General features: G+C 52.7%; 3 non-coding genes across 3 annotated transcripts; 2 read left to right on the top strand and 1 right to left on the bottom strand.

Moving 5' to 3' along the window:
- Positions 1 to 49,462: 49,462 nt before the first annotated feature.
- On the top strand, positions 49,463 to 49,534 carry TRNAD-GUC. The gene has a single exon. It is a non-coding gene; the product is annotated as a tRNA-Asp (tRNA).
- A 2,284-nt stretch (positions 49,535 to 51,818) lies between these two features.
- TRNAD-GUC lies at positions 51,819 to 51,890 on the top strand. The gene has a single exon. It is a non-coding gene; the product is annotated as a tRNA-Asp (tRNA).
- Positions 51,891 to 68,280: 16,390 nt separating this feature from the next.
- TRNAD-GUC lies at positions 68,281 to 68,352 on the bottom strand. Its single transcript has one exon. It is a non-coding gene; the product is annotated as a tRNA-Asp (tRNA).
- Positions 68,353 to 71,014: the final 2,662 nt, after the last annotated feature.

The following is a 71,014-nucleotide window of genomic DNA, read 5'->3' as shown; positions in this document are numbered from 1 at the left end:
AGGATTATTTGAGTTGCAATTAAGTACTCTACCACTGAGCTATACCCCCATGACAACAGGAGTATGGAATCATGATCTCCAGGACTTTGAAGGACAAACCCTGATTCATCGAGCTCCTTTGCCATTCCCAGACCACAGGTGGTTTTAAAAATGGGGTTTGATTAAACTTCTTAAATGTGGCAAACACCACAGCTTGCACACCCACCGATATAGCTTCTCCCACTGACATAGCTGCCACCTTGTGGGGAAGTGGATTAATTACACCCCCAGGAAAACTCTCTCCCATCAGCATAGAGCAGTGGTTCCCAAACTGTGAGTCAGGACCCCAAAGTGGGTCATAACCCTGTTTTAATGGGGTCGCCAGGGCTGGCATTAGACTTGTTGGTGCCTGGGGCTGAAACCAAAAGTCTGAGCCCCACCACCCAGGGCTGAATCCCTCAAGCTCTGGTTTTGCCCTCCCCCAACTGGGGCAGGGCTCAGGCTTTGTCTCCCCTGCCTCTGCTCAGTGTAGAGGGGCTTGGTGCGTCTTTCTAGGGTCAGGTAGTAAGTTTTTTGTTTTGGCAAAAAGGGGTTATAGTGAAAGGTAGTTTGAGAAACCCTGGCATAGAGCCTCTGAGTATGTCTAGACTTGGCTCCCTGTGGCAGATCAGGCACTGAAAGTGCAGCCATGGAGACACCACACACCAGCCTTGCCCAGCAGGCAAGAATCAAACCTCCACAGACAAGTGCCCGTTGCTTTCTAACCCATCTCCCTAAGCCCTCAGCCACCACCACTTAACAAAGGGGCTTTTCTACACGATGGTTCTGTTCTCACTGAAGGGTCATTTCCAGTTGTTCGCTCAGACCAGCATTAGGGGAAATGGTGCCCTGGGCAAAGCTTGTACTTTGGCACTTCCCCATTGCCCCTGGACGATCCCCACTCCCCCTTTACCGCTAGCTCCTGCACTCCCAACCCTTGCGCCTCCTTCACCCCTAACTCCTGCCCCCTCCTGTGCCCCCTTTGCCCTTAACTCCCTGGGCCACCAGCCATTGCCCCTCTCCTGCAGCCCCTTCACATGGCTCCAGTGCTGGGGGCCCCGCACTTGTTCTCCCTTTCCCTGGGCTTTGGCATCACTAGCCCCTGATTAGCGAGTAGGGTTCAGTGGTCCCCAAAAAGTGGGGCATGACTCCTAGGGGGACACAGAGGAACATTAATGGAGTCAATGAAATCAATTGAGCTTCTTCAGTCTCTCGCTGTAGACATTTCCCTTGTTTTTAAAGGCAAAAATCCTGATCTTTCCAATGGGAGCTGCTGCTTCAGTGTTCAGTTTGGGGAGGGATTTGGCTGCGCTCAGAGATCTGCCCGCGAGTTAGAATCTGCGATCCGAAGGGTCGAACGCAAACAGCGTTTAGATGGGACCGTTAGTGCTGCCCCCGTGTGGCCAAAGGTTAGAACTGACCAGCAGAGTTTACAGCTGGAGCCTGGGACGCTCCTGAACAAACTGGGCACGAAGCCTCTCGCGTGGGATCCTCGCTGTGCAGTAGGAGGCGGAGGGAAGCTGATTGTCAGGGCTCAGGGCAGCTCCCTGCCATGCTGAGCCGGTGTCTGTGCTAAGCTCGGCATCAATCAGGTGATTCTGGGAAGTTCGGGGTCCCCAGGCTCCCACAGGAGGGTGAAGTAGGTCACCCCTGGAACAGGTTAAAGCTGCAGGGTGACAGTGGGGTTGCTGCCCCTGTGAACAGCTGCTGTAGCACCGCCTGGGCAGGACAGGGAGAGCCAGTTATACCCCCCCCCAGCCTGTATTGGGGGATGGGAGCACTCACACCCTGGAGACCCACCCACCAGAGATCTACTGGGCGGGGGAGAGTGGCACCCACACACCCAGGATGTTGTAGGGGGGGACAAGGGCATCCACACTCCGGGATCCTCTGCAGAGGGACGGACACCCACACATCCAGGATTCTGTATGGGGGGCAGAGGTACCTGGACACCTGGGCGGGGGAAGGGGTGCACCGAAACATCCGGGATCTTACCTGGGAGGACAGCGGCGCCTGCAGCTCGACATGAGACGGGGGCGGGGGAAGCAGGAGCATTTCCCAGTTCCAGGCTGTCCCCGTCTGGCCAAGGCACAGAGCTCACAAGCAGAGTTTAAAGCTCCAGCTGCCAGGCCGTGAAACAAGCTGGGCTCTGTGGCTGGTGCCTGTGATCCCAGCTCCTGGGGAGGCTGAGGCTAGCGGATCACTTGAGCTCAGGAGCTCTGGACTTCAGGGGGCTGTGCCGATCGGGTGTCTGCACTAAGCGCGGCATCAATATGGTGATCCCGGGGAAGCTTGGGGTCCCCAGGTTGCCTAAGGAGGGGTGAACCGGCCCAGGTCAGACACGGAGCAGGTCAAAACTCCTGTGCTGATCAGTAGTGGGATCGCACCTGTGAATAGCCCCTGCAGCGTAGCCTCGGCAAGACAGTGAGACACAGTCTCTTTTTATACAGACACCCTCCCCCGCAGAGACTGTATGGGGGGCTGGGAGCACCCATTGTGGGGATCCTGAACTGGTGGGAGGGAGGCACCAAGTACCAGGGATCGCGGAACAGGGACACCCACACACCAGGTGTCTTGCAGCAAGAGCTGCAGTCTTGATTTACAAACTGCAAGTGATGGGGAATTTACCACCTCCCTTGCGGAGCTTGTTCCACTAGATAATTAGCCTCATGGCTAAAAAATGGTCATTTCCAGTTGGGATTTTCTGACATCGACTGCAAGCCAATGGGGTCTTGTTCAGTCTTTGTGTGGTGAATTAAAGAACCCTTTAAATCACACATTCCCCCCTCTGGGAATTTGTAAAACGTATTTAAACCAGTGATTAAATCGCCTCTTAACCTCCAGTCAATGAAATCAATTGAGCTTCTTCAGTCTCTCGCTGGAGACATTTTCCTTGTTTTTAAAGGCAAAAATCCTGATCTTTCCAATGGGAGCTGCTGCTTCAATGTTCAGTTTGGGGAAGGATTTCGCTGCACTCAGAGATCTGCCCGCGGGTTACAATCTGCGATCCGAAGGGTCGAACGCAAACAGCGTTTAAATGGGACCGTTAGTGCCGCCCCCGTGTGGCCAAAGGTTAGAACTGACCAGCAGAGTTTACAGCTGGAGTCTGGGACGCTCCTGAACAAACTGGGCACAAAGCCTCTCGCGTGGGATCCTCGCTGTGCAGCAGGAGGCGGAGGGAAGCTGATTGTCAGGGCTCAGGGCTGCTCCCTGCCATGCTGAGCCGGTGTCTGTGCTAAGCTCGGCATCAATCAGGTGATTCTGGGAAGTTCGGGGTCCCCGGGCTCCCACAGGAAGGTGAAGCAGGTCACCCCTGGAGCAGGTTAAAGCTGCAGGGTGACAGTGGGGTTGCTGCCCCTGTGAACAGCTGCTGTAGCACCGCCTGGGCAGGACAGGGAGAGCCAGTTATACCCCCCCACAGCCTGTATCGGGGGATGGGAGCACTCACACCCTGGAGACCCACCCACCAGAGATCTACTGGGGGGGAGAGTGGCACCCACACACCCAGGATGTTGTAGGGGGGGACAAGGGCATCCACACTCCGGGATCCTCTGCAGAGGGACGGACACCCACACATCCAGGATTCTGTATGGGGGGCAGAGGTACCCGGACACCTGGGCTCCTGGGTGGGGGAAGGGGGCACCGAAACATCCGGGATCTTACCTGGGAGGACAGCGGCGCCGGCAGCTCGACATGAGATGGGGGCGGGGAAAGCAGGAGCATTTCCCAGTTCCAGGCTGTCCCCTTCTGGCCAAGGCACAGAGCTCACAAGCAGAGTTTAAAGCTCCAGCTGGCAAGCAATAGAAGTGGCTAGGCCCAGTGGCTGGTGCCTGTGATTCCCAGCTCCTGGGGAGACTTGAGCTCAGGAGTTCTAGGTTGTAGGGGGCTGTGCCAATCAGGTGTCCGCACTAAGTTCAGCATCAATATGGTGATCCTGGGGAAGCTTGGGGTCCCCAGGTTGTCTAAGGAGGGGTGAAATAGAGCAGGTCAAAACTCCCATACTGATCAGTAGTGGGATTGCGCCTGTGAATAGCCCCTGCAGTGTAGCCTCAGTGAGACACGGTCTCTTTTTAGACACCCCCCATAGAGCCTGGAGGGGGGGATGGGAGCACCCACAAGCTGGGGTTTCTGACTTGGGGTGAGGGATGCCCCCCTGCGACACGGATCTTGAAAAGAGGAACAGCGACACCCACATACCACAGAGCCTGGATGGGGGCAGGGGAACCACACACGGGAGCTAGTTCATGGGGTGGGGGGGACACCCATATGCTCCATTGCACCATTCTTAATGAGAAGAACGGGGGCATCCACACAACACGGATCCTTAACGGGCGGGGGGGACATCCACACACTCCACTATTTACCAGGAGGGACAGGGGCACCAGACACCCCCAGCAGTGTGGAGAACACCCACATCCACTGGATCCCTCATGGCGGGTAAGACAGAGGGGATTGTAATGGGGCCCAGCGCACCCATGCACCAGGGACTGTTAATGGTTGAAGGGACAGGGACACCCACACACACTGAGATCATGGCCTTGGAGGAACGCAAACCCTCCACAGAAGGACCTGGTCTGTTCCATGATGGCAGCCCAGCCTGGGTGAGTCAAAGTCTCTTTTTATACAGGCACGTCCCAGAGATCCTGACTAGGGGAAGAGAGACACCCACCCCCCAGAGATCCTTAATGGTCTAGGGTGCACCCACACACCAGGGATTCTTATGGGTGGGAGGAATGGAGACAGCCAGACACACTGAGATCACTTCCTCCCAGGAGCCTGGGCCAGACAGGGAGACACAGTCCCCCTTTACAGATCTGCCAGACAACCTTCCTCCCACTCCCTCCACACAATGTTCTTATCTGGAGGTGAAGCCAGGGAAACCACATGGAAGATTCTTATCTGGGGAACTGGGGGGACCCACTTACCACCAGAGATTCTTAAGGGCAGGAGGAACCGGGACTCCCACCTCTGTAGCATGGGGGTGGGTCGCCTGCTGGGATCATCTGGGCATATTTCACCTCGTCAGCTCCCTGCCATTGCCTTGGGGGCCCCTTGTTCGCTGCCTCTGGTACCCAGTTTAGCCTCCTTCCTGAGGGCTGAAACGCTTTGATCTGTCTAAGGTCTGTGGGATCAATACGTGTCATGGTGTAATTCTGTGTTATTCGGGGGTCAGACTAGCTGAGCTAATGGCCCCTTCTGCCCTTAAACGCCATGAAAACACTTCCCTGGTTTCTCCTTGCGCCTGACAGACACCATGGTGAGGGGCCCAATAGACGATCCTGGACACAGCGTTCTGGCTCTTACTTTACTTGGGGACGTCAGCGCTTTCCTAGCAAAGCTGCTGCTGAAGCGCTGGATTTGGGGAACGGTTCGGCTCCGATTCAGAGATCTGCCTGCGGGGTGTGAACCTGCCATGAGGAGCGGGAAACGCAACCAGCAACGGGAGGCGTTGGCTGAGCTCCAGGCTGCCCCCGTGTGGCCAAAGCTTAGAACTGAGCAGCGGAGTTTAAAGCTGGTGCTGGGAGGGACCTCAACACTCGGGGCATGAAGGCTCCTGCGTGTAACGCTTGTTGGGTGGGCAGCTGAGTGTAGCTGATAGCCGGCGTTCAGGGCTGCACCCCGGGGTGCTGAGCAGGTGTCTGTGCTCAGGTTGGCCTCACTATGATGGTTTCTGGGAAGTGTGGGGCCCCCAGTTCCCCCTAGGGAGAGGGGAGCCCGCCCAGGAAAGGAGGCCGGCAAAACTCTGGTGCCAATTGGCAGTGGGACTGCCCCTGTGAAGAGCCGCTGCAGCCCCGCCAGGGAGAGCCAGTCTCTCTTTATGCAGCCCCCACCCGTTCCTCAGGATGAGGGTTGTGCTCAAAGATCTGTGCCTCGTGTTTTCACCTCCGGAGCCCCGGGACGAGCGGACCTGCCACAGGCATGACTGCGGCGGGTGCGCTGGTCCCGCGTCTAAAACGGAGCTCCCACAAGCATGCCTGCAGATGCTCCACCGGAGCCGCGAACCAGCGCACCCGCCGCAGACGCTTCTGCCCCGGCAGCGGGACCAGGGAAGGGCGGCGAGCGCGCCGCCCTGCTTGGGCAAACGTAATTTCTAGAGCCGACCCTGCTTGCAGCAAGAGCTGCTGTCTTGATTTACACAGGGCAGTGATGGGGATTTAACCACGTCCCTTGTGGAGCTTGTTCCACTAGATGATTAGCCTCATTGAAGTACCTAGACCTTTTAACAATAAGAAGTGAAATGAAATGGCCACATGATGGCAACAGAACCTAAGAAACGTGTAAGTCTCTAAGGTGCCACACGTACTCCTGTTCTTTTTGACGATACAGAGTAACACAGCTGTGCCTCTGAAACCGAAAAGATGAGAAGCCATGTTCTTGTTCAATGTGCATTGAAGCTGAAAAGGGAGATGTTTCCTCTTTGATTCCTAAGCCCCCAACTCTAATCCACTAAACACCCCTTTCCTCCCACAACCAGGACTAAAACCCGGGAGTCATAACTAGTAGCCCCCTTAACCTTCTCTCTGTGAGGAGGAAGAAGAAGCTCTGAGACCCCTGTGCTGTCCCCTTGCCCCCCTGCCTGGGCTGCACTTGAAACCCAATGGGGTTTCCTTGGGCAGTTCTGAACCTTGCTCCCGGGAAGGGTGTAATTTTAGGAGCAGGTTCCAAACAGTGCAATTAACCAGCCAGAAGGGGCAGCAGGTATCGGTGTAGGAGCCATTGAAATAATCATAGCAAAGTAGTTCAGGGAAACTGTTATTAATGAAGTGTGAGTGAAAGGTGAGAATCTGATGGTGTCAGTGTCACACTAGAGGGCGCTGAGATGGTTTTAAATTTGTCATCCAAACCCAGCCACCACCTAGCACATGTTTTAACCTCTTCTTCTCTTACCCTTGCTCCTTATCAGCAAGGGCGCCAACTTATATGGGCTCGAGGGGCTTAAGCCCCAGGAATATTCAAGGCTGAGGGCTTTGCTCCACCAATATTTGGAGCTGCTGGGTTTCTCCCCTGCCTCCGCCTCGGAGCTTCCCTGCCTGAAAGAAAACAGCCAGTGACTCTCTCCTTTGTTTGTGCTGCTTCTGCCTAAGGCTATAGAGATCAGCAGCCTGCAGCCTCTTGGAGCACCAGGGGAGGGGAAGAGGGAGCGAGGAGGAGGAAGGAGGCACACAGGTGCTTGGGAGCTCTCTCCCCCACCCCCCGGGGCAGCAGCAGGGGTGGGGAGGCCACACATGATGGCAACCCCCCCCCCCCGCCCCGGTGTGATGAACTGGGAATGTTCTTAATGTTTTCTCTGAATACTGTGTTGATGCCTCAGTGTCCCCTATGCAGTTCTTTGCTGCAGAGCAAAAGGCCAGTGCACCTAAATGCCTGGCACTCTGTCTCCTAGCAAGTGATGGCCTGGGCCCCTCCGCTGCAAAGGTGCCAGCTGAAGGTGTTGTAGACAAAGAGGTCAGGTGACCTCCTGGCCCGGAAAGGGGCTGAGCAGAGGAGGAGGAGGGGCTGGAGGGGGTGGTTAGTCTGGAGCTGGCTGGGGACGAGGAGTGAAGTGCAGATCGGGGGTGGGGTCTGCCTCACTGCCCCCCAGGATGGACCCGGCAGAGGGGTCTGGTTCGCTGTACCTACAAGCTCTGTTTTAGACCCCGTTCCTGTCATCGAATAAACCTCTGTGTTACTGGCTGGCTGAGAGTCACGTGGGGGTGCAGGACCCTGTGGCCCCCCCAGGACCCCGCTGGGGCGGGCTCACTGTGGGAAGCGCACGGAGGGGCAGAGGATGCTGAATGCTCCAAGGAGAGACCCAGGAGGTGAAGCCATGGGAGCTTCTTGCCCTGGGGACAGTCTGCTCCAAGGGAGAGGAGGCTCCCCAGAGTCCTGCCTGGCTTGGTGGGGAGCAGTTCCAGAGCAGCGCCCGGGGACTCCGTGACACCCGGTACCCACCATAGGAGAGGTGAGTGGGCTTTCTGGACCTGAGAGAGTCTCTAGGAGCATGTGCAGTGACTGTGGTGCAGAGTGAGTGTGCTGCAGGGAGGGGGGAGAGGAGGGGTCCCTCCCCTGGAGCTAGCTGCTGCCGGTAACGGGGTGGAGGGGAATCCTCTCTGGCCCTAGCCCTGGGGCAGCCTGTCTGCATCCCAAGTTCCTTATCCCCAGCCCTGTGCCCCCAGCACCCCAACCCTGAGCACCCTCCTGCACTGTGAACCCCTCATCCCCAGCCCCACCCCAGAGCCCTCACCTGAGGGGAAAAACGTGCAACTTAAATTTGGTGGTCAGTTTGGAGTATCATTGTGTTTAGCACAATACTTGATTATTTTACACCCCTTTAAAGTATATAACTAGTCGTATACAGGTGTTACAAAGTGGGAATGTTCTTCTCTGAATACTGTGTGGGTGCCTCAGTTTCCCCAATGCATTTCTCAAGGATCTAGATGGTGGGATAAAGGGGTGTGATTGTTGTAGAGCCCTAGAGGAACAAAGCCTGGGGAACAAGCAGGGAGAACTAGAAGTCCTGGCACAGTCAAGGAATTATGATGTAATTGGAATAACAGAGACTTGGTGGGATAACTCACATGACTGGAGTACTGTCATGGATGGATATAAACTGTTCAGGAAGGACAGGCAGGGCAGAAAAGGTGGGGGAGTTGTGTTGTATGTAAGGGAGCAGTATGACTGCTCAGAGCTCCAGTATGAAACTGCAGAAAAACCTGAGAGTCTCTGGATTAAATTTAGAAGTATGAACAACAAGGCTAATGTCGTGGTGGGAGTCTGCTACAGACCACCGGACCAGGGGGATGAGGTGGATGAGGCTTTCTTCCAGCAACTAACAGAAGTTGCTAGATCACAGGCCCTGGTTCTCATGGGTGACTTTAATCACCCCGATATCTGCTGGGAGAGCAATACAGCAGTGCACAGACAATCCAGGAAGTTTCTGGAAAGTGTAGGGGACAATTTCCCCTGGTGCAAGTGCTGGAGGAACCAACTAGGGGAAAAGCTCTTCTTGACCTGCTGCTCACAAACAGGGAAGAAATAGTAGAGGAAGCAATAGTGGATGGGAACCTGGGAGGCAGTGACTATGAGATGGTCGAGTTCAGGATCCTGACACAAGGAAAAAAGGAGAGCAGTAGAACAGAGACCCTGGACTTCAGAAAAGCAGATTTCGACTCCCTCAGGGAACGGATGGGCAAGGTCCCCTGGGAGAATAACATGACGGGGAAAGGAGTCGAGGGAAGCTGGCTGTATTTTAAAGAATCCTTATTGAGGTTGCAGGAACAAACCATCCCGATGTGTAGGAAGAAAAGTAAATATGGCAGGCGACCAGCTTGGCTTAACAGTGAAATCCTTGCTCGTCTTAAACACAAAAAAACAGCTTACAAGAAGTGGAAGATTGGACAAATAACCAGGGAGGAGTATAAAAGTATTGCTCAGGCATGCAGGAGGGAAATCAGGAAGGCCAAATCACACTTGGAGTTGCAGCTAGCCGGAGATGTTAGGAGTAACAAGAAGGATTTCTTCAAGTATGTTAGCAACAAGAAGAAAGTCAAGGAATGTGTGGGCCCCTTGCTGAATGAGGGAGGGAACCTAGTGACAGAGGATGTGGAGAAAGCTAGTGTACTCAATGCTTTTTTTGCCTCTGTCTTCACAGACAAGGTCAGCTCCCAGACAGCTGCACTCTGCAGCACGGTATGGGGAGGAGGTGACCAGCTCTCTGTGGGGAAAGAAGTAGTTCGGGACTATTTAGAAAAGCTGGACGAGCACAAGTCCATGGGGCCGGATGCGCTGCATCCGAGGGTGCTAAAGGAGTTGGCCGATGAGATTGCAGAGCCATTGGCCATTATCTTTGAAAAATCATGGCGATCGGGGGAGGTCCCGGATGACTGGAAAAAAGCTACTGTAGTGCCCATCTTTAAAAAAGGGAAGAAGGAAGATCCAGGGAACTACAGGCCAGTCAGTCTCACCTCAGTCCCTGGAAAAATCATGGAACAGGTCCTCATGGAATCAATTCTGAACCACTTAAAGTAGGGGAAAGTGATCAGGAACAGTCAGCATGGATTCACCAAGGGCAAGTCATGCCTGACTAACCTAATTGCCTTCTATGATGAGATAATCTCCATATTTGGGGTCGGGAAGGAATTTTCCTCCAGGGTAGATTGGCAGTGGCCCTGGAGGTTTTTCGCCTTCCTCCGCAGCATGGGGCAGGGGTCGCTTGCTGGAGGATTATCTGCTACTTGAAGTCTTTAAATCAGGATTTGGGGACTTCAACAGCTGAGTCAACGGAGATAATTATTTCAGGAGTGGGTGGGTCAGCTTTTGTGGCCTGCATCTTGCGGGAGGTCAGACTAGATGATCATAATGGTCCCTTCTGATCTTAAGTTCTATGATTCTATGATAACCAGCTCTGTGGATGAGGGGAAAGCAGTGGATGTGCTATTTCTGGACTTTAGCAAAGCTTTTGATACAGTTTCCCACAGTATTCTTGCCAGCAAGTTAAAGAAGTATGGGCTGGATGAATGGACGGTAAGGTGGATAGAAAACTGGCTAGATGGTCGGGCTCAATGGGTAGTGATCAATGGTTCCATGTCTAGTTGGTAGCCGGTATCAAGTGGAGTGCCCCAAGGGTCGGTGCTGGGGCCGGTTTTGTTCAATATCTTCATTAATGATCTGGAGGATGGTGTGGACTGCACTCTCAGCAAGTTTGCAGATGACACTAAACTGGGAGGAGTGGTTGATACACTGGAGGGTAGGGATAGGATACAGAGGGACCTAGACAAATTAGAGGATTGGGCCAAAAGAAATATGATGAGGTTCAACAAGGACAAGTGCAGAGTCCTGCACTTAGGACGGAAGAATCCCATGCACTGCTACAGACTAGGGACCGAATGGCTAGGCAGCAGTTCTGCAGAAAAGGACCTAGGGGTTACGGTGGACGAAAAGCTGAATATGAGTCAGCAGTGTGCCCTTGTTGCCAAGAAGGCTAATGGCATTTTGGGTTGTATAAGTAGGGGCATTTCCAGCAGATCGAGGGATGTGATCATTCCCCTCTACTCAGCACTGGTGAGGCCTCATCTGGAGCACTGTGTCCAGTTTTGGGCCCCACACTACAAGAAGGATGTGGATAAATTGGAGAGAGTCCAGCGGAGGGCAACAAAAATTATTAGGGGGCTGGAGCACATGACTTATGAGGAGAGGCTGAGGGAACTGGGATTGTTTAGCCTGCAGAAGAGAAGAATGAGGGGGGATTTGATAGCTGCTTTCAACTACCTGAAAGGGGGTTCCAAGGAGGATGGATCTAGACTGTTCTCAGTGGTAGAAGATGACAGAACAAGGAATAATGGTCTCAAGTTGCAGAGGGGGAGGTTTAGGTTGCACATTAGGAAAAACTTTTTCACTAGTAGGGTGGTGAGGAACTGGAATGGGTTACCTAGGGAGGTGGTGGAATCTCCTTCCTTAGAGGTCTTTAAGGTCAGGCTTGACAAAGCCCTGGCTGGGATGATTTAGTTGGGTTTGGTCCTGCTTTGAGCAGGGGGTTGGACTAGATGACCTCCTGAGGTCCCTTCCAACCCTGAGATTCTATGATTCTATGATTCTAGAGGGCCAGTGTGATGCCGTCTGCACAGAGAATGGCTGCAACCCTGTCTCCAGGCAACTGATGGCCTGGGCCACTCTCCTGCAAGCTGCCAACTGAAGGTGTTGGAGAACAAAGAGATCAGGTGGCCTCCTAATTCCTGGAAAAGAGACAAAGGCCAGAGGAGGGAGTGTCAGTGCCTGTGCAGACTTCCGGGAAGCGCATGGTGTGGAAGGGGATGCTGGGATGTTCTGGAACCACTCCTTCAAAGCCAGTCAGGACTCTGGGGGAGCCTCCTCTCTCTGAGCATACTGTCTCCAGGGCAAGAAGCTTACACCTTCCTGGGTCTGACCTCGGAGCATTCAGCCCTTCCACACCATGCACTTTCCGCAGCGAGTGTGCCCAGGCAGGTCCTGGGGCAACCAGAGGTCCCTGCACCCCAACTCTGCAGTAAACCTGACTCTCAGCCAGCTGGTAAAACAGAAGGTTTATTAGACGACAGGATCACAGTCTAAAACAGAGCTTGTAGGTACAGAAAACAGGACCCCTCAGTCAGGTCCATCTTGGGGGGTGGGGAGCCCAGACCCAAGTTCTGGGCCTCTCCCGATTTCCCCAGCCAGCTCCAAACTGACACTCCCTCATCTGGCCTTTGTGTCTCTTCCAGACAAGGAGGCCACCTGATCTTTGTCCCCAACACCGTCAGTTGGCACCTTGCAGGGGAAACTGAGGCACCCACACAGTATTCAGATAAAACATTAAGAACGTTCCCACTTTGTCACAACAGGTGCAACAAAATTTAATACCGTATATTGAAGCAGGCAAGTGCTGCTTCTGACTTTCCACTTTTAATTGACCCTTGTAATCTTGTGGTGTCGACGCATTGTAGCTTCATTTTATATCGGCTTACAGGGTGAGAGCGAGGGGGGGGACCACCATTTTGGGCCCCACCAAAAATTATACGAACCTGCCGCCTATGCTTATCAGGGAAGGGGAGAGAGCAAACGAGCAATAGAAACAGAGACCTAGTGACTGAAGCAAATATTTCTTTGCTCCTTGCTTGGCTCTGTCAGTTATTTGGGTACAAACTCACCCCCCACCCACTGTCTGGGCTGGGCTCAGTGGGCAGGAAGAGCTCAGCTGTCAGTGGGACTTGGGGAGCTCGGGACATTACTGGGAGCTGCTTGAACGTTTAGGTGAAAACCACCTAAACACGGACACAAGGTCTAGGCTGCAGTAACCCATCTTGCATCTGTGGCTGTTGAAGCTACAAGGCAGAGGACTAAGTACAACATTTAAACTTATGTTTGACCTGAGAGAATAAAACAAATGTGTCTGTGAAAAGAGGGGAGTTGAGTTCAATCCCTTGTCACCATCAATGTGCAAACCAGGAACCCGTTGCTTTGCATTCCTGATGTGTCACCCTCATGTGGCTATTCTCATAGACTTTAAGGTCAGAAGGGACCATTATGATCATCTAGTCTGACCTCCTGCACAACGCAGGCCACAGAATCTCACCCACCCACTCCTGTAACAAACCCCTGACCTATGTCTGAGTAACCTATTCTGTTCAGTCCCTTTAATTAAAAAATTGTGTTTTTTTCATAGAAACTATATTTTCCTTCTAGAGACACAGGGGCAGATTAATCTACAAAGGGAAGGTGATTCCAAGGCAGTTCTGGAGGAGAAGGGAACGTTTTCAGCATCACTAAATTATTTTGTTGTGCCTCACAGAGAGAGAAAGAGAGAGAGAAAATAAACCTATTAATTTGAGCTACCGACACAGTTCACAGCATGAAATACAGAATTTGATGTTCAATGAGTTGTGTTCATTTACATAATATGAAAAATATGTATTAGGCAATGCATGAAAACCTCATTGCATTGAACAACCCACTTGATCTAGTCAATGTACTACAGAATATTTAAAGAAGTTAAGAAAGATGTGCTTATAAATTAACGTGTTGTGCCATTTATACACGCACAAGACACAGAAGAAACTGAAATATCTGAGCTACTCAAATTTCCATTTTCTCACAGCATTTTAGGTCTCAAGGTTGTTTTAATTTGCTTATTTTTTTGGAACTAGAAATAGAGAAAGAGTACACTGAAGTCCGTGGAATTACCACAGTGAGGGCTTAGTCTCATTAGTTGTCACTAACAAAACCTTTGTTAACAGAGAGTTAACTTTGACTGTGAATATCTCTTACCTTCCAGAACATTGAGTTCAGTAAAACTCAAACTCTGGAAAAACCGGGAATACAGAGTGATGGTACATGCCAGGATAACCTTAACTCTGCCCTCTAGAAGAGAATCCGTGATAGCATATGAGAACAAGGAAAGGTTTGGGGACAAATTACAGCTACTTCCCAAGAGTTTGTTTCTTCTGTAATTAATTGATTCTGGCCCCATCAATTGATCCTGGCCGTGGAATTTACTGTTTTTATCTCAGCATATTTGTAAAGCAGTTTCTTCTTTAAAAGCTCCTTTATTCTATGTTATACAAACAGGTCACTTCCCCAGCTATTTCAAGGAGATGGAATTTTCCTGATCCACAGGGAACTTAAACTAACATGCTCAAGATCACACATTCCTTAGGAGAAAACGAAGGGGAAAAAAACCAAAACCCACCAAACCGTTGCTGTTTCTACCCAAATGATCAATGAGACCAGAAAGTGAGACTGTGCAATTAACTGTCTGGTACTACACTGATTCTGCAGTTACTTGGATGCAGACACACCCAGCTCTACGGTTGGTAAACATACAGAGACTCTGCTGCTGCTCATGAACTAGCAGCACATGACCTCTGAACAGCTGCCATTCGAATGCATCTGAAAGTTACAAGGAACAACGATCTGTGTTAAAGGAACGCTGCCATTTATTAGAGCCCCAGCTGATGCCGTGTGCATAAACAGAGGATTGAATGTGTAACAGGGAGTTTGGTAAATCTTGGTTATTTTAGTTTTGTAACAGGCTCCTGTCCACCCCCAGTAGAGTTTTCAGTCCCAATGGCACCTTACTTACCAAATGTAATACAGACTAGTCCATGCCTCCCAAGTGGATGTGGTTCTTGTTCTTCTGCACATTGTAGCCCATGGAGGCCAAGGTCCTGCAAATGTGTCTTCATGTGCCTTTGTTTAGTTGATGAAAACAAACCGACACTTAGAGGATTGGAACTGATTTCAGCTGGGGGACATGTTTGCTAGGTTTTTATGCATTTGCACAGGAAAACATTGAGTGTGTCCATTCATTTCAAGGATCCCTATTTAGTGGAGCTCCTGAGCATACTGGAAAAGAAATTATTTTTATTGAATAAACAGGCTTGAAGGGGGCATTTAGAGTTGAACCAAGAACCACTTGATCTGCAGTCAAACACTCTACCACTGAGCTATACCCCCATGACATTTGCATAGGCAAGTCCATGATCTTAAGGATTTTGAAGGACGGGCTCTGCCTCAGAGAGCTCCTTTCCTATTCCCAGGCCACAGGGGTTTTAAAAATGGGAGTTAATTAAACTTTACATACACATGTAGACACCACAGCTTGCACACCCACCAGCATAGCTTCCCCCACTGACATAGCTACCACCTCTTGGGGAGATGGGTTAACTGCACGGACGGGACAGCTCTCTCCCCTCCGCTTAGAGCAGCTTCATTATTTATGAATAGGTGGGAAATACCCCCCTGAATGGACAGGCACCAATGTATCAGATATTGCTGTGTCTGCATTCAATATGGGTAACTGGTCATATTGGGCTGGATTAGTAGGAGCGTTGCCAGCAGATCGAGGGAAGTGATTATTCCCCTCTAGTCAGCACCGGTGAGGCCACATCTGGAGCATTGCGTCCAGTTCCCCCTCCCCCGCCACCCACTACAGAAACAAATTGGAGAGAGTCTAGGGGAGGGCAACAAAAATGATCAGGGGGCAGGGGACTTACGAGGAGAGGTTGAGGGCAGGTCTGCCCAGAGGGGGGCAGGTGGGGCAATTTGCCCCAGGCCCTGCAGGGCCCCCAGGAGAATACAGGATTCTATAGTATTGCAACTTTTTTTATGGAAGGGGCCCCCAAAATTGTTTTGCCCCAGGCCCCCTGAATCCTGTGGGCGGCCCCTGCCCAGACCGTGGTGCTGTCCCCCGCCTCCACCCCCTTCCCTCGTTCTCCTCCCTCTGAGGCCCCACCTGTGCTCCGCCCTCACTCCCATTTGGCCACTTCCCACCCCTGCTCTTTGGCTGAGGCCTGCTGGTCACTCGCTCCTCTCCTCCCCCAAGGCCTCCTCGCGCCTCTCCACCCCCTACCCCAAGGTCTGCCTGCTGCCCCCCCCTCTGTCCCCTCCCCTGAGACCCGCCCTGCCCATCGCCCCACCTCTCTGCCCCCTCCCCTGAGACCTGCCCTGCCCATCGCCCACACCTCTCTGCCCCCTCCCCTGAGATCCACCCTGCCCACCCCTCTCTGCCACCTCCCCTGAGACCTGCCCTGCCCATCGCCCCCACCTCTCTGCCCCCTCCCCTGAGACCCACCCTGCCCCCACCTATCTGAGCCCTCCCCTGAGACCCACCCTGCCCACCACTCGTACCTCTCTGACCCCTCCCTTGAGACCCACCCTGTCCACCTCTTTCTTTGGTCATCTGTTGTTATTCCTTGAAACATCAAGGATGGAATAAAAAGCTGAGTTTACTCCAGGGTGAGGAAAGAAAGGAGCCACCAACCCCCTGGCAAAGCTCAGTGCCCCAGAGAAAACCCTTTCTCCCCCTGCTATCGCAATCACTGATGTACTGGGGATATGACGGGAAAGGGACTGTCTGAATGATCGAGGCAGGAAATGGACAACAATCTACAGGAAAATCATTAACCACAAACACACTCTCCTCATGCTCCAGCCAGAAGGGAAAGGAGCAGGAATTCTTGCAGTTTAGCCATGGACACACTTACACAAGGGCACAGCAGTGTGTGTCTTGTGGAAGCTGGTTTCAGGAAACAACTGGAATTGATCACTCAGTGAGAACAGAACTAGAGTGCAGTGAGAGCCATCTATCCAGTGAGTAGCTGTGGCTGAGTGGTTAAGGCGCTGGACTAGAAATCCATTGGGCTCTCCCTGTGCATGTTCAAATCCTGCCAACTACAGAGGAAGTTGTGGTTCTTCAGTTTCAGTGGAGCTGGGTCTTGTCTCACTCTCAAGCTGTGTCTACATGAAAGAGTAACATGGCTTTAGTTAAAGTGTTTTAATTGAACAGCTGTTGCATGTCCACCCTATGCCCCTGTGTCACCAGAGCACATCCATGCTAGCATCTCTTGGATTGCCACAGAGAGCAGTGCACTGTGGGTAGCTATCCCACTGTGCAGCTGGCTGCAGGGTGCTTTGGGAAGGGTTTGCAATGCCTCACGGGCTGGTACAGCATCACATGATGCAGGTTTCTCTCCCATTGTTCCATGGGCATCCTACTAGATTGCCAGCTGCTTTTCAACTGCAATGTGCGTGGTGGGGTAGAGAGCATGTGTGTGTGTGGGGACAGACAGTGTGTGCGTTGGGGAAGAGTGAGTGTGTCACACACTGTCTCTAAGTTCAGACAGCTGCTGGAAGCAACCAGTCCTGAGGCAGGGGACAGCCCCGACATCAGCCCCCATTCTCTCCCTGGCTCAGCTCAGCACAGCACTCTCTGTCACACACACACACACTGCTGCCTGCTTAGCTCTGTGTCAGGGGTGCTGGAACAGGGGGTTTAGAGGGACATGGCCCCACCACTCTTTACTGGCTGTTAGGACAAATGATGGGGGGGGGAAGGGTGCAGTCTTGGGGAAGAGGCGTCTGTGGGTGTGGCCTCGGGGGGAGAGATGCTGTGAGTGGGGGTCCTTAGGGAAGGGGTGTCATGGGGGTGCCACAGTTCAGACAATGGTGCCCCTCCCCCCACTGTAAGGAAGCTTCTGCCGCCCCTACTCTGTGTTGGCAGAGCAGGAGAGAGCAGCATCCACAGCAGTGATTTGCTCCCCGGGGCTCCGGCAGGGGGGTTCGGAAGGCGACTTAAAGGGCCCGGGGCTCCAGCCACTGCAGAAAACCCTGGGCCCTTTAAATCACCAGCCTGGGGAAGCCGGGCCGGGTTGGCACAGCGTACTGGCTCTTGCCGGTACCCCATACCGGAACATACCGGCTTACTTTCACCTCTGGAAGGTCCTCACATGGATCAATAACTGGTTAAAAGATAGGAAACAAAGGGTAGGAATAAATGGTCAGTTTTCAGGATGGAAACAGGTAACTAGTGGTGTCTGTACTGGGACCAGGACTAGTCAACATATTCATAAACGATCTAATAAATAGTGAAGTGACAAAAAGTGCAGATGGTCCAAAACTACCGGTTTGCTTCCTAGAATGAACGCTCCTTGAGTGGGGTGATCCACAGGGAGTAGCTCAAACCTCCAAAGTGCCTGGACAGGGGAAGGACAATAGCACAGCAAGGGAGAGGTGTGGCAGTGACATCACAAAGGCCTTTTGCAGGACCTCAGACTATTGGTTAAAGGTGGTGGGGAGGTGGTGACCTCACAGAGAGATGCTGACATCAGGCAGGCAGGACAGGGGCGAGGGGCCAGGGAAACCTCAGAGACCCCTGTGGCTTTGCTTCAGCAAGTCTCCTTCTCCAGGTCTCTCTTTGAGGACTGAGAGAGTATTTGGGTTCACGTACGTGAGCGCCAGGAGGAACCTCCTTCGAGTTTTCTCCTTCCCTTTGCCTGATTTTACTAGAAAACAGCCGTCCCTGTTTAGAAGGTAAGAGCCTCCTCGAGGTTTGAAACCTGTTCAGTCTGATCCATCTGGTGACAGTTGAATTCTAGGCATGGAAAACACAAGCTTAAGGAGGCAGAATTTTATTCCGCACCTGGGATTTTGTCCCTTAGAATCACTGGGGACATTAGGGTTTGTCCTTTTTTTTTCACCTTTTCCTCCATCCATCCTTTACTCCTTTCTCGTCTTCTCTTGCTTCTTTTGTCCTTTCTCTTGTTCCCCTCCCAACACCAGGAGCGAGGTGTGTGTGTGTGTGTGTTGCGGGGGAGTGCTCTGCAGCTCCCACTGTGGGATGTCCACCCAAAAATGTGAGGCTGAAATAGTGCTCGGGCAGTGATCCCCACCGGTGACCTGGACCATCCTTTGGGCACTCTGGTGAGAACCCTCAGCCTCCCGTCTTCAGTCTCTACCCTTATTGGCTGAGCAGGGGGTTATTGACAGGGAGGAGACTCAGGTCCTTGTTGTTCTCTTTGAAGACCAAGTAAATAAGTCATAACCAATCATATGTTTGACAAATTTTGCTGCTTCTCTGCATTAATGGTCTCTGAGCAGTTCATGATTCTCTTTAACATTGCAGTTCTCCTGAAATACTTGATGAATAATTACTGTGCACTGTTGTTGGTCTGGAGCTCATCTGAGAGCACTTTATTCAGGTCATTCAATGTCTGAAATTCAAGATCCGATGGTTAGTTTGAAAATCAGGGCTCTTGGGTCCTATTCCCAACTCTGCCACTGACTGGCTGTGTGACCTAAGACAAGTCAATTCTCCTTTCTCAGCCTTAGCTTCTCCCTCTTTCAAGTAGGGATAATAATGATCCGCTCCTACCTACCTCAACACACTCACTGTCTCTCCCCACACACAAACAGTCTCCACACTGCAGTTGAACGGCAGCTGGCAATCTAGTAGGATGCCCATGGAACAATGGGAGAGAGAAACCTGCATCACTGAAAGTACAGCCATGGAGACACCACACACCAGCCTTCCCTAGCTGGCAAGAATCAAAGCTCCACAGAAAGAGCCCCATGGTGTCAGCCCAGCTCCCTAAGCCCTCAGCCACAAGCACTTAACACAGGGGCCTTTCTACACTCTGGTTCTGTTCTCACTGAAGGGTCATTTCCAATTGTTTGCTCAGACCAGCTTCCCCAGCACACTCACTGCTGTGCAGCTCTGTACGTGTGGCCATGGCTGAACAGCAAGAATTCCTGCCCATTTCCCAACTGGCTGGAGCATGGCTAGAGTGTGTTTGAGGTTAATGATGTTGCTGTAGATTGTTCATTCCCTGCCTTGGCAATTCAGACAGTCCCTTTCCCAACATATCTTCAGTACATCAGTCCCTGGCTGGGTCTCCTGGGCAGTGGAAAACATCCCTTGTTTGGTGCTGCCAAGGGGAACGTGCAGAGCTGAGACGTCCCTCGGTTTGGATCAAAGGGGGAGTTGGATGGAATTTATCACACAACCCTCCCTGCTCCCCAGAGCCCCATGGGGAGAATCTAGAGAAGGGGGAGTCATTTCTCCCCTGCGTTCCCAGAGGAGCTGCTAGGACTCCTTCCTGCCAGCTACTCACCCCTGGATTCACCCTCAGCTCCTGGGATCTTTCTGCTCCAAAGGCTCCAGAGGCCTGGGGTGGGGAGGGCGTCACTGCACAGTCTGAAACACAAGGGAGGTTTCTGGAATTGAAGAAAGGAGCAGAAAATGGAGAGGAAAGAAACAGAGAGAAAACACCTCGTCTCTCCCGTCCCCCTCCCAGCAAGAAATGTTACCAAGGAGCAGTGTTAGGGGAAATGGTGCCCGGGGCAAAACTTGTACTTTGGCACTTCCCCATTGCCCCTGGGGGATCCCCCTCCCCCTTTACCGCTAGCTCCTGCACTCCCAACCCTTGTGCATCCTTCACCCCTAACTCCTGCCCCATCCTGTGCCCTAACCCCTACACTGTGTCCCCTTTGCCCTTAACTCCCGCACTCTCCTCCTGTGCCACCAGCCACTGCCCCGCTCCTGCACTCCCTTCACCCTAACCCCTGCACCCCCTCCTGCACCCATGTGGGGACACTGACCTGTGTGCATGGAGCAGCTGGCATTGCTGCCTGCTCCTCCCTGGGATGCTGCTCCTCCGGGCACCCCTAGAGGCTGCAGGGGGGCAATAAGCGACATCATCCGAGCTCCCTGCATCCAGGTCACTTTCCTCGTCCGGGCTGCGTCAGGGGAGGGCAGAGAGCAGCAGCTTCTGATGCTCCCCTCACAGCCCAGCCCAAGTGGGGAAAGCGACCAGGACGCATGGGGCACATAGTGTTGCTCCTCGCTCCCCCCAGCCCTCTGTGGGGCCACGGAGGAGCATTGGGGGCAGGGGAGAGCAGTGAGCACCTTTGCACTGGCACATGGTGCCCTTTGACCCCCTGGAGCCCTGGGCGGCTGCCGGGGGCCCCACCCCTAAGGCCGGCCAGGCTCCCCAGCACGAACAGCAGAGACACAGGGAGACTGGCCACCCACTGAGCAGTGGTAGCCTGGGCGGCTCGTAATGGAGGCTCGGGGGGCTCAGCCTCCCCAAACCTTGTGTCGCCAAGGGGACAGTGGGGCCCTTGACTAGGGGCCCTGGCCAAATTGGGCCCCCCTGGAAAAGTCTCCCCCATATTGGCCCCAGGGCTGGAGGAGCTCCAACTCCCTGCTACGGCCCGGGGGCTGCAGCAGGGGCACAGAGCTTCTCTGGTCTCAGGGCCACAGCGGGGCAGGGGCAAAGGAGTGACAGGGTGGGGCCAGTGGGGGAAGGGGTGGAACAGAGGTGACAGTGGATGGGGCCGTGGGTGGAAGGTGTGGAAGGGGGCGGAGCCACAGAAAGAAGTGGGGGGGCATGGTTCTGGTTCTGGGGCCCCCGCACTTGTTCTCCCTTCCCTGGGCTTTGGCATCACCAGCCCCTGCTTAGCGAGTAGGGGTCAGTGGTCCCCAAAATGTGGGGCATGACTCCTAGGGGGACACAGGAACATTCATGGGGGCACCTCAGGGCCCGAGCCAGCCCCCATGGAGGGAGCAGCACTCAGCCCCACTCTATCCTAGCTCTTCCCCAACCTCATCCTCAGCCTGGGCCCCTGGCTCCCAGCCCAGCCTCGACCCCCTTACCCCTGTCCGCACCCCTCTCCCCAGCAAGTAACAGCCCCACTCCCAGCCCCGGTTTTCGACTGTGGCTTCCGAGGGGCCACAGCCATGGATGTCCTCAATCACATCTATGAAGTCCAATAAAAGCTATTCCTCACCCACCCACCACTCCATCAGGATGGACTAGGTATGTTCTGCTGCCCTTCACTCATGCAGGAAGGATAATAACATTTCATTCCACTCAATCCTAAAGTGATTTGTAACTCACCACCAGCCAAAACTGGTCATTTTGGGGAAGCAGCCCCATCATGCTGCATACCTAGGCAGACTAGGTGTGTCTATGCAAACACGTTCTGTTCCTGAAGTCTTTCCCCCAGCTCCTCACTAGATGTGAAGGGGGAGCTCATTCAGACCCTGCTTACGCTTAGTATTTAAAAACTCCATATTGGCCCTATCACTGCCGGCCTTAGATTTCTCCTCCTGTCTGCTTTTTGGTTGGTCAGATGAGGTGGACGGGTGGTTAAGGTGATGGACTGCTAATCCATTGTGCTTTGCATGCATGGGTTTGAATCCCATTCTCATCAGATGTATTTAGTCTTCACACTTTCTTTATAGGGTATGTCTACACTACCAGATTAGTTCGATTTAACTTAATTCGAATTTGTGGAATCGACCTTACAAAGTCGAATTTGTGTGTCCACACTAAGAACACTAATTCGACTTTGTGAGTCCACGCTAACGGGGCAAGCGTCAACATTGGAAGCGGTGCACTGTGGGAAGCTATCCCACAGTTCCAGCAGTCCCCGCTGCCCATTTGAATTCTGGGATTTCCCCATAATGCATGCTGGGGGGGAAAATGTGTCGAGGGTGGTCTTGGGTAACTGTCATCATTCAACGTGCTTTCGGACGTCTCAAGGGTAGATGGAGGAGCTTACTGACTCGCTCGGATCTCAGCGAAACGAATATCCCCATTGTTATTGCAGCTTGCTGTATGCTCCACAATCTCTGTGAGAGCAAGGGGGAGACCTTTATGGCGGGGTGGGAGGTTGAGGCAAATTGCCTGGCTGCTGATTACGCTCAGCTAGACAGCCGTGCAATTAGAAGATCCCAGCGGGAAGCGCTGTGCATCCGGGAGGCTTTGAAAGCTAGGTTCCTCAGGGAGCAGGGTAACCTGTGACTGTTCAGTTTCCTTACAGAGAAGCTGAACCTGCCCCTGCTTCAGTTACTGTTGACTTTCTTCTGCGCTTACATACCTGTTCACCATGTTTCCCCCCTTCCAACACACGTTTAAAAATAAAGTTAATGGAACATTGTTAATTAACAACATTTTCTTTATTAATGAATTCGCGTTAAAGGGTTGAAACAGGGACGCAGACTGTGGTGGGTAGGGTGTGCAGTGATGTTAACACCGCTTCTACACTCGAGGAATGAAAGGCTCCTGCTCCTAGAGCGGTCTGCAGTGCCGGATTGGTTGTTTCAACGGAGCCTGCCATCCCTCCTTTTTGGGACTCTGTGTGCGGGGGCTATGTGACCTTGTGGCGGGGGAGGACGGTTACAGATTCCCCTGCTGCGTGGCTCTGTGGTCCGGGACAAGGACCGCTGCATAAGTTCTGTAACCACCCTCCCATGCCACAAAGTCACGTACCCCCACCCACACAGAACATGAAAACCACCTCCCATACCGACCAGGGTGCCTAGTGACTGCACTGTGTGTGTGACCCGCTGCTGATCCTGCCCCCGTGTCTGTACCCTGGTAAAGGTGACTGTCCTATGCAATTACCAACCCCCTTCCCCGCCCCTTCAAAGACAGTCTTCTGTAGAAAAACTTGACGGAAATAGTAATTAACAGCAAACTACTTTTAATAATCAACTACACAGTTAGGGGATGAAACTGGGATTGGGGCTTCGGTGAGCCAGGAAGGGAAGGACTTCTCAACATTTAGGGAATGAGAGCCTTCTTGTATTTGTGCACTCTGCAGGGGTGCAGTGACAGTTTTCACGGCCCCTGTCGCCCCTCCTTCTTGTTACTTTGGGTGAGGGGGGGTTGGGACTTTGTGGCGGGGGAGGGTGGTTGCAGATACAGTGCAGGGGTGCTCTGTCCTCCTGCCTGCGGTCCTGCAGAACATCCACAAGGTGCCGGAGCATGTCAAATTTTCCCTGGGCATTTCCTGTGTGGCTGGTCAGAACATCCAAGCTCGGACTGCTGTCCAGAGCGTCAACAGAGTGGTGCACTGTGGGATAGCTCCCGGAGCTACTAAGGTCGATTTCTGTCCACACATAGCCTAATTCAACATAGCCATGTCGAATTTAGCACTACTCCCCTCGTTGGGGAGGAGTACAGAATTCAAACTAAAGAGCCCTCTAGGTCGAAATAATTAGCTTCCTGGTGTGGACGAGTGCACGGTTAAGTCGAATTAACGCTGCTAAATTCGACATAAACTCCTACTGTAGACCAGGCCATAGACAACCATTTCTCCCTTTGGTACAATGACAGATCAAATAACGTTGCTTCTTGCAAACAAAAACCTTCTCAGAAACTCAGACCCCCCTCTTGCTTTAAATAAAATGTCTAAATCCCAGTTTTTTAAAAAAATTCTCTAGTCCCGTATTTCTTAGTTTTTATCTCAAAAGGTAGCATTCTCATCATCTCCCCCAAACACCCTGGGACCTCCTCAAATAATTAAAATTCTCCCATCCTGAGCAAGGCCACAACAGTGAACCACAGCTAGTGTCTAGGCCAAGCTGTTCTGAAGGAGGTAACTCCAACATTTTCTCCCTGCTTTCCTTGGCAAAGTCTGACTGAGAAAACAAAATTCCCCAAACTGAAAATTTTCTGCTGAGAAACCAATCCTAGTCTGTTTGGGGACTTTGGTTTGAATGTATTAATATTATTCTCTTCTGATTTCTGAATCAATTCACTTCAGTCTTTGTCCTCCAGTTGTGTTTCCAGATGTTGAGTTGTGGGGGAGAGAGTCCAAGTCATGATGTCTCTACCTCTCTTTCATAGTTTCTTCCAACTTGTTAGGAAGCTTCTTTGCTACCATGTGAGTCAAGCAGTGTCCATTGTCTCTGTGCTATCTCGGAGAAGTCTGCATTGTACACGGTTCCTGGGATAGTCCTTGGGAGTCTGGATACTTTTAATGGGCCAGCAGTGAGTCTGGGTCCTCCCTTGTCACACCTGAAAGGCTGGTTGTGGGCATTTCAAAACCTCATATTTCAGTAACGCACACAGAGCAAAACTTCATAACTTCCCAACCAATGCTAGCGCACACCATCCAACAAGATATTAATGTTCAACAGATCAAGACTTTTGAAATGATACCTCACCAGGCAGACTTTGTACAAACCATGTCATCATTATATGAGAGTGGTGAATATGGGGCTTGCAGGGTGCTGCTTTGAGCACAGCGTGCCACACCTGGGCTTACATTGCAGTGGAGACGTACCCTTAGAGTCCATCTCTCCTGGGATAAATATGGCAGCAGGGCTGGCCTGGGTCATCTCACGTGGGCTCATGGAGCTAAAGCTGAGGGGCTAAAAACTGTGGTGCAGATATTTGTGTTCACACTGAAGCCTGGGTTCAGAAACCCTCACCTGTCGTGGAGTCTCAGAAGTTGGGCTCAAGCCCATATGTCTGCACTGTAATTTTATAGTCTTGCAGTCCAAGTCCCATTACCCTGAGTCAGCTGACCTGGGCTTTGAGACAGGTGCCCTGGGTGTTTTAATCACAGTATAGACATAATGTTAGGCTACGTCTACAGTGCAATGAAACACTCACGACTGGCCCATGTCACATTAATCAGGGCCATGTGGCTTGGTCTGGAGTAAAGTTGCAGTGTATGTGTCTCAGCTCAGGCTCAGTCCCCTGCTCTAGGAGCCCAGAAGGTTGGGAGGGAGTTTAGTGAGTGGAAATGGTAAAACCGCAGGGAAGTATTACCGTGGACTCAATGGCATTTCTCCATTGATCTGTCTGCTTTGGGGCAGGAACAATAACACGTCCTGCTGCATTTGTTATTTCATAGGGTGGTTTAGGATTTTCATTCTCAGACACTGGGCACAAAGCAGGACTCAACCCTCGGCATAAAGTAAATGAGCTGCCCACAGATTCTGGCAGCTGCAACGAGCTATTTGGTGTGAGAGCTCAGACCTGCCCCTCTCCCAGAGGGAGGGGGTTATCTGTGAGGGGACTGGACCACTGATCTATCAGCTCCTAACACCCAAACTTTCAGTAGATCTATTATCAGTGCCTGTGAGTGTAATTTAAACCATAAGAAAAAACACACTAGGCTAGACCAAAGGTCCATCTCACTCTGAATCTTGTTTTCTGACAGTAGCCAATGCCAGGTGCCCCAAAAGCATCTCAACAAGGCACCACTGGGAGTTGAACCCAGGATCTCCTGGTTTATTAAACAAGGGCTTTAGCCAGCTAAGAAAAGCAAAAGTGAATCTTGCCTTAATGGGCCGCTGACAAAAGCATCCCAGACAGAAAAGCAATAGGCTAAAAAGAAACCTAGCAGCTGTTGAAGTAGTTGAGCTGGGCGAGACTAAAGGTCTGTGGTTCAATCCCAAGCTTTGGGGGGGGGGCTCTTCTTTCCCCCTTTGTGCAAGGGTGGGCTGTTCCTTTAACTGCCACAAATCCCTCATTTCAGGCTATGCAGCAGGAAAAGGCAGCATGGGGTTCTGCACCGAGTTGGCCCACCTGACCTTTCATTCTTCTCTTGCTCTTTGTCAGCAAGGGGAAGAAAAAGAAGCTCCCCTTCAAGCAAGGTTCAGAAGGGGGACGTAAGGATGACTTCCTGAGCACCGGCTCCAGTCCTCTGCTCTACCAGCTGACCTGTCGAAGGGCTGCCATCACTCGCTCTGTTTCCCCATTGGTGTGTGCCAGGGCAAGCACCAGCCAAGTTGATAGAGTTTCTGTAGTGTCGTGGTTATCACATTTGCCTAATACACAAAAGGTCCCTGGATCAAAACCAGGCAGAAACATACTGGCTTCCCTTTCTCAGATCCTCTTGCTATTCAGGAAGGCACTTCTTCTCCTATTGGCCTGTCCCTGGGATAACTCCAACCCCTGCATGACAGAGGGTGCTGACATCAGTGGAGAAAGCTATTAGTATAAAATATCTGATTTGGGGTCCATAGGAATGGAGCAACTCCTTTCATTGTCCAACAGGTACATTCCTAGGGGTTAAAGCAAAGAAACAGTGAAAGTATATGGCAATAAAGATTGTTTTCTGTGTGTCTAAAGTCAGGCATTGGTCCCTGGGAAGGGAGGTGGAAGGATGCAATATCTTATACTGACATGTGCCAACTTCTCATAAACTCAAGGTTGGCTCTATGGGAAGAACGTCTCCCTACAGAAGAGACTAACACAATAGGAACAGGGATTCTTTGTTCAGTCTGCAACTCTGAATAAGACACACTTATTTAGTTCTTAGCTCCAACACCTGGCAATTTGCTGACCAGGCCTATCTTAACAAGCAAGGCTTTCTCTTACAGTAATGCCAAAATTCTTGATTCAGGCTTGTAGCAGTGATGGAATAAACTGCAGGTTCAAATCAAGTCTCTGGAGTCCATCCACAGCTGGGATGGGTCATTCAGTCCTTTGTACAGAGCTTCAGTTTGTAGCAAAGTCCCTCCAGAGGTATGAAGCAGGATTGAAGACAAGATGGGGATGAGGCATCAGCCTTGTATAGTCTCTTGCCATGTGGTCTTTGCTTTCTTTGTCCCAAGGACAGTCTATCCAGCATGTGGCATAGAAAAACCTTAGAGTTCTGTCCATAGGCAGGTCCCTGCATACTTTGCTGAGGCACAAGGTGTATCTGCCTTCTCTCAATGGGTCGACTGTATAGCTGATGGTCCTTAATGGGCCATCAAGCAGGCTAGGCAGAACTGACACCAACTGGTCTGGTATGATTCCCGGAAGCATAACACAAGTTTGAAATACGGACAGCATAGAGCCAATATTCATAATGTCAACTACAAAAATGATACATATCTAGAGATAGCATCATTATAATCAGCCAATCAGAACCTCTCCATAGACCCCTTACATGAAAACCTTTCTACCATATTGGCTGCAAATATAGAACAGTGGTCGCAACGGTGAACAGTTATAGATTATGTCAATAACATCACAGGAGGTGACACGGCATCAGTGAGACTGATACTGGAATACTGCCTCCAGTTTTGGTGTCCTCATTTGAAAAAGATGTTGTGAAATTGTCAGCAAAGAGCCACCAAATGTTCTGAAGGCTGGAGAAAAATGCCTTCTAGTGAGCTATTGAATGAGCTCAACCTGTTTAGTTTATCAAAAGAAGATTGAAAGGTGACTTCATTGAAGTGTTGAAGGGCCTTAATGAAGAGAAAATATTGGGTATTAAAGGGCTCTTTAATTGAGCAGAGAAAGGCATAACAGGACCCAGGGGCTGAAAGGTGAAAAGAGACAAATTCATATTATAAATAAGGCACAAAAATTCAACAGCAAGGATGTTTCACCACAGGAACAAGCTACCAAGGAAAGTGCTGGATTCACCATTTCCTGATGTCATTTAATGAAGACTAGATGCCTTTCTAGAATGTGTTTGCCACAAAAGTAGCTATTATGTCATACAGGAGGCCTGTGATATGCAGTGGGTCAGATTAGATGCTCTAATGGTCTCTTCTGGCCATAAAGTCAACTAATTTCTGAAAAAGTGAGTATAGCAATGGGAGCAGCATCTGATGTTTTCCTGTCTAGCCGGCTTGCTGCCTAGAACGAACGCTCCTTGAGTGGGGTTGTTGGTGGCACCAGGCATGACCCAGTGTTGACAGAGGGGTGGAAAATGACAGTGCCAATGAAGGCTCCCTGTATTAGGCCTCTGCTTGTCCGAACCGCGTTCATGTTTAGACTTTAATTAACTTCACAGGCTAGATGGAAAGAATGGAATGTGTGGCAACTAGTTATCAGTACCAGGAGGCAATTATACAGCCTGCTTGCACCTGGCTAAAGGGAGTGAAACAAAATGACCGGTCAAGAAAAGTTACTAACAAGATAATATGTTTTTTGCCAAGTATGATTTAACCTGTTTAGAGTAATTGCTGCTTCATAATGTATTTGCTGTATGGGAACTAAAAAAGAAAAAGAAGAGGGGGGGGAGGGGGGAGCTGGGCATTGGGGGTAATAAACATGCTTAGCTAAGATCATGTATAAAGACAGAAAGCTGTTTGTCTGGGGTGTGCTTGATCTAAGGTGTGTTCCTCCAAGCATCCTGCGCTTTGAGATCTCAAATAAACTTTTTTTGCTTCTCCACCCTGGTGTGTCTAATTGGAGCGAGGCACTCCGGGCAACGACTCACTGTTGCTGTAGCCTCAGGCCTTTTTGTGCCTGCAACAGTTTTGGCGTCCCTGGGTGGGCTTGAGGCTAAATTTAGCCTTGCCCGGACCCCTCCTGGAGGTCGACGGATTGCGGCGACGACCGATGCCTAGCGCGCACCGGTGACTTCATCGGGGGCCTCGGCGGAGACGCGGTGTGGTCGACCCCGGAGGGCACTACGGTGCAACGGGCTCAAATAGTGAAAAAGCAGCTACGGGCGATGGTGGGGAACCGGTCTCGTGAATAAGGTAGGAACAGTCCAGTGCTGTTAACCTTTTGTTTGCCTGTTAAGACCTGGGGACGCCCAGTGTCTTCCCATAGGTATGGGGCAGGGACAGAGTACAGGCAGGATACGGTGTACACCCTTAAAATGCATTCTAATGAATTGGAAAGTGTTTAAAAAAGATCCATTAACTAAAAGTAAACTGAAAAGATTCTGTACAGTAAACTGGCCTCAGTATCAGCTAGAGGGCCAGGAAAGGTGGCCACCGGAGGGATCACTTAATTACAACACGATCCTTCAATTAGCTTTGTTTTGTCAGCAAATAAATAAGTGGAATGAATTTATGTATGCACAGTTGTTTATGTTGTTGAGAGATAGGTCAAATCTGTTGCAAAAGTGTAATCTGACTCCGACAGGCTCGGCAGTCACTGTTAGTTCCCCGAACCCCTCCCCGGTTGTAATGGCAGAGTCGGTGTCCCCTTCGGCTCCTACACCCCCACCGTATAAAGACCAGGTGCCTCAGGTTTCAGAGATTGCTCCTTCAGTGGGATTTTATCCGTTAATTACTAAGACTGTGGTGGCTCGCCCGGGAGCAGAGGGGCGCCGGGCCACTACTATGCTAGTTTACTCACATGTGCCTTTTAACCCAGTGGACTTAGCAGCCTTTAAGGCACAGGCAGGGGAATTCTCCACGAATCCCAGCAAGTTTATTTAGGTTTTTAAGGAATGTTTTGCCAGTCACAAGCCTGACTGGAATGACTGTAATATCCTTATAAAAACCCTGTTGTCTGAAGTGGAGAAAAATCAGGTTATAGCTAAGGCAAAAAAAAAAAAAAAGGCAAGTGAAGATAATGGTTGCAGCAGTACAGGCCAGTGACAAAAAAAAGTTTCAGAAAAAAGGTAAAAGGGGCCGGGGAATAAAAGGTCGTGGACGTGAGCGCCCTGGCTCACAGAAAAGGTGTTTGGGTCGCAATCAGTGTGCCATATGCCAAAAAAAGGGACACTAAAAAAATAAGTGCCCCGAGAGAAAAAATACCCCTATAATGGCAGCAAAAAATCAAGACTAGGGGTGTCAGGGGAGACGGACTATCCTGCCCCCGGAACCCCGAGTAAAAATGCGGGTGAAAAATTCTAAAATAGACTTTTTAGTAGACTCTGGAGCAGCTCAAACTGCTGTAAATCAACCCCTCCAGCTGCCTATGGCAGATTCCCTCACTGTGGTCGGCGCTACAGGAAAAGGAATCAAATGTCCAGTGTATGCCCCAGCAAAATGTGCTTTGGGAGACAAAACTCTCTCCCACAAGCTGGTTTACCTCCCCGACTGCCCAACGCCTCTACTGGGACGGGATCTGCTTTGTCGCTTAGGTGCCACCCTGCACTTCACCCAAAATAAAATCACCCTCACCTTGCCCCCAGAGAATGCCTGGATAATGACTCTTGCAGTTGAGCCCTCAGCCATGCAAGCCCCAGAGTGGAGCCAGTGGGAGGACCAGGTTTTTCCTCTAGTATGGGCATCGGGGGTCCCAGGAAAGGCAGCACATCACACCCCCATTAAAGTTCAGCTCCTGCCAGGAAAAAGTCCGGTGCAAATCAAGCAGTATCCAATAAAGAGGAAGTCCAAAGAAGGGCTGCAGGAAACTATAAATCAGTTTCTGAAGTACGGGGTACTGCGAGAATGCCAGTCAGCCTGGAACACCCCCATCCTGCCTGTTCGAAAGCCCAATGGCACCTATCGGCTGGTCCAGGACCTGAGGGCAGTTAATGAATGGGTTAAGACTCTGCACCCCCTTGTTCCAAATCCATATACACTGTTGGCATCTATAGAAGGGCAGTACACCCACTTTTCAGTCCTAGACCTGAAAGATGCTTTCTTCACAATTCCGGTCGACACACAATCTCAGGAGATTTTCTCCTTCGAGTGGGAAAACAACCGAAGGGTTAAAAAGCAGCTTTGCTGGACTGTGTTAGCCCAGGGATTTAAGAACTCCCCCACGCTGTTCGGCCAGGCTCTGGCCAAAGACCTGGAGGAGTGGAATACTCCGGACGGGATTCTCCTCCTGCAGTATGTGGACGACCTGTTAATTGGGGCGGTGGAATTAACCCCTTGCCTCCACGCCACTGTGAGCCTCCTGAACTTTGTTGGACTCAGAGGATACCGGGTAGCTCAGAGCAAGGCTCAAATTGCCCTCTCAGAAGTACAGTACTTAAAATTTCACATAAGACAGGGGGAAAGACAGCTTTCAAACAAAAAAAAAAAGCAATCTGTCAAATTCCTGTCCCAAGCAATCGTAAACAGCTCAGGGCTTTTCTGGGCATGGCAGGCTTTTGCAAAATATGGATCCCAGAGTTCGGACTGTGGGCTAAGCCCTTGTATAAATGTGTTAAGGAAATGAATTACGACCCCTTTCACTGGTCCTCAAAAGCTAACAAGGCATTTAAAGTATTAAAAAAAAAGCTAATGAAAGCCCCGGCACTCGGTCTCCCAGACATCTTTAAGCCGTTTCAACTGTATGTGCATAAAAGAAAGGAAGTGGCTCTAGGGGTGCTTACTCAATTATTAGGCACTTGAAAACGTCCTGTGGCATATTTCTCTAAACAACTGGATCAAGTTGCCAAGGGGTGGCCAGCTTGCTTGCAAGCTGTCGCGGCAACTGCCCTAGTGCTTGGTGAAGCAAAAAAACTGACTTTGGGGGGAACTGTGCAGGTGTATACCCCTCATATGGTTCAAGCCCTGCTGGACACTAAGGGTGGTCTCTGGCTCACGCAAGCTCGGGTAGCTCGGTACCAGGCTAAACCTAGAAAATCCTGAAGTTACCCTGCAGACCTGCCCCTCCCTCAACCCAGCCACTATGTTACCAAAAACAGAGGAGCAGGAACATGACTGTTTAGAAATCATAGATGCCCAGTACTCCAGCCGTCCAAATTTAAAAAATCAACCGCTCTCAAATGCAGACTGTGAGTGGTATACTAATGGGAGCAGTGCTGTCATAAATGGGCAAAGGAGGGCGGGCTATGCTGTTGTAACCCTCTACGATACAGTGGAAGCAGAGAGTTTACCTGCTGGAACATCTGCCCAACTTGCTGAACTTGTAGCATTAACCCGTGCACTTAAACTGGCAAAAGACAAACGGGTTAATATTTTTACTGACTCAAAATATGCTTTTGGGGTATTGCATGCTCACGCTGGTCTGTGGAAACAAAGGGGAATGCTTACAGCTCAGGGGTCCCCGGTCAAGCATGGGACACAAATTCTCCGGCTTCTGGAAGCAGTGCAGCTCCCCTCAGAGGTAGCAGTGGTGCACTGCAAAGCTCATCAACAAGAAGACCAGGACGTAGCCAAGGGCAACGCCAGGGCCGACAGGGAAGCCAAGCGGGCTGCCACCCTGAAACCATTGGAAGCTGAGAAGGCCCATGTGCATGCCCTCATCCCATCAGTGGGTGAGCTCCCAGCCCCTCAGTACTCTCATGAAGAAAGGAATCTGGCCGACTCCCTTGGGCTCCAGGAAAAGGAGGGATGGCTCCACTCCACAGAAGGAAAAATCCTCCTACCTAAAAGCCTAATACGGCCAGTACTACAAAAACTACATCAGACCACTCACGCTGGAAGGGAGGCTCTCACCCAGCTTATAAATAAGTATTTTCTAACCTCTGAATTAAGACCCCTGGCTTCCCAGGTACAGGCTGAGTGTTTAGTCTGTCAAAAAAACAACCCTCGACCAGGAGTGTCAGTGCCACCAGCCACTCTGGAACCTACCCCAGGGCCAGGATTGGTGTGGCAAGTAGACTTCACTAAATTCCCCCGGACCCAAGGGTTCAAGTACCTCCTTGTCATGGTGGATCAATTCAGCGGATGGCCTGAAGCCTTCCCATGCCAAAACAACACTGCCAGAACAGTGGCTCTCAAGTTTGTCAAGGAGATCATTCCTCGCTTTGGACTCCCCCAGTGGATGGAATCTGACAATGGAACACACTTCACATCGCAAGTCATTCAGGGGATTTCAAATGTTCTACAAATCACCTGGAAGCTCCACACTCCATGGCGACCACAGGCCAGTGGAGTAGTGGAACGTACTAATCAAACACTCAAGCGGCATCTCTCAAAGGTCTGCCAAGAGGCTTCTCTTCGGTGGCCTGATGCCTTACCCCTTGTTTTGCTCCGAGTTCGTGCTCTCCCAAAGGGCAGGTTAGGGCTTAGTCCCTTCAAAATTATGTTTGGAAGGGCATGGCCTATAAATGGTACACCGGTTCTGTTAGGGAAGTGGAAGGTAGGCTGCGGTTTCTTATCTCAGTACATGTGCTCTCTGTCTGCTGTTCTCTGTTCTCTCCACAGGTATACCAAAGATTTGCAGCCTCTCCCGCTGAATGCCCCTGTCCACTCCCTGCAGCCTGGTGACTCCGTTCTCGTTCGTACCTGGAAGGACGAGCCTCTCCAAGAGAAGTGGAAGGGACCTCACACCGTCCTGCTAATCACCCACACAGCAGCAAAGGTCGAGGGATACAAAAACTGGATCCACTACTCCCGTCTGAAAGCAGTGCCAGCTCCTGAACGGTGAACTGTCCAACCTGCGGAGAAGACTGCCAACGACGATCTGGGACTTAAGCTGTTATTCAGGCGACAGTAAGGCCTGCTGGGAATGCCCTGTGACCCCTTTAAACAGTTACAGCGCACTCCCCGTAAACACTCTAAGCATTGGCTGTGTTTATTTTCACAGGGCCAGCCTAACCTGTGGGCCTGGTCCCTTTTGTTTTTAATCTGCTTGTTATTAGTAGTAGTAATTTTATGGGTATTTAAAAAATTGTAATTGTTAGGCCTTAGGATCACTTGCCCAGTATGGATCCAGGCCTAGGGCTTGCCACAATATTACTCTTTGCTATGGAAACACATCCTGTCAGCCGAACAGGCTTTCGAGAAATGGAAGGCCCAGGAAAGGGAACCCACAATTTTTAATTCCCTTTGGAGTTGGTTGCCCAACCTAGGAGGACTGGGAAGTGGCCTTGTGCGTCTCCTCCTCACAGGTGTGATACTATGCCTGGTCACCCTCCTCCTGCTTGCTTGTTTTAAACTGCTCCTCCGTAAACTTTGTACCCCCCGTGCCCCGAAGGTCCCTATGTACCCTCTCATTAACAGCCCCAGCTCCATAGAACTCAATTATGTTTTGTCCACAGTATATGACAACACTCAGCCAAAGGTTTGTTGAGTATTCTCAAAGAAGGGAATTGTTGGTGGCACCGGGCATGACCCAGTGTTGACAGAGGGGTGGAAAATGACAGTGCCAATGAAGGCTCCCTGTATTAGGCCTCTGCTTGTCCGAACCGCGTCCATGTTTAGACTTTAATTAACTCCACAGGCTAGATGGAAAGAATGGAATGTGTGGCAACTAGTTATCAGTACCAGGAGGCAATTATACAGCCTGCTTGCACCTGGCTAAAGGGAGTGAAACAAAATGACCGGTCAAGAAAAGTTACTAACAAGATAATATGTTTTTTGCCAAGTATGATCTAACCTGTTTAGAGTAATTGCTGCTTCATAATGTATTGGCTGTATGGGAACTAAAAAAGAAAAAGAAGAGGGGGGAGCTGGGCATTGGGGGTAATAAACATGCTTAGCTAAGATCATGTATAAAGAGAGAAAGCTGTTTGTCTGGGGTGTGCTTGATCTAAGGTGTGTTCCTCCAAGCATCCTGCGCTTTGAGATCTCAAATAAACTTTTTTTGCTTCTCCACCCTGGTATGTCTAATTGGAGCAAGGCACTCCGGGCAACGAATCACTGTTGCTGTAGCCTCAGGCCTTTTTGTGCCGGCAACAGGGTGATCCACAGGGAGTAGCTCAAACCTCCAAAGTGCCTGGCCAGGGGCAGGACATTAGCACAGCAAGGGAGGGGTGTGGCAGTGACATCACAAAGGCCTTTTGCAGGACCTCAGACTATTGGTCAAAGGTGGTGGGGAGGTGGTGACCTCACAGAGAGATGCTGACATCAGCCAGGCAGGAGAGGGGCGAGGGGCCAGGGAAACCTCAGAGACCCCTGTGGCTTTGCTTCAGCAAGTCTCCTTCTCCAGGTCTCTCTTTGACGACTGAGAGAATATTCGGGTTCATGGATGTGAGTGCCAGGAGGAACCTCTTTCAAGTTTTCTCCTTCCCTTTTCCTGATTTTACTAGAAAACAGCCGTCCCTGTTTAGAAGGTAAGAGCCTCCTCTAGGTTTGAAACCTGTTCAGTCTGATCCATCTGGTGACAGTTGAAATCTAGGCATGGAAAACACGAGCTTAAGGAGGCAGAATTTTATTCTGCACCTGGGATTTTGTCCCTTATAATCCCTGGGAACATTACAGTTTGTCCTTTGTGTTTCACCTTTTCCTCCATCCATCCCTTCCTCCTTTCTCTTCATCTCTTGCTTCTTTTGTCCTTTCACCTGTTTCCAGGGCTGGCTCTAGGTTTTTTGCCGCCCCAAGCAAAAAAAAATTTTGCTGCCCCCCTTGTTTCCCCAGCCCTGAGCTCCCCCCCCGGCCTACCAGTGCCTCCCTGCCACCCCAGCACTGGGATCTCTCTTCCTCCACACCTGCTGCCGCTCCAGCACTGGGCTCCCCCGCAAACGTGAGATCCGCTACCAGCACACGGCAGCCAAACCCTGGCCCAGCTGCGACTCTGTCCCCGTGCGGGTGGAGCTGCTGGGTGGCGCGGAGCGGGAATACTTCCAGGTGGCAGTGCGGCTGTGGGGTGGTGCGGAGCGGAGTATTTCCAGGTGGCAGTGCGGCTGCGGGGCGGCGTGGAGCGGGAGTACTTCCAGGTGGCAGTGCGGCTGCGGGGCAGTGCGGAGAACACAGCCCCCTCCCTGGGCTTCGTGGCACTGCTGGTGGCCGAGGTGGATCAGCTCGTGCTCACTGCCCTCACCCCCGACATGCTGGTGGCCAAGGACCTGGAGAGCCCCCCGGACCTGCTGCTCTTCAGCCTCACGGTGCCCTAGCCCAGCCCCGGCGGGCAGGAAGGCGAGGATCTCCGGCTGCAGGGCTACCTGCTCAGCACTGAGGAGCCCAGGCGGCCGCTTACCTCCTCACACACTCCGGGAGCCCCTCTCGCCGCTGCTGCAGCCCGGGCTCAGCTCCAGGGGACCCCGCTTCCCTCCCTCCCCAGCTCCTCACACACTCTGGGAGCCCCTTTCACCGCAGCCCGGGCTCGGCTCCAGGGGAGCCCGCTTCCCTCTCTCCCCAGTTGCTCACACACTCTGGGCAGGGCCGCCCAGAGGATTCAGGGGCCTGGGGCAAAGCAATTTTGGGGGCCCCCTTCCATAAAAATAAGTTGCAATACTATAGTAACATGTATTTGGAAATGTAAAAAATAACTAGTGAAATACATTCAACAATTAATTTGTAATAATTTGAAAATACACTAAATACATGATTTAAAAACATTAAATGCTTTACTGGTCTGTCTACATTTGAAATTACATAATAGGCTGTTGCTGGGTGATGGTGATGGTTGGTGCCAATGGGCTGTTGCTGCCTGGGAGTGGTGCTGCTCTTGTCCAGGGCTGGGTGGGGAGCTGGGCTCTGGGTTGGGGGGTGCACAGCTCACAGGGGCTGGGCTCAGGACTGTGGGGAGCTGGAATCAGGGGGTGTCCAGCTCACAGGGGCTGGGCTCGGAGCTGGAGGTCAGGGCTGCGGGGGATGGGGTCGGGGGGTTGCACGGCTCAGGGGAGCTGGGCTCGGAGCTGGGGGTCAGGGCTCTGGGGGATGGGGTCGGGGGGTGCCTGGCTCAGAGGGGCTGGGCTCAGAGCTGGGGGTCAGGGCTGTGGGGAGGATGGGGATGGGGTTGGGTGGGTGCCCGGCTCAGAGGGGCTGGGCTCGGAGCTGGGGGTCAGGGCTGGGGGGGATGGGGTTGGTGGGTGCCCGGCTCAGAGGGGTTGGGCTTGGAGCTGGGGGTCGGGGCAGAGGGGGATGGGGTCAGGGGGTGCCCGGCTCAGAGGGGCTGGGCTCGGAGCTGGGGGTCAGGGCTGTGGGGAGGATGGGGATGGGGTTGGGTGGGTGCCCGGCTCAGAGGGGCTGGGCTCGGAGCTGGGGGTCAGGGCTGGGGGGGATGGGGTCGGTGGGTGCCCGGCTCAGAGGGGTTGGGCTTGGAGCTGGGGGTCGGGGCTGAGGGGGATGGGGTCAGGGGGTGCCCGGCTCAGAGGGGCTGGGCTCGGAGCTGGGGGTCAGGGCTGTGGGGAGGATGGGGATGGGGTTGGGGGGGTGCCTGGCTCAGAGGGGCTGGGCTTGGAGCTGGGGGTCAGGGCTGGGGGGATGGGGTCAGGGGGTTGCCCGTCCCCAGCCCCTTACCACGCCACTTACCCTCTTTCCCCGACAGCACTGCAGCAGCCTGGTGTCTCCAGCGGGGCCTGACCTCCCGCCGCTCAGCTGCAGCTCGCAGCCCCGCCCCCACCAGCTGAGACACCGGGGGATGGGCGAAGACGGAGGCGGGGGGAGCCTCCGACATACTCATGAGGGCCCCTGCGGGGCCCGGGGCCTGGGGAAAATTGACCCACTTGCCCCCTCTGGGTGGCCCTGACCCTGGGAGCCCTTCTCGCTGCCGCAGCCTGGGCTCGGCTCCAGTGGACCCTGGCTCCCTCCCTCCCTCCCTGTCTCCTCACACACTCCAGGAGCCCCTTTCGCTGCTGCCGCAGCCCGGGCTTTGCTCCAGGGGACCCCGCTTCCCTCCTTCCTCAGCCCCCGCTGTGGTGGCGGTGAGAGGGCCTCCCGGAGCATGTGAGGAGCCCGGGAGGGAGAGAGGCGGGGTCCCTGGATCTGAGCCCGGGCTGAGGCGGCGGTGAGAGGGGCTCCCGGAGCATGTGAGGAGACAGGGAGGGAGGGAGGCGGGGTCCCTGGAGCTGAGCCCGGGCTGAGGCTGCAGTGAGAGGGGCTCCCGGAGCGTGTGAGGAGACGGGGAGGGAGGAGGAGCCGAGCCTGGGCTGAGGCGGCGGTGAGAGGGGTTCCCGGAGTGTGTGAGGAGCCAGGGAAGGAGTGGGAGCCGAGCCTGGGCTGAGGCGGTGGCGAGAGGGGCTCCCGGAGCATGTGAGGAGATGGGGAGGGAGGAGGAGCCGAGCCTGGGCTGAGGCGGGGGTGAGAGGGGCTCCCGGAGAGTGTGAGGAGATGGGGAGGGAGGAGGAGCCGAGCCTGGGCTGAGGCGGCGGTGAGAGGGGCTCCCGGAGTGTGTGAGGAGCAAGGGAAGGAGTGGGAGCCGAGCCTGGGCTGAGGCGGTGGTGAGAGGGGCTCCCGGAGCGTGTGAGGAGATGGGGAGGGAGGAGGAGCCTAGCCTGGGCTGAGGCGGTGGTGAGAGGGGCTCCCGGAGCGTGTGAGGAGACGGGGAGGGAGGAGGAGCCAAGCCTGGGCTGAGGCGGCGGTTAGAGGGGCTCCCGGAGCGTGTGAGGAGCCAGGGAAGGAGGAGAAGCCGAGCCTGGGCTGAGGTGGCGGTGAGAGGGGCTCCCGGAGCGTGTGAGGAGCCAGGGAAGGAGGAGAAGCCGAGCCTGGGCTGAGGCGGCAGTGAGAGGGGCTCCCGGAGCGTGTGAGGAGCCAGGGAAGGAGGGGGAGCCGAGCCTGGGCTGAGGTGGCGGTGAGAGGGGCTCCCGGAGTGTGTGAGGAGATGAGGAGGGAGGGGGAGCCGAGCCTGGGCTGAGGCGGTGGCGAGAGGGGCTCCCGGAATGTGTGAGGGAAGGAAGTGGGGCCCAGGATGCAGGGAGGAAGGCGAGGTCCTGCTGCCGCTGCCACTCCGGGTGGCGCCGCATTTCCCTGCCAGAGTGGGCTGGGCAGGGCGTTGCTGGGCTGGGCAGGGGGCGTGGATCCTGGCTCGGGCGAGTGGCTGCTCCAGGGCTGGCTCCGGGCAATGCCGCCCCAAGCAAAAAAATAAAAAATAAAAATAAAAAAAGGCAGGGCGGAGTGTAGCCCCTTAGAAAGTGCCGCCCCAAGCACATGCTTGGAGGGCTGGTGCCTAGAGCCGGCCTTGCTGATAGCTTTGGATCCAAAAGCAAGCCCGAAAGCCTGTATGAATGCAAATTACCTAGCTGATGGTGGAAGGAGAGATCTGCCCATAAGTAGCAGCATAAAGGAGCTGCAAATAATGAATACATCTGGTCAGCAAACAAGCTACTGGAAGATTCAGATTGTGGCCCTCCAGGAAAGGGAGGTGAAAAAACAAGTCAAGCCTGAAAATAAGGGGGACAGGTTAACCCTAAGGGTGTGTGTGTGTGTGTGTGTGTGTACAGTGCTAAAGCTAAATCTAAAGGTGTCTCTCACCACCTGAGAATAAACTTAAAGCTTAGTACAGCAGAGAAACTATTGCAAACCTGGTCTGTTGTACAAGAGGGGACACTGAGGCACACCACCTCATGAATTTCATAAATGACCAGCGAGTGGGGTAATTCACTATCTGACGATAGACCACAGTAAGGACAGCCTGGAGGTAATTATTCTGTTTTTCCTGCAATTAGCAAGGACATTTGTAAAAGGAAGTGGTATAATTATTAAGCACTAATCTGTCCCCACCAACGGGGGGGAGGGGTGGAAATTGTTTATTTTGTTTTTCAGACACTCTACAAGCAAGCTGGCACCAGCAAAAGAATAACCCATAATACCATGAATCTCTGTTTTGTGTTGTTTGTCTGTGGTGTTTGTCTTGTTGTTAGCATTGTTGTGTTTCAATGAACAGAAAAACCTCATGACATGAGTGGGGATGGCTTCAAAAGGTTGACCTGGGGGGAAGATATGTATGGAAATTCAAAATGCTCGACAAGGAGGCCAGCACCTGTGTAATAGCTACCGTGGTATCTGGAAGTGAATCGGCAGCTAAGGTGGGCCCCACAAGCCGTATGGGAATAATGAGAAGGGGATTTGCTCGCTGGGAATCAATGGAGGGGTGTGTAAAATGGTGTAAATCCAGAGAAGATGTTTGAATGTGCCCCTTCCTGATGGCCATGGAGGAGCACACCCAATGGCCCATGGCAAGGGGTGGACAATTGGGTGTACTGTGTATGAGGTGTTTTGCTGGAAATGTACATATTACTGGGGGCACAATTATGCCAGCCCCTAACCAAATTCCACACTACACACTGCTCTCTGGGCTTTGGTGCACAGATAGACCTGTGAATCTTACTGCTGTGAATAATCGAACCAGGGCATATGGCCTGATTCCACACCACGTGGTTAAGTTGGTTTGGACAATAACCCATTTCTCTGTGGACATTCAATGGACTTATGATATGGACAAAAGCACGAAAACCTGCAGCGGCAGCGTATTGCAGCTGCCAGCAACTGGGCATGTTAAGAGCTTGACCCCGTCGAAGGAGGAGAGGAGGTGTTTTGGTGGTGGCCGGGATGTTGGACCATGCGGCAGTGCTCAGGTCTCTCGGTGTTGCTGTGGATTGTTACAGCGGCTGGTGTATTGCTAAGTATACTTGTGTTACGTTGCCTATGGAAATAACCGAGAAGTAATGGAGTAAGCCCCTCCCCCCTGTACTAGACAACTTGGACCCAACCTTCCCAGGCCCACTATAGTGGGAAATCTGGAACACTAATTGGAACAGGTGTGGCCTGCCCGTACAAGAGAAGGTGCAGGGCACTGCACTACGCACAGGGCATTGGGACAAATGGAATATCAACACCTTCCACCTTGATGCCTGGCCCGACCAGGAGATGTGTCACCATATGTCCTATGTTTTGCTAAGGGGGTGAATGGGAACAGGGACACAGGCAAGGCTCTGTGGCATCAGGGCTGGGATGAGGACACTGAGGAAGGATAACTGGAATCATTGCTTGCTGGAAGTTCAATCCAATAAACATCTCATTGTTTGCACCTTGGGACTTTGGTTATTGCTGCTCTATGTGTACACAAGAAGGACCTGGTAATGGGAGGGTGAAGGGATAAACCCTCTAACATCTAACACATTTCAACCTCTTCTTTTCACACCATTGCTCATTCTCAGGGGCTGCTTTGTCTCCAGACAGATCCCTTCTCTTTCAGAACAGCCTTGCTCTTTCCCTCTGTTTCACTCACTGAGGTGTTGGAGTAAACACTCCCCTTCCCTCTAGTCTCAGACAAACACTAGTATTAACTGTTTGCTACTGAGGGGTTTAGAAAGCATTTGTCAAGATGCCATTTCTGGGGGATTTTTCCCAAGATCCAGTATTTTGTGTTCAAACATCTCCCAGCTTCCTTGGTGAAAGTAAGGCCAAGGTTTCCTTGCAGTGTACAGGAAGAAGGCAGTTTTTCACCCCAGATGGGACTTGAACCCACAATCTCTGACTTAGAAAGCCATTGCCTTATCCATTAGGCCACTGATGGAAGAATGGAAATTCTATCTCCTAAATGCATATTTCTCATATTAACTTGGACGCCAAATACCCTCTTTCTGCACCTTACAGAAATGTCTGCATCCCCTGGCAGTGAGGCTACTGGGGAGGTTGCTTACAGAGCTGAGCACCACCTTTCTGCCAGCCATCTTTAGAGAAGAAGGCTCTTTCCCCTGACAGCCACACAGAGCTGCCTAGCATCCCGAGAGCCTCCCTCGTGTTCTCCCGCAGCAGCCGCCTGCCGGTGTGGGTGGGAAAAGGGGACCAGGAAGCACTGCAGCCTCATTCCAGGACAGGAGGCCCTCGCACTGCCCAGGCCTGCCTCTTGCCTTCAGCCCAGGCAGCCAGAGGTGCCGGGGAGCTCCCTGGCAGGCCGCCGCCTCAGCCACCTCTTGCCTCATGGCCCAGGCTCCTGGTGCTCTGCTGGTCACCGCCTCGCTTGAAGGCCCCGAGGGAAAGGAAACAAGCACATCTTTAGCAGAGGATGGTTTTGATCCATCAATTGCTGGGTTATGGGCCCAGCACGCTCCTGCTGCACCACTCTGCTGGATTTTTGCAAGTAACAGCCAGCACCCAGCCTCCAGCCTCCACACTGCACCTTGTGAGCACTAGCACTGGCAGGCAGGTGCGCAGTCTGCTAGGCAGCAGCCTTGGTAACAGCAGATTTGTATTCATGTGTCTCTGTGGTGCAATGGGTGAGTGTGTTTGTCTGTTAACCCCCAGTGGGCGCTACCCTTAGCTGCAGGCTGCGGTCTCAGGGGTCAGGGGAATTGATAGTTTGCTGCTAAGAAGGGAGCCAGTGCAGCCCTCTGGTGCTCTGCTCCGAGCATCTGCCTAGCCCAGGCTGTCCGCTGGCCTTAGGTGCTTCCTCCTCCATGCTCTGGAGCAGGGGGTCTCATCACAATATTTTTGGTGGCCTCAGAGTGTGGCCATGCCTGCAGATGTGTTTCCTGGAGCCCCCGGCAGGCTGGGTGGTACATGACGCCGATCCCCTGCTGGTAGCACCAGCAAAAACCAGTGCATCTGCCTGCCAGCACTAGAGCTCGCAAGGTGCTAGTGTGGATGCTGGAGACTAGGTGCTGGGGACTGTGAGTGAGAAGCCAGCAGAGTGGTGCAGCAGACGTGTGCTAGGCCTGTAACCCAGAGCTTGATAGATCAAAACCACCCTCTGCTTTGCCTGTGCTCAGGGCCGGCTTTAGGAAGTGCGGGGCCCAATTCGAACAGTTTCGACAGGGCCCTGGCACATAGGCGGCGAGTTCTATGGGCCCGTGGGGCCCAGGCTCCACCAATAATCCTGAAGCTGGGCCAAGCTCCACCAATGTTTGGGCCCCAGGCCCTGTGCTTTGGGGGTCCCCGCGTCGCAATGCCGGGCGCTCTCACCGCAGCGGCAGCTCCCGGGAGAGGCTCCAGCAGCGACTGGGCTCACAGCCCATTGGCCGGGAACCCCAGCCAATGGGAGCTTCCGGGGGCGGTGCCGGAGCTGCCTGGCCACGCCTCCACAGCAGGGAGGGGGAGCGAGCCACCGGCAGCGGCTGAGCCCTGGGCAGAGCAGCAGCAGGGTCTGTGCCTGTCAGACAGACTCAGCCGGTGAGCTGTGGGGGCAGCCAGACACAGAGACACAGCCAGGGAGCGGGGGTTGGTGGGGACAAACAGACACAGCTGGGGGTTGTGGGACAGACAGACACAAGGACACAGCCAGGGGGTTGTGGGACAGACACACACAGCGGGGTGGGGTGGGGGCAGCCAGACACACGGACACAGCCAGGGGATTGTGGGACAGACAGACACAAGGACACAGCTGGGGGTTGTGGGACAGACAGACACAAGGACACAGCCGGGGGGTTGTGGGACAGACAAACACAAGGACACAGCTGGGGGGGTTATGGGACAGACAGACACAGCCGGGGGTGGTGGGGGCAGCCAGACACACGGACACAGCCGGGGGGTTGTGGGACAGACAAACACAAGGACACAGCTGGGGGGGTTATGGGACAGACAGACACAGCCGGGGGTGGTGGGGGCAGCCAGACACACGGACACAGCCGGGGGTTGTGGGACAGACAGACACAAGGACACAGCCAGCGGTGTGGTGGGGACAGACAGACAGACACAGCCGGGGGTGGTGGGGACAGACAGACACAAGGACACAGCCGGGGGGGGGGGTTGGTGGGGACAAACAGACACGGCTGGGGGGTTCTGGGACAGACACACACAGCTGGGGGCAGTGGGGGCAGCCAGACACACAGACACAGCCAGGGGGTTGTGGGACAGACACACACAGCCGGGGGTGGTGGCAGACAGACAGACAGACACAGCCGGGGGTTGTGAGACAGACAGACACAAGCACACAGCCAGGGGGTTGTGGGGGCAGACAGACAGACACAGCTGGGGGTGGTGGGGGCAGACAGACAGACACAGCCGGGGGTTGTGGGACAGACAGACACAAGGACACAGCCAGGGGGTTGTGGGACAGACACACACCAGGACACAGCTGGGGGGTTGTGGGGACAGACAGATGGAGCCGTGGGCGGGGAAAAGAGCAGCAATGGGCACCCCGGGGCTGGTATAAAATACACAGGATGGGGGGGGGCTTCCTGAGGGGACTATAGCAACACCCCCCGCAGAGCAGACCCAGGTTGCAGCTGGCTCCGCCCATCACAGCCCCCTGCCCCACAGAGACCCACACAACCCTCTGTCCCCTCGAGAGACTCCCAATGACCCCTGTGTCCCGGTCACTCCTCTCCAGAGAGCCCTCCCCTTTGTGCCAGCCCACTCCCCTCCCCCACTGCCTCCCCTCCTCCAAAGCTCCCCTCCCTACAATCTCCCCCTTTGCCTTCCGCCCCGCAGCCCAGCCCATTCCATTGGCCGGGAGGCTCCCAGTCTATTGGCTATCAGGGCCCATGAGAGCTGCACCTGAGGCAGGGTGCCTGCTTGCAGATGCAGACCTGCCTGGCTGTGCCTCCACAGCAGAGGGAGGAGGAGCCACAGGTGAGCAAGCCCTGGCCATCATCATCATCACAGGCCCAGTAATTCTCTGGATATTTAATTTCACTGAGGCAAAATGTGTGCAATTTTATGGGTTGAATGATTGAATGACATAATACCCACCTGCCCGCATTGTCCATCACTAAGTCCAGTAATTTTGTCAAGTGTTTGTTGCACAACATGGTGGTGCCTACCCCTACCTTGTGCTTCAGGGGGTGATGGGGTCCAGGGCAGCCTGTTATAGCCTGTTACAGAACTACCTGATTAGTAATTGGATATGTTGGCTGGCATCTTTTTTTACGTGTTCGCTCCCCCTCATGTTAGAACCTGGCTACACCACTGGGGAGGGGAGCTTCCTAGACCTGTGCAGCTGGGGCTTGGGTGAATTTTGTGATACTCTGCCCCTCCCCAGCTACCACCCTGCAGTCCCCACTCCTGCACCATGCTGGGCAAGGGGCAGCCCCATCCCCAGTGAGGCTATGGTGAGGGGTGGCAGCAGGGGAGGCCACATGTGATGGCAACCTCCCCCCTCGGTACCCACCATAGGGGAGGCGAGTGGGCTTTCTGGACCTGAGAGGGACCCTAGGAGCATGTGCAGTGAACTGCGTGGGAGAGGAGGGGTCCCTCCCCTGGAGCTTGCTGCTGCCAGGGAGGGTGGAGGGGAGTCCTCTTTGACCCTAGCCCTGGGGCAGCCTTTCTGCACCCCAAGTTCCTTATCCCCAGCCCTGCCCCAGAGTCCTCACCTGACAGGAAAAACCCGCAACTTAAATTTGGTGGTCAGTTTAGAGTATCATAGAATATCAGGGTTGGAAGGGGCCTCAGGAGGTCATAAGGTCCAACCTCATGCTCAAAGCAGGACCAATTCCCAGCTAAATCATCCCAGCCAGGGCTTTGTCAAGCCGGGCCTTAAAAACTTCTAAGGAAGGAGATTCCACCACCTCCCTAGGTAACCCATTCCAGTGTTTCACCACCCTCCTAGTGAAAAAGTTTTTCTTAATATCCAACCTAAACCTCCCCCACTGCAACTTGAGATCATTACTCCTTCTTCTGTCCTCTGCTACCACTGAGAACAGTCTAGATCCATCCTCTTTGTAACCCCCTATCAGGTAGTTGAAAGCAGCTATTAAATCCTCCCTCATTCTTCTCTTCTGCAGACTAAACCATCCCAGTTCCCTCAGCCTCTCCTCAGAAGTCATGTGCTCCAGCCCCCTAATCATTTTTGTTGGCCTCCACTGGATTTTCCAATTTTTCCACATCCTTCTTGCAATGTGGGGCCCAAAACTGCACATAGTTCTCTAGATGAGGCCTCACCAATGTTGAATAGAGGAGAATGATCATGTCCCTCGATCTGCTGGCAATGCCCCTACTTATACAGCCCAAAATGCTGTTAGCCTTCTTGACAAAGGCCAGAGGAGGGAGTGTTAGTGCCTGTGCGGAGTTCTGGGAAGTGCATGGGGTGGAAGGGGATGCTGGGATGCTCTGGAACCACTCCTTCAAAGCCAGTTAGGACTCTGGGGGAGCCTCCTCTCTGAGCAGACTGTCTCCAGGGCAAGAAGCTTACACCTTCCTGGGTCTGACCTCAGAGCATTCAGCATGCCCTTCCACACCATGTACTTTCCGCAGTGAGTCCGCCCAGGCGGGGTCCTGGGGTAGCCAGAGGTCCCTGCACCCCAACTCCACAGTCAGATGTGACTCTCAGCCAGACTGTAAAACAGAAGGTTTATTAGATGACGGGAACACAGTTTAAACAGAGCTTGTTGGTACAGAAAACAGAACCCCTCTGTCAGGTCCATCTTGCGGGGTGGGCAGCCCAGAACCAAGTTCTGGGTCTCTCCCCATTTCCACAGCCAGCTCCAAACTGACACTCCCTCCTCTGGCCTCTGTGCCTCTTCCGGACAAGGAGGCCACCTGATCTCTTTGTCCCCAACACCTTCAAGTAGCATCTTGCAGGGGAAACTGAGGCACCCACACAGTATTCAGAGAAAATATTAAGAACATTCCCACTTCATCACAACAGGTGCAACAAAATATAATACCGTATATTGAAGTAGGCAAGTGCTGCTTCTGACTTTCCACTTTTAGTGTAGGGGAGTCAGGCCCAGCACCCCTGGGCTCCCTGCCGATTCACAAGAACTCTCAGCCAGCCAGTAAAGCAGAAGGTTTATTTAGACGACAGGAACACAGTCCAACACAGGTCTTGCAGGCACAGATAACAGGATCCCCCATGTTAGGTCCATCTTGGGGCCCCGGAGCCCCACAGCCCCCCTTGGGGATCAGAGCCCTCTCTCTCTGCCTCCCCTCTTTTCCCTAGCCAGCTCCAGTCTGCCCAACTTCCTCCGGCCCCTCCTCTCTGCCCAGCTTCTTTCCCGGGCCAGGAGGTCACCTGACCCCTTTGTCTCCAACACCTTTAGATGCACCTTTGCAGGGGAGGTGCTCGGGCCATCAGTTGCTAGGAGACAGAGTGTCAGGCATTTGGTTGCGCCGGCCTTCTGCTTTGCTAGATACTTAGAGGCCTGCACCCAGCATTCCCAGCCCCCAGTACGAACAGTCCCACTTCGTAACACCTCTCCCCCCTTCGAGACCGAACTGAGCGGGGTCACTCCAGCCAGTGACCTGGGGAAGTTTGAACCCACCTACATTCCCATGGCTGCCCTAGGGTCCCCCCCCCCGTTCTGGGGGAAGAGTTACCCCAGGTCATTCCAGTTTCCTGCCCCCCTGTAGGTCGGGGGGACTCGAGGGCACTTGCAGGTTGCAGGGGGGAAGCCTTATGCCGCCCGTGCCCTTTCCCCACCCCAGTACCCCTGGGGGGCCCGCTGGGCTGGGGCCTTCTCCCCATGTTCCAGTCGGGGGGCTGTGATTCGGGCTCTCTCGGTTCAGAGCCCCCCTTTTGACCCTGGCCCCCCTCTGGACAGGCTCCTCGGGGCGGGGCAAGGGTCTTACAGCCATCTTCCCCCTGTCCCGGGCCTTCATAGAATCATAGAATCTCAGGGTTGGAAGGGACCTCAGGAGGTATCTAGTCCAACCCCCTGCTCAAAGCAGGACCAAACCCAACTAAATCATCCCAGCCAGGGCTTTGTCAAGCCTGACCTTAAAAACCTCTAAGGAAGGAGATTCCACCACCTCCCTAGGTAACCCGTTCCAGTTCTTCACCACCCTACTAGTGAAAAAGTTTTTCCTAATATCCAACCTAAACCTCCCTCTCTGCAACTTGAGACCACTACTCCTTGTTCTGTCATCTTCTACCACTGAGGACAGTCTAGATCCATCCTGTTTGGAACCCCCTTTCAGGTAGTTGAAAGCAGCTATCAAATCCCCCCTCATTCTTCTCTTCTGCAGGCTAAACCATCCCAGTTCCCTCAGCTTCTCCTCATAAGTCATGTGTTCCAGCCCCCTAATCATTTTTGTTGCCCTCCGCTGGACTCTCTCCAATTTCTCCACATCCTTCTTGTAGTGTGGGGCCCAAAACTGGACACAGTACTCCAGATGAGGCCTCACCAGTGCTGAATAGAGGGGAATGATCACTTCCCTCGATCTGCTGGAAATGCCCCTACTTATACAACCCAAAATGCCATTAGCCTTCTTGGCAACAAGGGCACACTGTTGACTAATATTCAGCTTTTCATCCACCGTAACCCCTAGGTCCTTTTCTGCAGAACTGCTGCCCAGCCATTCGGTCCCTAGTCTGTAGCAGTGCATGGGATTCTTCCGTCCTAAGTGCAGGACTCTGCACTTGTCCTTGTTGAACCTCATCATATTTCTTTTGGCCCAATCCTCTAATTTGTCTAGGTCCCTCTGTATCCTATCCCTACCCTCCAGCGTATCAACCACTCCTCCCAGTTTAGTGTCATCTGCAAACTTGCTAAGGGTGCAGTCCACATCCTTCCTCCCCCTCTGGCAGAAGTCACAGGAGCGGCAGTGCTGCCGGACATGGGTAAAGACCCCAGGCCAGTAAAAGCTCCGTAGCAGCTTCTGCTGGGTACACCAGGCTCCCTGGTGCCCTGAGGGGGGAATGTCATGGGCCTGGCACAGCAGCTGGTGGCGATACTCCTGGGGTACCACCAGCTGCCTCCTGATCCCCCCGACTCCATTTTCTCTGGGGGAGCCCATTCTCGGTACAGGAACCCCTTCTCCCACAGGAACCTTTTCTGGCCACCTCGCCCCATGGTCTGTCCCCCCCCCCTGAGGTTGGCCAGGTCCCCTATCCTCTTGAGTATAGTGGGGAGCATAGTATAGTAAAATGACCGAGACAAACGGGGAGGGACTTGGTCCAGGGGTGGAGGAAGACAGAAAAAGGGACAGGCATGGGATTGGCTTCCTCTATTTTTTCCTTTGCTCAGCATTTTACCTGTGACTGTAATGGGCAGACTTGAGAAATACCCGTGGCCGCCGGCGACGTAGGTGGCCGCCCCGAGAGCGCAGACCTGAGCATTTTGTGCTGGGCTGTTGCCTGCTTGCCCAACACCTGGCCGTGATCGTATAGTGGTTAGTACTCTGCGCCGTGGCCGCAGCAACCTCGGTTCGAATCCGGGTCACGGCATTAATTTTTGGTGGGGAGGGGCTATCCTGCAGCACGCCTAGTGGCTCAGTCTGATGGCGTCCATTTGCAAAGAGAGCCATGAGCCGGTCCTTAGTTTCTGCTTCGTAAAGGCAAGTCAGTGGGATCCATCCGACAGAAAAAGAGTCACAGGACTTCTTGCTGGGCGCCAGGGTCCAAAACAGCATATTCCCTCCTGGAAAGGGCTGTGTTTGGAATGTGCGTCCAGTGCGCGTTGAAGGGAAGGGTCTGCGTGCCTGGGAAGCTGCGTCCCTCCAGAGGCGCTTGAAAAGCCAAAGGGGCCGTGGGTGAGTTTGTGATGAGGTGAGTGTGAAGTGTGGAAGGGGGAGGGTGTCAAGAGGAGGTTTTGAGAGGAAAAAAGGTGCTGCTGAGCTGGTAGGTGAGGGCAAGGTCTCAGGCGGGTGTTGTGTGAGGAGCTGTGTAGGCCCGAAAAGGCGTGGTGCTGGGCAAGGGCAGGTGAGGAGGGCCAGGGCTTTTCCCAGGGCTGTTGCTGCGGCCAAAGCCTTTGGGAAGCAGAAGAGGGCCAGGCGTGCTGTTGCCTGCTGGGGCCCATGCGACGGTGTAGGTGTACGCTGACCATAGCTGGTCTGTGGGAGCTGGGGCCCCTCCCCATGTCCCTTTCCTCATTAGTATAGTGGTGAGTATCCCCGCCTGTCACGCGGGAGACTGGGGTTCGATTCCCCGATGGGGAGGATGACCCCTTTTCAAGGGGGGAACAGAGAAATCCCTGGCCTGCCCACCACATGCCTTCCATTCTCCTTCTACGGCCACTTCCCTTCACACCCTGAACTGATGACTTTCTCCTCCAGAGAGACAATTACCTCGCAAGGACACGCTGGCCCTAGCCAAAGCCTCTCCCTGGCCTTCCGCCCCCGGGCCCAGCTTCGGGGCCTGCACGTGGGGGCACGTTTCAGAGCGGCAAAGGGAAATAGGCTGGCCAGGGGCATGAGGACAATGGCCCAGACAAACGGGGAGGGACTTGGTCCAGGGGTGGAGGAAGACAGAAAAAGGGACAGGCATGGGATTGGCTTCCTCTATTTTTTCCTTTCCTCAGCATTTTACCTGTGACTGTAATGGGCAGACTTGAGAAATACCTGTGGCCGCCGGCGACGTAGGAGGCCGCCCCGAGAGCACAGAGCTGAGCATTTTCGCTGGGCTGCTGCCTGCGCCCCCAGCGCCTGGCCGTGATCGTATAGTGGTTAGTACTCTGCGCCGTCGCCGCATCAACCTCGGTTCAAATCTGGGTGTGACGGAGTGATTCTGGCGGGACCCAACTGAGAGTGCCAGATCAGGACCAATTGCTTAAACTGGGCAGTCACAGCCTTAGGCTGGGGTTTTTCCACCTCTAAGGCAAACCAAACCAGCCAGACAAAAAGGACTTTGGTCTCACCCCACTGGCTAACCACAAGTCACACAAGCAATTCCCTTAGACACTCCAGTCTCCCAGCATCACCACCAGTGCACTCATCCTGGGGATGAATGGTTATGAAAACCAACACCCCAATAAAAGGAAAAGGTTCCCTTGATCCCAAAGGACCAAGCCCCAGACCCAGGTCAATATACACATCAGATCTTACCCACAAATCACGCTGTTGCCAATCCTTTATAATCTAAAATCTAAAGGTTTATTGACAAAGGGAAAAAGGTAGAGATGAGAGGTAGAATTGGTTAAATGGAATCAATTACATACAGTAATGGCAAAGTTCTTAGTTCAGGCTTGCAGCACTGATGGAGTAAACTGCAGGTTCAAATTAAGTCTCTGGAATACATCCCCCGCTGGGATGGGTCATTCAGTCCATGGTGTAGAGCTTCAGTTTGTAGCAAAGTCCCTCCAGAGGTCAGAAGCAGGATTGAAGACAAGATGGAGATGATGTATCAGCCTTATATGGACTTTTCCAGGTGTAAGAATCTCTTTGTCCTCATTGTGGAAAATTACAGGAAAATGGAGTCTGCAGTCACATGGACAAGTCTCTGCATACTTTGCTGAGTCACAAGGCGTGTCTGCCTTCTCTCCATGGGTCAATTGTGTAGCTGATGGTCCTTAATGGGCCATCAAGCCAGCTAGGCAGGGCTAACACCAGCTTGTCTGGGATATTTCCCAGAAGCAGAGCATAATACAAAATACAGACAGTACAGAGCCAATACTTATAACTTCAACTACAAAATGATACACAGACATACAGACAGCATAATCATAACCAGCAACCCAGAACCTGGTCTTAGACACCTTATATGACCCCCTTTACTTAAGATTTGGTGCCACTACAGGACCTTGGTGGCAACCCATGTTCTATATGGTCCCAATTTATATCAATAACATCACACAGGGTCATGGCATTAATTTTTGGTGGGGAGGGGCTATCCTGCAGCACGCCTCGTGGCTCAGTCTGATGGCGTCCGTTTGCAAAGAGAGCCATCGGCCGGTCCTTAGTTTCTGCTTGGTAAAGGCAAGTCAGTGGGGTCCATCCGTCAGAAAAAGAGTCCCAGGACTTCTTGCTGGGCGCTAGGGTCCAAAAGCAGCGCATTCCCTCCTGGAAAGGGCTGTGTTTGGAATGTCCGTCCAGTGCGCGTTGAAAGGAAGGATCTGCGTGCCTGGGAAGCTGTGTCCCTCCAGAGGCGCTTGAGAAGCCAAAGGGGCCGTGGGTGAGTTTGTGATGAGGTGAGTGTGAAGTGTGGAAGGGGGAGGGTGTCAAGAGGAGGTTTTGAGAGGAAAAAAGGTGCTGCTGAGCTGGTAGGTGAGGGCAAAGTCCCAGGCGGGTGTTGTGTGAGGAGCTGTGTAGGCCCGAAAAGGCGTGGTGCTGGGCAAGGGCAGGTGAGGAGGGCCAGGGCTTTTCCCAGGGCTGTTGCTGCGGCCAAAGCCTTTGGGAAGCAGAAGAGGGCCAGGGGTGTTGTTGCCTGCTGGGGCCCATGCGACAGTGTAGGTGTACGCTGACCATAGCTTGTCTGTGGGAGCTAGGGCCACTCACTGTGCCCCTTTCCTCGTTAGTATAGTGGTGAGTATCCCCGCCTGTCACGCGGGAGACCGGGGTTCGATTCCCCGACGGGGAGGGTGACCCCTTTTGAAGGGGGGACAAAGAAATCCCTGGCCTGCCCACCACATGCCTAGTATTCTCCTTCGACGGCCACTTCCCTTCGCACCCCGCACTGATGACTTTCACCTCCAGAGAGACAATTACTTCGCAAGGACACGCTCGCCCTAGCCAAAGCCTCCCCCGGGCCCAGCTTCGGGGCCTGCATGTGGGGGCACGTTTCAGAGCGGCAAAGGGAAATAGGCTGGCCAGGGGCATGAGGACAATGGCCCAGACAAACTGGGAGGGACCTGGTCCAAGGGTGGAGGAAGACAGAAAAAGGGACAGGCATGGGATTGGCTTCCTGTCTTTTTTCCTTTGCTCAGCATTTGACCTGTGACTGTAATGGGGAGACTTGAGAAAGACCTGTGGCCGCCGGCGAGGTAGGTGGCCGCCACGAGAGCACAGAGCTGAGCATTTTCCGCTGGGCTGCTGCCTGCGCCCCCAGCGCCTGGCCATGATCGTATAGTGGTTAGTACTCTGCGCCGGTGTTGGTGTTACTGGGCGTAGCTACCATGTAACTCGGGGAGGGTGGAAGACCACGAGTGTCGATGAAGCCCCCCTGCTCTGGGTCTAAGTGAGCCACAGTAACTCCATCTTGTGAACTTTAACCAACCTACATACTAACAGCCTAAAAGCAGAATATGTGAGAGTCAGCTTTTCTAGCAGACAGCTGCGGTCCTGCTTAAACTAGCAAAAGTAGTGATAAGAGGGGGAGGAAAGGGGGAGAAGTCTTCATGTGCCTGAGCTGACAAGGCCAACAGATAAACATGCGGATGAGAACTTTTCTAACAAGCTATAATGTAATGCCTAATGTAGCTGCAGTTAACAAGGGAGGGGTAGGGGGGAATGAAACAAAGGCTTTTACAAACAGCTTGACATATAAAAAGGGAAAATTGCTTGTTTTTGTTGCGCTGGATTTGAGATACTGTTTCTCCTAGAGCCTGCTTTGAGATCTCAAATAAACTTTGTTTTGCTTCTCCACCTTGGTGTGTTTATTGGAGCGAAGCACACCGGGCAACGAACCACTGTTGCTGTCGCCTCAGGCCTTTGTGCCGGCAACAGTTTTGGTATCCCTGGGTGGGCTCGAGGCTGAAATTTAGCCTTGCCCGGATCCCTCCTGGCGGCCGACGGATTGCGACAACGACCAGCGCGCACCGGTGACTTCATCGGGGGCCTCGGCGGAGACGTAGTTTGGTCGACCCCGGAGGGCACAATGGTGCAACGCACACAGATAGTGGAGAAGCAGCTGCGGGTGACGGTGAGGAACCGGTCCTGTGGATAAGGTAGGAACGGTCCAGTGGTGTGGACTTTTTGCCTGTTAGGACCTGGGGACGCCCAGTGTCTCCATATTCATAGAGTATGGGACAGGGACAGAGTACAGCCGGCGGAGCACAGTGTACACCCTTAGGATGCATTCTAGCCCATTGGGATGTGTTCTCATCAGATTCAATGCTTAGAAGTAAACTAAAAAGGTTCTGTACAGTTGACTTGCCTCAATATCAGCTAGAGGACCAGGAAAGGTGGCCACCAGAAGGATCACTTAATTACAACACGATCCTTCAATTACTTTTGTTTTGTCAGCGAACTGGTAAATGGAATGAACATCTCTATGCATATATGTTTATGATGTTAAGAAACAGGTCTGATATTTTACACAAGTGCCATTTGACTCCGACAGACTCGGTAGTAAATGCTGCTAATCCCCAGAACCCTCCCACGGTTGTAATGGCAGAATCGGTGTCCCCTTCGGCTCCAACACCCCCACAGGTTCCAGAGAATGCCCCCTCGGTGGGATTGTATCCGTTGATTACTGAGAATGTGATAGCCCGTCCTGGAACACAGGAGCGTGCGGCTCAGATTATACCAGTGTACTCTCATGTTCCCTTTAACCCTGTACACCTAGCTGCCTTTAAGGCAGAAGCAGGGGAATTCTCAACGAATCCAGGTTGGTTCATTTCAATCTTTGAAGAGTGTTTAGCTAACCACAAGCCTGACTGGGATGATTGCAACGTATTTATGAGAACTTTGTTGTCTGAAGTGGAACGGAATCAAGTTATAGCTAAAGCTAGAGAAGAGGCACAAAGAAGGCATAATGAGGATAGAGAAGGAAAACCCTTGCCAGAAGCTGCTGTCCCCACAGTGGACCCCGGGTGGAATCTGAATGAGGAGGGGGGTTTGAGGATGCTTAACTCCTATAAGGAATTGCTTATGTATGGCCTCAGGCACTCGGCTGTCCGACATAACAACTGGGCAAAGCCGTATGAGCTAATCCAGGAATCAAAAGAGAGTCCGGTGGCTTTTCTACAGCGCATTCGGGACTCCATCCGGCAAAGTATTAGCGCAGACCCAGATGATCAGACAACTGAGGCAATCATAAAGGGTATCTTTACTAGCCGTGCGGCCCCTGATATTAAAAGGAAATTGCAGAAAAAGGAGGATTTAATGGGAATGTCTATGGCTCAGATTTTGGAGACTGCCAACAGGGCCTATGCCCTTAGAGAGGGAGAGAAGGAAAAAAGGCAAGTGAAGATGATGTTAGCGGCGGTGCAGGCCGGCGGCAGAGGAAAGTCACAGAAAGGTGAAAGGGGCCGGGGAATGAGAGGCCGTGGACGTGGGCGCCCCGGTCCCCAGGAAAGGCGTTTGGGTCGCAACCAGTGTGCCATATGCCGGAAGGAGGGACATTGGAAAAATGAGTGCCCTGAAAGGGAAGGTACCCCCATGATGGCAGCAGAGGATCAAGATTAGGGGTGTCAGGGGAGACGGACCATCCTGCCCCCGGAACCCCGAGTAAAAATGCGGGTGGGAAATTCAGAAATAGACTTTTTAGTAGACTCTGGAGCAGCACGAACTGCCGTGAATCAACCCCTTCAGCTGCCAGTAGCAGACTCCCTTACAGTGGTAGGTGCCACAGGGAAAGGAACCAGGTGCCCAGTATATGCCCCAGCGGAATGTGCCTTGGGAAACACAACTGTATCTCACAAGCTGGTTTACCTCCCTGACTGTCCAACACCCCTATTAGGACGGGACCTGCTTTGTCGTTTGGGTGCCACTCTGCATTTCACTCAAGATGATATAACCCTTACCTTACCCCCTGAGAATGCCTGGATAATGGCCCTTGCAATTGAACCCTCAGCCATGCAAGCCCCAGAGTGGAGCCAGTGGGAGGACCAGGTGTATCCCCTTGCCTGGGCATCAGGGGTCCCTGGAAGGGCAATCCATCACACCCCTGTTAATGTTCAACTCCTCCCAGGAAAAAGCCCAGTGCAGATCAAACAGTATCCAATTAAAAGGGAAGCCAGAGAGGGACTGAAAAAGACTATAGATCGATTCCTAGAGCATGGGGTACTACGAGAATGCCAATCAGCTTGGAACACCCCCATCCTGCCCGTGCAAAAGCCCAATGGGACGTATTGGCTGGTACAGGACTTGAGGGCAGTCAATGAGCGGGTTAAGACTCTGCACCCCCTTGTTCCAAATCCGTATACACTGTTGGCCTCTATAGGGGGGCAGTATACCCATTTTTCAGTCCTAGATTTGAAAGATGCTTTCTTCACAATTCCAGTTGATACCCAATCTCAGGAGATTTTCTCCTTCGAGTGGGAAGACACTGGAAGGGTTAAAAAACAGCTCTGCTGGACTGTGTTGGCACAGGGATTTAAGAACTCCCCTACGCTTTTCGGCCAGGCGTTGGCCAAAGACCTGGAGGAGTGGAATACTCCGGACAGGATTCTCCTCCTGCAGTATGTTGATGACCTGTTAATAGCGGCGGAGGGATTAATCCCTTGCCTCCAAGCCACTGTGAGCCTCCTGAACTTTGTTGGGCTCCGAGGATACCGGGTGGCTCGGAACAAGGCTCAAATTGCCCTCTCAGAAGTACAGTACTTAGGGTTTCACATAAGGCAAGGAGAACGGCAGCTCTCTAATGAGAGAAAGGAGGCTATTTGCCAGATTCCTATCCCAAGCAACCGGAAAAGGCTTAGAGCATTTCTGGGCATGGCAGGCTTTTGCAGAATGTGGATCCCAGAGTTTGGACTGTGGGCAAAACCTCTGTATGAATGTGTTAAGGGAGCGGATCATGACCCCTTTCACTGGTCCCCAGAAGCGGACAGGGCATTTAAAATCTTAGGGTACGTCTACACTACGGGACTATTCCGAATTTGCATAAACCGGTTTTGTAAAACAGATTTTATAAAATCGAGTGCGCGCGGCCACACTAAACACATTAAATCGGTAGTGTGCGTCCATGGTCCAAGGCTAGCGTCAATTTCTGGAGCGTTGCACTGTGGGTAGCTATCCCGTAGCTATCCCATAGTTCCCGCAGCCTCCCCCGCCCCTTGGCATTTCCGGGTTGAGATCCCAGTGCCTGATGGGGCAAAAATCATTGTCGCGTGTGGTTCTGGGTACAGCCTCACCCCTCCCTCCCTGAGCAGCAGACAACCGTTTCGCGCCTTTTTTTGCTTGGTGAACTGTGCAGACGCCATAGCACAGCAAGCATGGACCCTGCTCAGCTCCATACCGCAATCGTGAATGTTTTAAACACCTCGCGCACTCTCGTGCAGTCTATGGTGAACCAGGACCTTCAATCCGAGGCGAGGAGGAGGCGGATACGGCAGCGCGGCGATGACAGTGATGAGGACGTAGACACAGAATTCTCTCAAACCGCGGGCCCCTGCGCTTTGGAGATCCTGATGGTAATGGGGCAGATTCTATCCATTGAACGCCGATTTTGGGCCCGGGAAACAAGCACTGACTGGTGGGACCGCATTGTGTTGCAGGTGTGGGACGATTCCCAGTGGCTGCGAAACTTTCGCATGCGTAAGGGCACTTTCATGGAACTTTGTGACTTGCTTGTCCCTGCCGTGAAATGCCATAATACCAAGATGAGAGCAGCCCTCACAGTAGAGAAGCGAGTGGCGATAGCCCTGTGGAAGCTTGCAACGCCAGACAGCTACCGGTCAGTCGGGAATCAATTTGGAGTTGGAAAATCTACTGTGGGGGCTGCTGTGATGCAAGTAGCCAAAGCAATCACTAAGCTGCTGCTATGAAAGGTTGTGACTCTGGGAAACGTGCAGTCCATAGTGGATGGCTTTGCTGCAATGGGATTCCGTAACTGTGGTGGGGCGATAGATGGAACCCATATCCCTATCTTGGCACCGCAGCGCCAGGGCACCCAGTACGTAAGCCGGAAGGGGTACTTTTCAATGGTGCTGCAAGCACTGGTAGATCACAAGGGACGTTTCACAAACATCCACGTGGGATGGCCAGGGAGGGTTCATGACGCTCGCGTCTTCAGAAGCACTACTCTGTTTAAATGGCTGCAGCAAGGGAATTACTTCCCAGACCAGAAAATAACAGTTGGGGATGTTGAAATGCCTGTCGTTATCCTGGGGGACCCAGCCTACCCCTTGATGCCATGGCTCATGAAGCCATACACAGGCAGTCTGGACAGTGGTCAGGATCTGTTCAATTACATGCTGAGCAAGTGCAGAATGGTGGTGGAATGTGCATTTGGCCGTTTAAAGGCGCGCTGGCGGACATTACTGACTTGCTCAGACCTCAGCCAAACCAATGTCCCCTATGTTATTACTGCTTGCTGTATTCTCCACAATCTCTGTGAGAGTAAGGGGGAGACCTTTATGGCGGGGTGGGAGGCTGAGGCAAATCACCTGGCCGCTGATTACGCGCAGCCAGACACCAGGGAGATTAGAAGAGCACACCAGGAAGCGGTGCGCATCAGAGAAGCTTTGAAAACGAGCTTCATCAATGGCCAGGGTACAGTGTGACTGCTGTGTTTGTTGATGAACACCCAACCCCCTTGATTGACTCAGTCCCTGTAAGCAACTCCCCCACCCCCTTCGAGTACAGCTTACTTATGCAAATAAAGTCACTCTCATTTAAAAAGCATGAATTCTTTATTGATTCATTATAAAAAGAGATAGAGAAGTAAGGGTGTGGTTTGGGAGGAGGATAGGAGGGATGGAGAAGGCCATTAAAAAAAATTCACAGTAACGACAGCCTTCTGGTTGGGCTGTCCACGGGGGTGGAGTGGGCGGGTGCACGGAGCCTCCCCCCACGCGTTCTTACACGTCTGGGTGAGGAGGATGTGGAACATGGTGAGGGATGAGGGTGGTTATACAGGGGCTGCAGCGGCACTCTGTGATCCTGCTGCCATTCCTGAAGCTCCACAAGATGCCGGAGCATGTCAGTTTGATCACGCAGCAGCCCCAGAGTTGCATCCCGCCACCGCTGATCTTCCTGCCGCCACCGCTGATTTTCCTGCCGGTCTTCCTGCCGGCACCTCTCATCTCGGTTGTCCCTCCTGTCCTCACGTTCATCCCTCCTGTCCTCACGTTCACTGGCCTCTTTCCTGTAATTTGAAACCACGTCCTTCCACTCATTCAGATGAGCTCTTTCATTGCGTGTAACTTCCATAATATCCGAGAACATCTCATCTCGCGTCTTCTTTTTCCTCCGCCTTATCTGTGCTAGCCTTTGGGATGGAGGAGGGATGGTTGAAAAATTTGCAGCTGCATGAGGGAGATAAATATTTAGAAAGATACATTTGATTTCCCTACAAGGTCGCATTTTTCATCTTAATAGTGAGTGCCTGCAGCTCTGCAGTTACACATCTCTCAGACACAGGTCCAGGCATCAGAATTCAGCTTGCATGCGGCCATGGTAAGCCACTGTCTTTCGGCTTCTGCAGTGATTTACCCCTCCCCCCAACGCATGGCTAATACCACGCTAGCTCCCTGCTAATCAACACCCTTCCCACCCCCCACCCCCTGCGTGTCTGGTACCTTGGGGAAGATCGCCGGTGACCAAACACAGAAAAGATCATCGGCATTTCACTCCTCCCCTCCCCCCGCTTCGCTACGTGCAGGAAAGTGTTTTTTTTAAGCTGATGCATTCCGCCAACCCAGTAGAAAAATGGCCACCCCCCTTACTTAAATTCCTGATTTTTAAACAGGTTATCCTGAACGATATCACTTTGCTGAGGATAACAGAACAAGATAAAGAACGGATGCTTCTTGAATGCCAGCAGTCACCGGGACCATACGCTGCTATGCTTTGCCACGCAATGATACCTGATTACTTGCTACATGCATGGTGTGGTAAAGTGTCCTACCACGGTGGGCGGAACAAGGCTGCCTTGCCCAGAAACCTTCTGCAAAGGCTTCTGGAGTACCTACAGGAGCGCTTCATCGAGATGTCCCTGGAGGATTTCCTCTCAATCCCCGGACATGTTAACAAACTTTTCTAAGTAACTATACTGTCTGCGAATGCATCCCAAGTCCTCAGGGCAAATCAATCATTAAAAAAGGCTTGGTTAAAAAAACAATGTTTGCTATTTGCAAAGGTACACTCACCAGAGCTCCCTTCCATGGCGTCATTGTCTGGGATAGTGGCTTGTGAGGGCTGGGAGGACGGTAATTCCGCTTGTGAGGGCTGGGAGGACGGTAATTCCGTCAGGGTGATAAAAAGCTCCTGGCTGCTGGGGCTCACGGAGTGCTGTGTGCTCTCTGCTAGGTCTTCCTCCTCTTCTTCATCTTCATCTTCCCCGTCTGCATAATCCTCAGCCATGGAAGAGATTACAACCCCCACCTCGGAATCCACGATCAGGGGTGGGGTACTTGTGGCGCAGCCCCCTAAAATTGCATGCAGCTCAGCATAGAAGCGGCATGTTTTTCGACCTGCCCCGGACCTTCCGTTTGCTTCTTTGGTTTTCTGGTAGCCTTGTCTGAGCTCCTTAACTTTCACTCTGCACTGCACTGAGTCCCGGCTGTGGCCTTTATCCGTCATAGCCTTAGAAATTCTTTCAAATACTTTTTCATTTCGTCTTTTGGAACGCAGTTCTGTTAGCACTGAATCCTCTCCCCAGATAGCGATCAGATCCAGTACCTCCCGTGCAGTCCATGCTGGGGCTCTTTTACGATTCTCAGGAGACTGCATTGTTAACTGTGCTGATGAGCTGTGCGTGGTCACCTGTGCTGATGAGATGAGATCTCCACGCTGGGGAAGCAGGAAATGAATTTCAAAAGTTCGCGGGGCTTTTCCTGTCTACCTGGCCAGTGCATCCGAGTTCAGAATGCTGTCCAGAGCGGTCACTGGTGCACTGTGGGATAGCTCCCGGAGGCCAATGCCGTCGATCAGCATCCACACTAACCCTAATCCGATATTTTAATACCGACACTAGCGTTACTCCTCTCGTTAGGGAGGAGTACAGAAACCGGTTTAAAGAGCCATTAAAATCGATATATGGTGCCTCCTAGTGTGGACGGTTGTGGCATTAAATCGGTTTTGCGCTCCTAAAACCGGTTTAAACGCCTAGTGTAGACCAGGCTTTAAAGAGGAAGTTAATGGAGGCTCCAGCCCTGGGTTTACCGGATCTCTCTAAGCCGTTCCAACTGTATGTACATGAGAGAAAAGGGGTAGCCCTGGGAATGCTTACTCAGCTGTTAGGTGCTTGGAAACGTCCTGTAGCCTACTTTTCCAAACAACTGGATCAAGTTGCCAAGGGATGGCCGGCATGCTTGTGGGCGGTCGCAGCCACGGCCCTGGTACTTGGGGAAGCTGAAAAACTGACACTGGGAGGAGCTGTGCACGTGTACACTCCCCACATGGTCCAAGCCCTGCTGGACACTAAGGGTGGCCTCTGGCTCACCCAGGCTCGGGTGGCTCGGTACCAGGTAAAATTGTTAGAGAACTCTGAAGTTACCTTGCAAACCTGTCCCACCCTTAATCCAGCTACCCTGCTACCAGAAACAGAGAAGCAGGAACATGACTGTCTGGATGTCATAGATGCCCAATACTCCAGCCGCCCAGATCTAAAAGATCAACCGCTCTCAAATGCAGACTGTGAGTGGTATACTGATGGGAGCAGTGCTGTCATAGATGGGCAAAGGAGGGCGGGCTATGCTGTTGTGACCCTCTACGACACAGTGGAAGCAGAGAGTTTACCTGCTGGAACATCTGCCCAGCTTGCTGAACTAGTAGCCTTAACCCGTGCACTTGAACTGGCAAAAGACAAACGGGTTAATATATTTACTGACTCAAAATATGCTTTTGGGGTATTGCATGCTCACGCTGGTCTGTGGAAACAAAGGGGAATGTTAACTGCTCAGGGTTCTCCGGTCAAGCATGGGTCTCAAATTCTCCGGCTTTTAGAAGCAGTACAGCTCCCCTCAGCAGTAGCAGTGATACATTGCAAAGCTCACCAGAAGGAGGATCAGGATGTAACCAAGGGCAACGCTAGAGCAGACAGGGAAGCCAAGTGTGCTGCTACCCTGGAGTCACCGACAGGGGAGAATACCCAAATCCATGCCCTCATTCCATCAGTAGGTGAGCTTGCAGCCCCTAAGTACTCCTCTGAGGACAGATACCTGGCTGACAGGTTTGGTCTCCAGGAAAAGGAGGGATGGTTTTATTCCACAGAGGGAAAAGTCCTCTTGCCTAAGGGCTTAATCCGACCAGTGCTGCAAAAACTGCATCAAACCACCCACGCAGGCAGAGAGGCTCTTACTCAGCTTATGAGCAAGTATTTTCTAACCTCTGGACTTAGACCCCTAGCCTCCCAGGTACAGGCTGACTGCCTACTCTGCCAAAAGAACAACCCTCGACCAGGAGTACCAGTGTTGCCAGCTACCTTGGAACCTACCCCAGGCCCAGGATTGGTGTGGCAAATAGACTTTACTGAGTTTCCTAGAACCCAAGGGTACAGGTATCTCCTTGTCATGGTGGATCGCTTCAGTGGATGGCCCAAAGCCTTCCCATGTCGTAACAACACTGCCAAAACAGTGGCTCTTAAGTTTGTCAAGGAGATCATTCCCCGCTTTGGGCTCCCCCAGTGGATGGAATCTGACAATGGAACACACTTTACATCTCAAATTGTTCAAAGGATTTCAGATGTCTTGCAAATCTCCTGGAAGTTACACACACCGTGGCGACCACAGGCCAGTGGTGTAGTGGAACGTACTAATCAGACACTCAAGCGACATCTCTCTAAAATTTGTCAGGAAGCCTCTCTTAAGTGGCCAGATGCTTTGCCCCTTGTGTTACTCCGCATTCGTGCTCTCCCTAAGGGCAGGTTAGGGCTTAGTCCCTTCGAGATTATGTTTGGAAGGGCATGGCCTCTGGATGGTACACCGGTTCTGTTAGGGGAGTGGGAGGTAGGCTGCGGGTTTTTGTCTCAGTACATGTGCTCTCTGTCTGCTGTTCTTTCTTCTCTTCACAGGTATACCAAAGATTCACAGCCTCCTCTACTGGATACCCCGGTCCACTCCTTGCAGCCAGGCGATTCTGTACTCGTTCGGACCTGGAAGGACGAGCCTCTCCAAGAGAAGTGGAAGGGACCCCACACTGTCCTGCTTGTTTCCCACACGGCGGCGAAGGTCGAAGGACACAAGAACTGGATTCATCACTCTTGCCTGAAAGCAGTGCCTGCTCCTGAACAGTGGACTGTGCAGCCTGCTAAAGAAGCAGCTTCTAGCGACGACTTGGGACTTAAGCTGCTATTTAAAAGACAATAAGGGTCACTGGGAATGCCCTGTGATCTCTCTGACCAGCCACAGCGCACTTCCCACGAGCACCCTGAACATTGGTTTTATCTATTCACAGAAGGCCGACCTAATTTCTGGTCTTGGTCCTTTTATTTTCTGATTTGTTTGGTGGCTTTCATTCTTATCCATTGGGCATTTGGGTTGCTGTAATTGCCAATATGGGTTCAGGTTTAGGGTCTCTCACAACCTTCCTTTTTGTTACAGAGGTATTCCTTCTGTTCCCTTCTGTTATACCCACAGCACATGCAGAATGGGGACCTCTCCCTACAGATATGGCTACTAATACATATGAAGCCCTGAAAATTGCTTTTGCCCGTGAGTTTAATCTCTCCAACTGTTGGATATGTGCCCAGATTCCCCATCATTCAGCAGGACTGCCCTGGCGTGCGGTTCCCCAAAATTGGTCTGATATTTTCCAGGAAATATTGGTAACTTCTTATAATATGCGGCAGCCTTTTATGTCAGGCAGAGTTGGAGGAAACCTAAGCCATAATTGTTCTCAGGAGCGCTTTTATAGTTTGACCAACAGCTCCTGGCAACCCTTTGGCAACCTCTTACAAAAACCTACCCCCATCAGACTCCGGGTTGTACCCCAAGGTCTGCTTTGTTTTAGGGAGCCTTCTTCACCTAATGCCCTTTGGTTTGCAGGTAATAGTTCCTGTCACTATTACTTGTCTCCAACAACTAATGTTACAATCACCTTTCTCAACAGCACTGGCCAGGATACTGGGGAAGGACTCCAGTACTGGCCCCCTCATATTGCCACCCAGCACCAGCAGGGGATTAATGGGCTGGTTGCTAATGGACAGGCATTTTTTATATGTGGCCGTAATGCCTACAAGTGGCTCCCACATGGGTGGCATGGAAGTTGCTATAAAGGATTCCTTGGCCCTCCCCTCCGTGTTGTGGCCCACGCTCCCTCAGGTCGCCCCAGGTACCACCGGTCCCTGAGAGCTACCCTTGAACCCATCGGTGAGGGAGATAGATTGGAATGATATTCCTCCCTTCCTATGGAGTAGGACGAATGGCCCAACTGTATAAGAGACTTTCTGTATTCCTTACTCAGTTTGCCAATGACACCCTGGCCATAGACAAAGGCATAAGTTCTGAGCTCTACCAACTCTGGTTATTATCCCTGCAAAATCGCCAGGCTCTAGATTATATTTTAGCCTCACGGGGCGGGGTCTGTGCCCTTATTGGGGAAGAATTTTGTACCTATGTCCCAGAATCTTCTCAGGATATTAACAAGCACATCCTGTCAGCTGAACAGGCCTCTAACCTGTGGAAGGCCCAGGAAGCAGAACCTACTATTTTTGATTCCCTCTGGGGTTGGTTACCTGATCTAGGGGGACTAGGGGGAGGTATTGTTTGCCTCCTGCTCACAGGTGTTGTAATCTGTTTTGTTCTCTTTCTTTTGCTCGCTTGCTGTAAAGCACTCATACATAAGCTTTGTACCCCCCATTCCCCAGATGTTCCCTTGTACCCCTTAATTGATGACCCTGATTGTATGGAACTTAATCGCTTTTTGTCTTCAGAGTATGAGAAAACTCTGCCAAAGGTTTGTTGAGTGTTCTCAAAGGAGGGAATTGTTGGTGTCACTGGGCGTAGCTACCAGGTAACTCGGGGGGGGTGGAAGACCACGAGTGTCGATGAAGCCCCCCTGCTCTGGGTCTAAGTGAGCCACAGTAACTCCATCTTGTGAACTTTAACCAACCTGCATGCTAACAGCCTAAAAGCAGAATTTGTGAGAGTCAGCTCTTTAGCAGACAGCTGCAGCTCCGCTTAAACTAGCAGAATAGTAAGGAGGCGGGGGAGGAAAGGGGGAGAAGTCTTCATGTGCCTGAAGCTGACAAGGTCAACAGATAGACAGGTGGATGAGAACCTTTCTAACAAGCTATAATGTAATGCCTAATGTAGCTGCAGTTAACAAGGGAGGGGTAGAGGGGGATTGAAACAAAGGCTTTTACAAACAGCTTGACATATAAAAAGGGGAAACTGCTTGTTTTTGTTGCGCTGGATTTGAGATACTGTTTCTCCTAGTGCCTGCTTTGAGATCTCAAATAAACTTAGTTTTTGCTTCTCCACCTTGGTGTGTTCATTGGGAGTGAAGCACACCGGGCAACGAACCACTGCTGCCTCCTCGGGCTCTTTGAGCCGGCAACAACCCCACTCAAGGAGCGTTCGTTCTAGGAAGCAAGCCGGCTAGACAGGAAAACATCAGACGCTGCTCCCAATGCTACTCTCAGTTTTTCAGAAATTAGTCGACTTTATGGCCAGAAGAGACCATTAGAGCATCTAAACTGACCCCCTGCATATCACAGGCCTCCTGTATGACACAATAGCTACTTTTGGAGCAAACACATTCCAGAAAGGCATCTAGCCTTCATTAAATGACATCAGGAGATGGAGAATCCACCACTTTCCTTGGTAGCTTGTTCCTGTGGTGAAACATCCTCGTTGTTGAATTTTTGTGCCTTAGTTGTAATATGAATTTGTCTCTTTTCACCGTCCAGCCATTAGGTCTTGTTATGCCTTTCTCTGCTAGATTAAAGAGCCCTTTAATACCCAATCTTTTCTCTCCATTAAGGCCCTTCAACACTTCAGTGAAGTCACCTTTCAATCTTCTTTTGATAAGCTAAACAGGTTGAGCTCCTTCAATAGCTCACTAGAAGGCATTTTTCTCCAGCCCTCAGAACATTTGGTGGCTCTTTGCTGACCCAGCTCCAATTTCACAACATCTTTTTCAAATGAGGACACCAAAACTGGAGGCTATTCCAGTATCAGTCTCACTGATGCCATGTCACCTCCTGTGACGTTAGTGACATAATCTGTAACTGTATAGATCGCCGTTGGGACCACTGTTCTATATTTGCAGCCAATATGGTAGAAAGGTTGTCGTGTAAGGGGTCTATGGAGAGGTTCTGATTGGCTGATTATAATTATGCCATCTCTAGATGTGTATCATTTCTGTAGTTGACGTTATGAATATTGGCTCTATGCTGCCCGTATTTCAAACTTGCGCTATGCTTCCGGGGAACACCCCAGCCAGACAAGTTGGTGTCAGTTCTGCCTAGCCTGCTTGATGGCTCATTAAGGACTATCAGCTATACAATCGACCCATCGAGAGAAGGCAGATTCGCCTTGTGCCTCAGCAAGGTATGCAGGGACCTGCCTGTGGACAGAACTCTTAAGTTTTTCTATGCCACATGCTGGATAGAGTGTCCTCGAGACAAAGAAAGCAAAGACCACATGGCAAGAGACTATACAAGGCTGATGCCTCATCTCCATCTTGTCTTCAATCTTGCTTCATACCTCTGGAGGGACTTTGATAGAAACTGAAGCTCTAGACAAAGGACTGAATGACCCATCCCGCTGTGGATGGACTCCAGAGACTTGATTTGAACCTGCAGTTTATTCCATCACTGCTACAAGCCTGAACCAAGAACTTTGCCATTACTGAATATGAAGGGTTAAAATTCATGTGCATTTTGTATAACAACCTGCTCTATGGATTGTGCCAGCTCTTTTCCAGAGCCAAAGTCCAGAGTATGGTCAAGGGACCAGAGGCCTAGCAAATCGTGATCAGCTAAGAGAAAGCTGGGTAAACAGAAAGCCTTGCTTGCTAAGATAGGCCTGGTCAGCAAATTGCCAGGTGTTGGAGCTAAGAACTAAATAATTGTGTCTTATTCAGAGTTGCAGATTGAACAAAGAATCCCTGTTCCTATTGTGTTAGTCCCATCTGTAGGGAGACATTCTTCCCACAGATCCAGCCTTGAGTTTATGAGAAGTTGGCACATGTCAGTATAAGATATGGCATCCTTCTCCCTCCCTTCCCATGGACCATGTAGTAAGTTTTTTGGCAGAAGCGGGTTGTAGTGAAAGGAAGTTTGAGAAACTCTGGCATAGAGCATCTCCATTAATGAGCTGCAGTGACATAGACTCAATGTTTGAAATGTTGACTTGTCCTTAGCCTCTGAATACATCTAGACTTGGCGCACTGTGGGTGATCTGACACTGAAAGTACAACCATGAAGATACCACACACCAGCCTTGGCTTGCTGGCAAGAATCAAGCCTCCACAGAAAGACACCCATGGTTTTCTAGCCCAGCTCCCTAAGCCCTCAGCCACAATCACTTAACACAGGGGCCTTTCTACACTCTGGTTCTGTTCTCACTGAAGGGTCATTTCCAATTGTTTGCTCAGACCAGCTTCCCCAGCACACTCACTGCTGTGCAGCTCTGTACATGTGGCCATGGCTGAACAGCAAGAATTCCTGCCCATTTCCCTACTGGCTGGAGCATGGTTAGAGTGTGTTTGTGGTTAATGACGTTGATGTAGATTGTTCATTCCCTGCCTTGGCAATTCAGACAGTCCCTTTTCCCAACATATCTCCAGCACATCAGTCCCTGGCTGGGTCTCCTGGGTAGTGGAAAACATCCCTTGTTTGGCCCTGCCAAGGGGATCGTGCAGAGCTGAGACGTCCCTCGGCTTGGATCAAAGGGGGAGTTGGATGGAATTTATCACACAACCCTCCCTGCTCCACAGAGCCCCACGGGGAGAATCTAGAGAAGGGGGAGTCATTCCTCACCTGTGCTCCCAGGGGAGCTGCTAGGACTCCTTCCTGACGGCTTCGCACCTCTGGATTCATCCTCAGCTCCTGGGATCTTTCTGCTCCAAAGGCTCCAGAGGCCTGGGGTGGGGAGGGCGTCACTGCACAGTCTGAAACACAAGGGAGGTTTCTGGAATTGAAGGAAGGAGCAGAAAATGGAGAGGAAAGAAACAGAGAGAAAACACCTCGTCTCTCCCGTCCCCGTCCCAGCAAGAAATGTTACCAAGGAGCAGTGTTAGGGGAAATGGTGCCCGGGGCAAAACTTGTACTTTGGCACTTCCCCACTGCCCCTGGGGGATCCTGCTCCCCCTTTACCGCTAGCTCCTGCACTCCCAACCCTTGTGCCTCCTTCACCCCTAACTCCTGCCCCCTCCTGTGCCCTAACCCCTACACTGTGTCCCCTTTGCCCTTAACTCCCACACTCCCCTCCTGTGCCACCAGCCATTGCCTCGCTCCTGGACCCCCTTCACCCCTAACCCCTGCACCCCCTCCTGCACCCATGTGGGGACACTGACCTGTGTGCATGGAGCAGCTGGCATTGCTGCCTGCTCCTCCCTGGGATGCTGCTCCTCCGGGCACCCCAAGGGGCTGCGGGGGCAGGGTGATAAGCGAAATCATCCAAGCTCCCTGCATCCAGGTCACTTTCCTCAGCCGGACTGCGTCAGGGGAGGGCAGAGAGCAGCAGCTTCTGATGCTCCCCTCACAGCCCAGCCCAGGTGGGAAAGCGACCAGGACGCATGGAGCACATAGTGTTCGTCTTCGCTCCCCACAACCCTCTATGGGGCCATGGAGGAGCACTGGGGCAGGGGAGAGCAGTGAGCACCTTTGCACTGGCACACGGTGCCCTTTGACCCCCTGGAGCCCTGGGTGGCTGCCGGGGGCCCCACCCCTAAGGCCGGCCAGGCTCCCCAGCACGAACAGCAGAGACACAGGGAGACTGGCCCCCCATTGAGCAGTGGTGGCCTGGGCGGCTCATAATGGAGGCTCGGAGGGGGGCTCAGCCTTCCCAAATCTTGTGTCGCCAGGGGGACAGTGGGTCCCATGACTAGGGGCCCTGGGCCAAACTGGGCCCCCCTGGAAAAGTCTCCCCCATGTCAGCATCATGACAGCGAAGGGAAGTGGCCGTAGAAGGAGAATGCAAGGCATGTGGTGGGCAGGCCAGGGATTTCTTTGTCCCCCCGCTTGAAAAGGGGTCACCCTCCCTGTCAGGGAATCGAACCCTGGTCTCCCGCGTGACAGGCGGGGATACTCACCACTATACTAACGAGGAAAGGGGCACGGGGAGAGGCCCTAGCTCCCACAGACCAGCTATGGTCAGCGTACACCTACACCGTCGCATGGGCCCCAGCAGGCAACAGCACCCCTGGCCCTCTTCTGCTTCCCAAAGGCTTTGGCCGCAGCAACAGCCCTGGGAAAAGCCCTGGCCCTCCTCACCTGCCCTTGCCCAGCACCACGCCTTTTCGGGCCTACACAGCTCCTCACACAACACCCGCCTGGGACTTTGCCCTCACCTACCAGCTCAGCAGCACCTTTTTTCCTCTCAAAACCTCCTCTTGACACCCTCCCCCTTCCACACTTCAGACTCACCTCATCACAAACTCACCCACGGCCCCTTTGGCTTCTCAAGCGCCTCTGGAGGGACGCAGCTTCCCAGGCACGCAGATCCTTCCCTTCAACGCGCACTGGATGGACATTCGAAACACAGCCCTTTCCAGGAGGGAATGCGTTGCTTTTGGACCCTGGCGCCCAGCAAGAAGTCCAAGGACTCTTTTTCTGACCGATGGACCCCACTGACTTGCCTTTACCAAGCAGAAACTAAGGACCGGCCGATGGCTCTCTTTGCAAACGGACGCCATCAGACTGAGCCACGAGGCGCGCTGCAGGATAGCCCCTCCCCACCAAAAATTAATGCCGTGGCTCGGATTCGAACCGAGGTTGCTGCGGCCACGGCGCAAAGTACTAACCACTATACGATCACGGCCAGGCACTGGGTGAGCAGGCAGCAGCCCAGTGCAAAATGCTCAGGTCTGAGCTCTCGGGGCGGCCACCTACGTCGCCGGCGGGCACGGGTATTTCTCAAGTCTGCCCATTACAGTCACAGGTAAAATGCTGAGCAAAGGAAAAAATAGAGGAAGCCAATCCCATGCCTGTCCCTTTTTCTGTCTTTCTCCACCCCTGGACCAAGTCCCTCCCCGTTTGTCTGGGCCATTGTCCTCATGCCCCTGGCCAGCCTATTTCCCTTTGCCGCTCTGAAACATGCCCCCACGTGCACGCCCCGAAGCTGGGCCCGGGGGCGGAAGGCCAGGGAGAGGCTTTGGCTAGGGCCAGCGTGTCCTTGCGAGGTAATTGTCTCTCTGGAGGTGAAAGTCATCAGTGCGGGGTGCGAAGGGAAGTGGCCATCGAAGGAGAACGCAAGGCATGTGGTGGGCAGGCCAGGGATTTCTTTGTCCCCCCTTCAAAAGGGATCACCCTCCCCGTCGGGGAATCGAACCCCAGTCTCCCGCGTGACAGGCAGGGATACTCACCATATACTAACAAGGAAAGGGGCATGCTGAGTGGCCCTAGCTCCCACAGACCAGCTATGGTCAGCATACACCTACACCGTCGCATGGGCCCCAGCAGGCAACACCACCCCTGGCCCTCTTCTGCTTCCCAAAGGCTTTGGCCGCAGCAACAGCCCTGGGAAAAGCCCTGGCCCTCCTCACCTGCCCTTGCCCAGCAGGACGCCTTTCCGGGCCTACACAGCTCCTCACACAACACCCGCCTGGGACCTTGCCCTCCCCTACCAGCTCAGCAGCACCTTTTTTCCTCTCAAAACCTCCTCTTGACACCCTCCCCATTCCACACTTCACACTCACCTCATCACAAACTCACCCACGGCCCCTTTGGCTTCTCAAGCGCCTCTGGAGGGATGCAGCTTCCCAGGCACGCAGATCCGGCTGATGGCTCCCAAGTGTGCAAGTCCGTCCCCGCAGAGCTGCCCCATAGGGTGACATTGAAGAAACTGTGGAAAACGGGATGGGGGTGGGGGGTAATAGGCTCCTATATAAGAAAAAGTCCAGCCAAACTGGCCTGTCCCTTTAAAAATTGGACATCTGGTCACCCTGGAGCAGCCTCGCACTCCTGCTCCCCGGTTGGTGCGTTTGTAACCTGGGGGCTGAAGCCGACGCGTGAAAGGGAAGTGAGCGAGCTCGGAGCTCTCCGGCGCCACCTGCTGGGAACAGACAAAATGACTGAGCAATGTCTTGGCTAATTTAAATATCACCTGGTTTTCTATCGGGTGGCTGAGCTGGGGAGTGGCCTGAGTGTGGCAGCACCTTATTTGCATATTAAAAGTGGCAGTTTGAGACCATTGGGGTAAAATATGAGTAAGTTTTGGGGTTGGGCCCCACATGTTTAGTGCAGGCTGTGGGGAGCCGGGCTGAGCAGAGCCTGCCCCGACGGGGAGTGTGATGTCACCCTGAGCTTGGAGCGTGTGGCCAGACATGGGGAAGGGGCTGGGGGTAGGGTAAGGTAGGTTGGTTTTTCTATTTTTGGTAGAATTCTTCTTATGTAAATTGAGAGTCGGCTTGGGGGAGGGAAATTGCGACTCCTGCTTTGGGGGTTGTTGGGGGGAGTGACACAAGCGTCTTTGGTGGTGTCTGCTGCAGTGGGGCATAGGACAGGTGGGGGCGGGGCTGTCTGGGTGCTTCAGATCAGGGGCGGCTCCTGGTTGGCTGGTGCCTTGGCCTGCCTAGTGTTTTCTGACAGCTGATCTCCCATTGGCCCTCGTGTGGGGTGTGTCTCTGAAAGCTGGTCTCCCATTGGGCCCTCCCCAACTGACGTTTCTGACAGGCTCAGCTCCCATTGGTGACGTTGTCTGACAGCGATGCGGGGCGGAGCCGCCAGGGACTTGTGCGCTCAGAGCTCAGCGCCGCCCGCGAGAAGCGGCG

The sequence above is a fragment of the Mauremys mutica genome, unplaced genomic scaffold (genome assembly GCF_020497125.1).
Source record: "Mauremys mutica isolate MM-2020 ecotype Southern unplaced genomic scaffold, ASM2049712v1 Super-Scaffold_100199, whole genome shotgun sequence".
NCBI classification, from domain to species: Eukaryota; Metazoa; Chordata; order Testudines; family Geoemydidae; genus Mauremys; species Mauremys mutica.
The sequence above is the reverse complement of the archived record's forward strand: the minus strand, read 5'-3'. Positions and strand labels throughout refer to the sequence as shown.